Genomic DNA, 71,779 nt, shown 5'->3' on the forward strand with positions numbered 1-71,779 from the left:
AAAGACTTAAGCCAAACATATAGAGTCCAGGGAGGAAAAACATATTCTTCCCCTTTTGTGAGAGGAACTGCAAAGTCACCTGGGAAAGGGCATGGGCACAGGGAGGAGAGAAGAATTGGGGCCAATAAAGCAATAAACAATATTCTCTACAACTTTATATTAATAGTTTTACCTACCATTTAAGTACATACCGCAAACAGAGTTAATTTTTGTGTGCGATGTGAGGTTGGGGTTCATTGTTTTTACTTGGGGATACCCAATTGACCCAGTGTCATTTTTTGAGGACATTTTCCCACAGTGCATAGCGGTGGTACTTTCATCATAAACAAACTGTTCACATCCACAAAAGTCAGTCTCTCGGCTCTTTTTCCTTTTAGTTTTTTTTGTCTATCCCAGTGCCAATACTACACTGTCTTAAATACTGTACTTGCTTATAAATCTTGATATCTAGTAGAGCAAGTCCAGCCCACCTTGTTCTTCAATGATGTTTCAGCTATTCTTGATCCTTTGAATTTCCATATAAATTTTTCAGCATCACCCTGTCACATGCCGCCATGAAAAGCTACAAACAATATCTTTGTGAAGATTTTTTTTATTGTAAATGCTTGGAATCTGTACATCAAATTGGAGAGAATTGACATTTTTAAAATGTCAGTTTTGCTAATTCAAACATAGCGTATCTCTCCATTCATTAACAGCTTCCTTAACATTACCCAACAAAGACTTTAATTTTTCCCTGTAAAGTTCTTCCGTGTCTTTTCTAGAGAGTAGATACTTCTTATGCTATTTTAAGCTATGTTTTTTTAAATTTTAGTTTCTTATTCATTACTGATATAATGAAAAGATATTCTCACATTTATTTTAATCATCAGAAAATTTAGTAAGCGCTCTTATTAATTCTAGTAACCTATTTTTTATGTATAAAATCAAAATAAACACACAATTAGATCATCTGCAAATAATGACAACTTTATTTCTTTCTTTCTAAACCTTATACATTTACTTTATCTTATTAAGCTCTGTGGTACAGTGATGAGTAGAAGTAGTGATAGCAGGAATCTGTCTTGTCACCAAAATTTTATCACACAGCAATGAATTCCCATCTATACCTAGTTGCTTAGAATTTTTACAACAAATCGATGTTGAATTATCGAAAGATTTTTCTGTGTCTACTGAGATGACCATATAATTTTTCTCCTTTATGAATGTGGTAGATTATACTGATTGAAATGTAAATCAACATTGTATTCCTGCCCTATACAATCACGATGTATTAGACTTTTTATGTATTACTACATATCTTTTTAAATTTGGGGGAGTACATCGTAGGTATATATATTTACGGTGTACATGAGATACTTTGATACAGGCATGCAATGTGAAATAAGCACATCATGGAGAAGGGGGTGTCCATCCCCTCAAGCATTTGTTCTTTCGGTTATAAATGATCCAGTTACACTTTTTATTTTAAAATGTACAATTAAGTTATTATTGACTATAGTCCCCCTATTGTACTATCAAATAGTTGGTCTTCTTCATTCTTTCTAATTTTTTTTTTTTTGTACTTATTAACCATCCCCACCCTCCCCTCCAACTCCCCACTCCCTTTCCCAGCCCCTGGTAACTATCCTTCTACTCTCTAGGTCCATGAGTTCAATTGTTTTGATTTTTAGATCCCACAAATAAGTGAGATATTACTATTTTGTTGGCTATTACTTTGCTGAAGATTTTTGCATCTATGTTCATAAGTGAAATTGACCTATAATTTTCCTTTTCATTACTGTCCTGTCTTTTTCAGGTTTGGGTTTCAAGATCATGCTATGAGTCTCATAATTTTAGTATTTTTTAAACGCTCCCTCCTTGTCTATTCTCTGGAAGAGTTTGCATAAGATTGGAATTATTTCATACCTAAACGTTTGGCAGAACTCACCAATGAAGGACAATCTGGGCTAGACTTTTTTGTTTTTGTGAAAAGATCATATACAATTTTTTTAATGCTTACAAGACTATTCAAACTTCTAATTTTCACTGAGTCCATTCTGATGTTACTTTTCAAAGGAATCAGTCCATTTTACCTAGCTTTCAAATTTATTTGCAGTTGTTTATATTATCCTCTTATTATTATCTAAATGTCTGCAGATCTGGAGTTATTAATCTTTTTTTATTCCTGACATTGGTTATTTGTGCAATCTCTCTTTTTCTTGATTATTTGCATCAGAAGTTACTGATATAGGTGGGTGTAAATTTACCATCTCATCGTATGTTTTCAATTTGGGCAACTGTTTTACATTTCTCTTGTTCCCTGTGATGGTTAATTTTATATGTCAACTTGACTAGGCCATGGGGACCCCAAATATTTGGTCAAACATTATTCTGGGTATGCCTATGAGGGTGTTTTTGGATGAGATTTACATTTAAATTGGTAGACCAAGTAAAGCAGATTGCCATTCTTAAAGGGCAGCTCTCATCTGCTCAGTTGAAGGACTGAATAGGACAAAAAGGGTGACCCTTTTGCAAGTAAAAAGGAACTCCTTCCTGAGTGCTTGACCTGGGACAAGATCTTTTCCTGTGTTTGGACTTGAACTGAAATATCAGCTCTCCTTGGGTCTGGAGCCTGACAGCATTCAAACTAGGACCCCACTATTGGCTCTCCTGGGTCTCCAGCTTGCTGACGGCAGACCTCAAGACTACCAGCCTCCATAATCACATGAGCCAACTCCTTATAATAAATCTCTTATATAAATATATAATGTCTGGCTAATATAGACAATCTTGCACCTTGCTTTAGATTGTAAAAGTACTTAAGTACCTACAATTTTGCTCTCAGCCTTTGGGGCCTCTGTTCAAACTTAAAGACAACAAGAAACGTCACATTAAAATTCTGCCAGACTATTACTCAGTAATTTTTTAAACTCTTTCCTAATTTGGATGATTCAAACGGGGATCATCTGTGAGGCACAATAAATATTCAAACTTAGACCTCAGACCTGGATGAGTTATGTTTCTCTCCTTTCCCCAACTGGCTGCACAAGTGAAAACAAAAATGGGCTATTTGCTCCCATAGGGTCCTATGGAAACAATCAGTTACCTTTTGAGTTTGCTCTCTTCTCCTGTTTCAAAGTCCCTTCTCTTTCTTCATTCATGTCCCCACAAGCAGGTATAAACTTTCTCTCATTAGCAAATAACAGAAACTGAAAAATGATCAAAGGAAGCTACTGCTGCCTGAATGCTGCTGGGAAAACATTGTAAAAGGAGCACCCAGCAACCTGTGACCATGGAGATGGTTTGTAATCAGCAAGCCAGGGCCCTCGCTTTCCTTCCTTCTCTGGGCATCCAATAAACGGTTGGTTTAGAAACTCTGAGCCCACAGACTATTTTCCAACAACAGCTGCATAGCAACAAGGTTCATATGCTGTAAACCCAGCAGGCAAAAACTGTTCATGTTTGCTTGTCAAAACCAAAGTTATGATAGCAGGCACACCAGGCTTCCTTTTCTAGCAGTAGGGCAGATTTGATATCCTGAACTACCTTCTCGACTGAAACTAAGACACTGGATAAAATATGTAAGAATGTAAAAATAAAACCACATTGCTGGGCTAGCACAATAGGAAGAGAATCTACAAAGGCCAAAACGAAATGAAAGCCAGAACTCGAAGTAAGCAAGCACCAAAGACACCTTTTACCCTGGGTTTCTGTTTCGACAGCTGCAACGGCTTGGGGTTTGTGAAGTAAAGCCTCAAATGCCACTAACATAGACAGTGTATTAGGAGACCCCACCCAAACCTGGTACCTCCTCCCAAAGGATACACCCTCAAGGGTGGAGTAGATAAGAAATAAACCCATCGTGCAAAAGAGGACGAAGCAATGTGTATGTTTTGATCTTGGTGTTGGAGTGGGGAAAATCTCCCCTGAGACCTTGTAACCACAAGCCAGCCTTCAAATGGATTTGTCTGAATTAACACGGTGGTACTGCCTTGAGATGATTTGCAGAAGGCAAAGAAAATCCTCTCTGGAGGAATAAAATCTCCACAAAGGACTCAAAGAATTACCACAAATTTCCAAGGAAAGTAAACAGTTTACAGCTTCAAAAAAATCACATAATACACAGGGAACAAGACACTAAAATCAATACGTAGAAAAGTCCACAGGCAGCAAAGTCAGATCACAGAGTTCAGACACTAGGGTTATGAGATATATCATACAAAATGGTTCTACAACTCCACCCTTGTTTATTTTCCTTGTTTCCAAATGCAAGCCCCCATCAGTGTCTGGTTCTCAGTCCTTTTCTATTTCTTCAGAAACACTCCTCTTGCTTTTCTTCTCCTTCAACCTCTCTCTCCCCAGGCACCTTCTCCCAGGACTATGAACACATTTAAATCTTTCCCCATTAAGAAAGGAAGGAAGAAAAGAAAAAAGAAAAGGAAGCTTGCTTCCACCCATCTTGCTGCACCACTCACAACTAAGTCTCTTGAAAGACCAATTAATTGTTCAAAATGGTATTGCCTAGGTTGTCATCCAGGGTTTCTATAGCTTGGGTTTTACATTTAAGTCTTTAATCCATCTTGAGTTGATTTTTTTATATGTTGTAAGGAAGGGGTCCAGTTTCAATCTTCTGCATATGTCTAGCCAGTTATCCCAGCACCATTTATTGAATAGGGGAGTCTTTTCCCTATTGCTTGTTTTTGTCAGGTTTGTCAAAGATCAGATAGTTGCAAGTGTACAGCCTTATTTCTGCGTTCTCTATTCTGTTCCATTTGTCTATGTGTCTACTTTTGTACCAATACTGTGCTGTTTTGGTTACTGTAGCCCTCTGGTATAGCTGGAAGTTGGGTAATGTGATGCCTCCAGCTTTGTTATTTTTGCTTAGGATTGTCTTGACTATTTGGGCTCTTTTTTGGTTCCATATGAACTTTAAAATAATTCTTATAGCTCTGTGGAGAATGTCAATGGTAGTTTAATAGGAATAGCATTGAATCTATAAATTATTTTGGGCAGTATAGCCATTTTAACAATGTTGACTCTTCCCATCCATGAGCATGGAATGTTTTCTATTCGTTTGTGTCATCTCTGATTTCTTTGAGCAGTATTTTGTAGTTCTCCTTACAGAGATATTTCACCTCCTTTGTTAGCTGTATTCCTAGGTATTTTATTTTTTGTGTGTGTGGCAATTGTGAACAGGATTGCATTTCTGATTTGGCTCTCAGCTTGACTGTTGTCGATTTATAGAAAAGTTAGTGATTTTTGCCTGGGCGTGGTGGCTCACGCCTGTAGTCTCAGCACTTTGGGAAGCCAAGGCAGGCGGATCATGAGGTCAGGAGTTTGAGACCATCCTGACCAACTTGGTGAAACCCCATCTCTACTAAAAATACAAAAAAAAAAAAAAGTTAGCTGTCCATGGTGGCGCGCACCTGTAGTCCCAGCTGCTCAGGAGCCTGAGGGAGAATTGCTTGAACCTGGGAGGTGGAGGTTGCAGGGAGCCGCGGTAGTGCCACTGCACTGCAGCCTGGGTGACAGAGCAAGATTCCATCTAAAAAATAATAATAAAGAAAAGAAAAGTTAGTGATTTCTGCATATTGATTTTGTATCCTGAGACTTGGCTGAAGTTGTTTATCAACTTAAGGAGCTTTTGGGCTGAGGCAATGAGATTTTGTATATATAAGATAATGTTGTCTGCAAACAGAAAGAGTTTGACTTCCTCTCTTCCTATCTAGATGCCCTTTATTTTTTTCCTCTTGCCTGATTGCTCTGGCCAGGACTTCCAATATTGTGTTGAATAGAAGTGGTGAGAGAGGGCATCCTGGTCTTGTGCCGGTTTTCAAGAGGAATGCTTCCAACTTTTCCCCATTCAGTATGATGTTGGCTCTGGGTTTGTCATAGATGGCTCTTTTTATTTGGAGGTATGTTCCTTCAATACCCAGTTTCAATACCTACAGAGTGGGAGAAAATGTTTGCAAACTATGCATCTGACAAAGGTCTCATCTCCAGCATCTATAAAAAACTTAAACAAATTTAAAAGAAAAAAACAACTCCATTAAAAAGTGAGTAAAGGATATGAACAGACTGTTTTCAAAAGAAGACATACATGCAGCCAACAAGGATATGAAAAAATACTCAACATCACTGATCACAAGAGAAATGCAAATCAAAACCACAATGACATACCATCTGACACCAGTCAGAATGGTTATTATTAAGAAGTCAAAAAATAACACATGCTAGCAACATTGCAGAGAAAAAGGAACATTTACATACTGTCGATGGGAGTGTAAATTAGCTCAACCATTGTGGAAGGCAATGTGGTGATTCTTCAAAGAACTAAAAACAGAAATATCATTTGACCCAGCAATCTCATTACTGGGTATATCCCAAGGGAATATAAATGATTCTATTATAAAGACACATGCAAGCATATGTTCATTGTAGCACTCTTCACAATAGCAAAAACACAGAATCAACCTAAATGTCCATCAATGGTGAACTGGATAAAGAAAATGTGGTACATACACACCATGGAATATTATGCAGCCATGAAAAAGAACAAGATTATGTCTTTAGCAGGGACATAGATGGAGCTGGAGGGCATTATCCTTAGCAAACTAATGTAGGAACAGGAAACCAAATACCGCATATTCTCAATTATAAGCTAAATGATGAGAACACATGGACACAAAGGGGAGAATAACACACTCTGGGGCCTATAGGAAGGTGGAAGGTGGGAGGAGGGAGAGGATCAGGAAAAATAACTAATGGATACTGGGCTTAATACCTGGGTGACAAACAATCTGTACAAATAAACCCATGGCACAAGTTTACCTATATCACAAACCTGCACATGTACCCATGAACTTAAAATAAAAGTTAAACAAAAAGCACATGTCTCACTTAAAAAAAAAAAAAAGAGAGAGAGAGAGCAATTATTATGACTTCCTCATCACTCGTTCCCTCCTAAGTTGTGGCCCAGCTTACCCCATCCACCCCCACTTTTCTGCAGTGGCAATAGCTGAGGTTGTCAGTGTCCTAAGGTACCAAATCACTACATGCGATGAACTCTTCTCTCACCTCACGCTGCTGAGGTATTTTGCACTGTGGACACTGCCTCCATCGAGAAACTCCTCACTCAGCTTCTGTGACGCCACTTCTTTCTGATTTTTCTCCTATGTCTCTGGTCATTTCTTACCAGTCTCCTTTAAGTGTCACATCTCTTTTGCCCACATCTTAAAATGTTGTTGCTCTAAAGTTTCTGTTCTCGACCCTTTTCACACATTTCCCGGGCATATCATCCATTCTTATGGCTTAAGACAGCCGTATATCTCTGAGGCATGCATGTCCTGGGGATATAAGAACTCTTTCCAGAGGTGCTCCAACACAAAGAGTTTTAAGAAAATCAGTTTGCCGCTCGTTAATTTCCAGGTGTATTCCTTCCTAGAATCAATCTGCCTGGGAATATGCCTACAACCGAGATATCTTCCACAAGCTACTGCTCACCCATTCTGAATCGGGTATATTTCCCCAGGTTGTAGAAATCTCTTGGTCACCAATTTGCAAAGTTACTGTAGGTGCTGAGAAAGTAAATAACTATAATATGGGTAATAAATGCCTTTGTAAGTTACAAGGGTTCCAACTCTATGCTTTCAATAAAATTGAAGAAAGGGCCAGATGAGGTGGCTCACACATGTAATCCCAGCACTTTGGGAGGCCGAGGCAGGGGGATCACTTGAAACCAGCCTAGGCAACATGGTGAGACCCCATCTCTAACAAAAAAAAGAAAAATACAAAAAATAGCCAGGTGTGGTGGTACCTGGCTGTGGTCCCAGCTACTTGGGAGGCTGAGGTGGGAGGATCACTTAAGCCTGGGAGGCAGAGAGGTTGCAGTGAGTTTTGTCATGCCACTGCATTCCAGCCTGGGTAACAGAGCGAGACTCTTTCTTAAAAAAAAAACAAAATTATAATAAAAAAAACAAAATTGAAGAAAGGCCAAATGGAATTGTCAGCTGATTTAATCATTAAAAATAGTTTAATAGCAAGGGTGGGAGGTGCCATGTTCTTTTAAACAACCAGATCTCACACGTGAATTCAGAGGAAGAACTCACTCATTATAGGGAGAATGCCACCCAGCCATTCATGAGGGATCCACTCCCATGATCCAATACCTCCCACTAGGTCCCTCCTCCATCACTGGGAATTACCATATAAGCATGTATCAGTGTGTGAATTGGGGCACATAATTCAGAAGAGGTTTAAAGAATTGGTTGGCATTGCTATAAAAACATCTTCCATCTTTATCTACTTATTTGTCTAAAGAGGTTTTTCAACATTCATATCAAAGCAATGAAAAATATTAAGGGAATTTATGGTGAGTCTTGTGATTCTAGCAATAATATTCATTCAGAGATATATGAACTAGTAGAAAAAAAATACCAATCCCACCAATATCATTAAAAGATGTATTTCCAGCAATATTTTACCTTTAAGTTTAGTGACTATTTATTTAAAGCTATATTTTAAATTTAGTATACAATTTTAACCACTTGTATATCAAAAATAATTTTAACAGTAACTTAATCTAGGACAAGTTTGACCAGCCCTGGGCTGCATGCAACCCAGGATGGTTTCGAATGCTGCCCAACACAAATGCATAAACTTTCTTAAAATATTATGAGTATTTTGTGATTTTCTAAAATGTCATCAGCTATCATTAGTGTTAGTGTATTTTCTGTGTGTCCCAACAACTGATCCTTCTTCTAATGTGGCCCAGGGAAGCCAAAAGATTGGACACCCCTGATCTAGAAGAAATTAGTTAACACAGCCTTATGGTCTCGGGGGAAAAGTTTAATTTCTTTTAATAAATATAGTAAATTTTGTTCAGACAGATATAAAAGGACATTCAAGAAAAATCTTTCAAGCATAAACATGCATTAATTTAGGATGACATTTTGTGAAATGGAAATACAAGTTCAAGAAGCAAAAGGAAAGATTAAAATTTTCACCCTGTTAAAGAGGAACTTGCTTTTTTTTTTTTTTTTTTTTTTTTTTTTTTCAAACCTGGTCTTCTTCTGCCACCTAGGCTGGAGTGCAATGGTGCAATGTCAGCTCACAGCAGCCTAGGCCTCCCATGCTCAGGGGATCCTCCCACTTCAGCCTCTGGAGTGGCTGGGACTACAGTGAGCACCAACACACCCGGCTAATTTTGTCCATTTGTTTTGTAGAGATAGAGTCTCACTATGTTTCTCGGGCTGGTCTCAAACTCCTGGACTCAAGTGATCCTCCTGCCTTGGGCCTCCCAAAGTGCTGAGATTACAGGTGTGAGCCACCATTCCCGGCTTTGTTCATGTATTTTTTAAATGGATGATAACAGGTAGCAGATCATACTGGCATTCAGTTTCTATTGGATGTATTAAAATGAGTAATGTGGTCATTTGATTTTAAAAGTCAATATTTAAGACACACCAGAAGTGACATCTCTGAAAATATTCAAACTTATAATAAATAATTTTATATTTAACTTAAAAATGTGTGAGGGTAATACTATACAATGCCATTTATATGAAGGTTTAAAACAGGCAAATGTAATCTATAGTGAAAGAAAATCAGAACAGTGTTTGCCTGTAGGAGGGATGTGGGCAAAGATTGATGGGGAAGGGTTATATGAAAACTTGAAAGCTTCCTGGGGTGACAGTAATATTCTATATCTTAATAGGATTTGGGGTTAGAGAGGCAAAAGCATTTGTCAAGAATTATTAAATAATATACTTAAAATGTACATTTCATTGAGGTAAATTTTAGAAAAATAGTAAATAGATATTTGAACTCTAGGTAATGTTATGCATGCTCAAGAGTTTAGGGGTGAAACATATTGCCTAAAATTTATTTGGAAATGAATCAAAAAACAAGGTAGATTGAGAAATGGACAAGTGTATAGATTAAGCAATGCAACCGAAGCAAAATGTTGATTGTAGAATCTAGATGGTGAGTATATGATGCTCCTTGCCCAACTATTTCAATTATTTTGTATGTTTGAAAATATTCATAATAAAATATTGGGAAAAAATGCAAGAGAAAATATTTTTGTAACTATTTTAGGGCATGTGTGGGCAAAAGTTTAAAGACCACTGACTTCTATTTATCACCATTTGCTGAAGAATCTTTACCCTAAACTTACCATCCAAACTTTTCTCCAGAATCCAATCATATTTCCATGTCATCTGGATTTCCCACCATATCTAAAACTCAGCAGATCCAAAAATGAATGTACTGTCTTCCCTCTACCAGTTAGGAATATCTTTAGCTACATGTAACAGAACACAAAGTCAAACAAAAAGAGGGTTATTTTTCCTATATAATAAGAAATCTGGAGTTAGGTGGCTGCTGGTATTGGTTCAGTGGTTCCACAATGTCCTAACTGGAAAGGTCTGCAATTGTCTTGCCCTTTCTTCATAGTCACAAAACATTCTAGCACTTTAAGCATCATGTCTGAGTTCAAGACAGGAATGAAAGAAAAGGGAGCAATGCCAGTGATAGTTTAAAGGCTAACTTTCTTATTATGTCATTTAATGTAGTCCTGTACTTTCTTATAGTAATATACCCTTGAAAATGTATGGGATGCCTTTCAGGCACAATACATACATATATGTTGACAATGGCAATTACTAATGTTGGAGGTGGGACCTAGTGGGAGGTATTGGATCGGAGTGGATTTCTCATGAATGGCTGGATGCCATGCTCCCTATTATGAGTGAGTTCTTGCTCTGAGTTCATAGGTGAGATCTGGTTGTTTAAAAGAGTGTGGCACTCCCCACTTCTTTTGCTCCCACTCTCGCTATGTACACACTGGTTCCCTGTGACCTTCCACCACAGCTGAAAGCTTTCTGAGGCCTCACCAGAAGCAGACACCAGCACTATGCTTCCTGTACAGCCTGTATAACTGTGAACCAATTAAATCTCTTTTCTTTAAAGATTACCCAGTCTCAGATACTTCTTTACAGCAACACGAGAATGGACTAACACACATGCATCCACACACATACACATACATGTACATAAAAACCTAAACCTCAATTGGCTTCAGAAGTGGCTAACTCAGTTATGGTTAATGTCACCTATGACTGGTTTTTTCAGCTTCCTGCTTTGCTGTTTTCAATGTTGGATCTGTCCTCAGGCTGGTATGAAGATGGATATAGCAACTCTATGTATACTATCCAGATCCAACAGCTTCAAGAGGAAGAAGACCATCTGGCCCCTCAGTAGACACCACTCCCATCCCATTAGTCAGAGTGCTTGTCAATTTGTTTCCTGAACTAACTACAAGGCAAATGGGATTACCTTAGCTTACTCTTGTTAAGGGTCAGCTTCCCCCAAGACATACAACTCTGTGAAACAGCGACTCGGCAAGTCTATACTAAAGATCTGAAACTGTTATGTTGACAGGCAGCCACCATCTGTCTCTAATACATATGTGCTAAAATTGTAGCATAAAAAAACAAACAATAGATGTATATGTTACAATAGGGGTTCTCTTTCCTCTATGTAATCTCTAGAAATATTTTGTCTTAGAGATGCAAAATTCCATGATATATTTAAAGTATAATATCATTGTTCATTTCGTTGATTTATTGAACCCCTTCTATGTACCAGACACTACTCTTTAACTTCTTTTCCTTTATACTAAAACAGAGGTGACAGATATAGAACTATAAGTGTTTGATTGAAGCTAATGATTCACTTCTCTCTGCATACCTAATGACTTCCATCTTTGTCATTATTTCATTGTTGGAGACGTTTATTACTAGAATCAGCACTTTCATTTTTCTGTCTTCTACTCATTTTTATAAATGAGTCGATATTCAAACAAATGTCCAAAGACACAGAGTTAGGCAAAGATGGCAACATGGTAGAAACTGAATGGTTGACTGATAAGAGTATGATACAATAATACTAACCCTTATGCAGTACTCACTCTGTGCCAGGCACTGTTCTAGGCACTTCACAAATACTAACTCATTAATCTTCACAACTCTATGAGGGGAGTACTCTTACCTCCATGTTGCACGTGGGGACACTCGGGGCCAAAGACAGTTTTGCACGTTGGTCAGCCGACTGAAAACTGTGATTTGGCCCTCCTGCCTTCCTGACTCACTCTGCCCTCACCAGGCTTCACTCAGGCTAACTGCGGTTCTCAGAACTCCCTTGGAGGCCTTGTTCTCTCCAGCCCTGTGCTTTTGCACATGCCGTCTCACCTTATTTGCTTACAGATCTGTCTGCATCACCAGAGATGTGGTTCCGGGCCTGGCTGTCTCCTCATTGTTGAGTCCCTGGGGCTTGCTACTATGTCTGGCCTATAATAGGCACTCAAAGTTTTGCTGAATTTATGCATAAGCTCTCCGAATTTTACACTTTCTTGTCTCCCCCATACTGTCTGACACCACATATTGTAGACACTTAGTCAATGGAAGTGGGAGTCTGATTTTCCTGCCAACAGCCTAACTTAATAAAAACAAAGCAAAACAAAAACCGCCCCCTTTCTCCCATTTCCACATCGTAATTAAGATCCCGAAAATTTGGGATCCTTCCAAGTCTTCCGATCAGCGGAACCCGGCAGGACATGAGAAGTCAGACTCTCTCCACCCGCCCGTCGGGTGGGGGGCAACCCTCAGGACGCAGGGCGCCGCCTCCCGCGCCCTCTCCCAGTTCTTGCCTATTAAGGTAAGAGTCCCCCGAGGAGGGGGAGGGGCCGGAGGGAGGGTCCCCTACAAGCGGCCTGTGCGCTTGCTCCTCACCGCGGAGCCGCGGCCCTGGACACTCAGCCGGGTGCCCCGCCACGGGTCCTGTCAGCTTCGGGGCAACCTCGGACCCCACTTAGCTCTTCTACCCGAAGTCACCTTCCTAGATTTCCATAGCCACGAGACCAAGTGCTTATCCCTCAAGCATCGCCCGGGCCTCAAACCGGTCTCCGCACTGGGCGCTGATTGAATGGGTCCCCAGTCCCCCGTGGGCGCTCACGCCCTGCAGGTGCTCGGATAGCCACCAGCAGCGGTGTGCCCACGGGATGGAAGGAAGGTGGTCCTTGGGTCCGGGGGAAGAGCGGACGTGCTCCCTCGGGCCGCTCGATCTCCATCCCTCGGCGCCCCCACCAGTCTCCAGCCTCGCCGCTTGGGGTCCTCGCGCCCCTCCCCGCCGCGCCCCGCCCCTCCCCCCGGAGGCCCCGCCCCGGTCCTCCCCGCTCCGCCCCCTCCCCGCCGGCGCCTGCCGCTCCCGGCGCTCGCTGCGCGGGCCTGGGGACTGGGGATCCCGCCGCCGGGCCGCAGCATGGGGCGCTTCCGCGGGGGCCTGCGGTGCATCAAGTACCTGCTGCTCGGCTTCAACCTGCTCTTCTGGGTGAGACCAGGAGCCGGGAGGGCCGGGCAGGGCAGGGGGCCGGGTGGCGGGCGCGGGGCCGGGGTCCCCGGGGAGCTGACTGCGGCGTCCGAGTCGCACTCGTGGGGAGGGCAGGGTGCTCAAACGCGGAGGCGAGGAGAAGGCAAACAAAGAGGGAGGGGAGGGCTGGAGGGGAGAGAACGGGAACACAGAAGGTTGATCAATGAGAAATGGTGAGAAGGGGAGACACACCGTGTGGCCCTTTCCTGGAAGGAACACCCACCTGCCTTGGTTTTTATCTCTCAGCTGGTAACCCCAGGTGCGGGGACCCAGTCTCTCCTCACCTCCGGAGGACTTGGGGCCCTGGCGGTCCCTGTTCCCCTCCAGCCTCCCGTGCACACACCCCCTTTTCACTCTGCCTACCAGCTGGAACCAGGGCCTGGCCAGGGTGTTGGGAGAGAAACCCCTGCCCTGGGGCTGCCTGGGGTGGTGCTCCATTCGAGTGTGTGGACAGAGTGCCTGGCTCTGAAGGTTTTGTTTAAGAAATTGGAGATAGGAATGAACATTGTGGTGGTGGGGGGATCGTCCTTTTTCTGAGCCCCAGGGTAAGGGTACCGCTGGGTGAGAGGAGGTAGTGGGTGCTCTTCTGAGAAGGGGATGGGGAATGGAAGGGCTTCCAAAGGGCAGCAGCATCTCTCCACAACCCCCAGCCGCAGCCTGTGCTAAATACTAATCCTCCCAGAGATGATCTCATTCAACTTTGCAGGGTTTCATTGAACTGACAGCATTCCCAGGATTCATGGTTCACAGAGAGATAGGATCTTGACCCTTGTCTCATATTATCGAGACGGGATACAGCTAGACCAAACCTACATCCCTGGATACCCTGTCCCAAGCCCTGGAGGACTGTGAGACAAGGTCTGGAAATTGTCTTTTCTGCACATTTCCTCTTGGGCTTTCTTAAGAGAATGTCAGCCAGTGTAACTGCTTAGCTGGACCCTGAGGGAAAACGTAGGTCTTGCTTTGGATAAAGAGGTTTGAGAGCAGCCAGGGCCTGGGTGCTTTGAAACTACCAGGCTGGAGGAGGTGGCTGTCCTATCTGCTCTGGAGTAAGTTGTATTCCCATGATTGCAAGTAATTAATTATTGAATGATGGGTTCCGCTTTTGTCTGTCAACCCATTAGCTCAGATGCCTGAATGACTCCAGCAACTCTAAAGTCTTCAGTATCCTTCAGCAGTGGAATGTGTGAAGGAGGTACCTCCTGGACATCCCCTGAACTTTAAAGAGACACATGGCCTTTGTACATGTGGGGATTTACATTAAGCATACTATGGGGAAAAGGGTTTCTGAAGACCCTTTGTGTTGTATTTTTTAGGAATCTGGCTTAATTTCAGAAGCTGTTAATTATAGATATCATGCCACAGTGACACCCTTCATTCTCACTGCTTATGAATTCAAAAGAAGTTTTAAGCCTGAGGAGGAATTCTTCAACTGGGTTCAGTGCTTATTTAGTGCCTGATATTGTATCAGCCTTTCCAGTAATAATTGGAAGCATTCATTGAATGTTTTCAATGTGTCAGGGACAGTGCTAAGCATATTACATTCATTATTACACGTAATCCTCACAAGAGTCCTGATGTACATATACTATTATTATCCCCATTTTTTACAGATGAGGAAACAGAGGCTCAAATTGGTTAAGTTACTTGAGACGGAGTCTCGCTCTGTGGCCCAGGCTGGAGTGCAGTGGCCTGATCTCCACTCACTGCAAACTCTGCCTCCTGGGTTCACGCCATTCACCTGCCTCAGCCTCCCGAGTAGCTGGGACTACAAGTGCCCTCCACCACGCCAGGCTAATTTTTTTGTCTTTTTAGTACAGACAGGATTTTACTGTGTTAGCCAGGATGGTGTTGGTCTTCTGACCTCGTGATCTGCCCGCCTGGGCCTCCCAAAGTGCTGAGATTACAGGTATGAGCCACCGCGCCCAGCCGCCTACATTCTCTTAAGCATTGTGGTACATTCAATTAACCAGTGGTTCTCAAATGTGGTTCCTGGACCAGCAGCGTCAGCATATCCGGGGAATTTGTCAGAAATACACATTCTCAGGCGAGACACGGTGGCTCATGCCTGTAACCCAGCACTTTGGGAGGCCAAGGCAGGTGGATCTCCTGAGGTCAGGAGTTCGAGACCAGCCTGGCCAACATGATGAAACCTCATCTCTACTAAAATACAAAAATTAGCCAGGCATGGTGGTGGATGCTTGTAATCCCAGCTACTTGGGAGACTGAAGCAGAAGAATCTCTTGAACCCGGGAGGCAGAGGTTACAGTGAGCCCAGATGGTGCCACATTGCACTACAGCCTGGGCAACAAGAGCGAAACTCCATCTCAAAAACAAACAAACAAACGAACAAAACATTCTCAGCTCATCCCAGACTTGCTGAATCAGAAACTCTGGGGGAAGGACCCAGCAATCTAATTAAACAAGCTATTCACATAATTCTGATCCATGCTCAAATTTGAGACCCACTCTATTAAACAATGATTAAACAAATAATAATGTATAAATATAAACACAGTTCCCTAAGCTGCTCATCTCATTGAGGAAACAAGACCAAGGGATATGGAACAACACAAAAATAAGACAGTGTGGAATCAAGTGACAAGTGTCACACTGTTGACCATAGACACGGTAAGGAAAGGAAGTAGGAGCAATGCAATGTTTGAGTGCCTGAATGTGTTAACCAGTGAGGTTAGACCTTTTCTATATGTAATCTAAGTAAGGAGTTTAGAGAAAGGATCACAGTCATCATGAGAAGCCAGAAAAGTTCTCCTTAAGGAGCTATTTAAGCTGAACCTGGAAGGACTGGTAGAAAGGAGCTAGGCAAGGGCAAGGGGGTGACTGACCATCCACCAGCAGAGGAGCAGAGCAAGGGGGAGTGAGTGCCACCATCTGACTGTCAAAGCCATCAGGCTGGAGTGCAGAGATCCCAAGCAGGGCGTGCCTGCACAAACAGGGTGTACTTGAGCAAGTTATTCTTACTTCTAGGCTTATTTTCTCATCTGTACGATTGGAGTAACAGAAATATTGAGAGGATTAAGAGGGAATATGTAAAGTATGTCACCTCAACTTCCTATGAGCCTAGGACGTAGGAAATATGCAAAAAATGTTAACTATTATTTTTGTTATCAAGTGCCTGGCACATAGGAAGCATTTAATAAACGTTAGCTCTCTTTCTCTGATTCTTTTCATATTGGGGAATAGTATATAAATTTGCCAAGTGACTTGCAATTTGTCTTCATTTGAGGATAACTATACCTTATCTTGTCAATTTGTACTTGTGGATTTTCCCCACTAGACCTTAAAACTCTCTGAGAGCAGGAATTTTGTTTTTTCTGTTTTGCTCATAGCTGTATCCCCAGCGCTAGAATAGTGCCTGGCGTATAAAAGGCATGCAGTGGGAATTGAAGGACCTTCCTCTCCCCCAGTTTCATGGGGGTGGGGGTGGAGGCAGCAACCAGAGCGAAGTGGCAACTGAAACAGGCACCTCATGACTTAAGGGAAAGTAGCTGTGTAGGGTAAAGTATCTAGATATTTGCCTTCACTGTAACTGAGGGAACCTGATTCCAGAAAAGCCCCACTCTAGTTTCTGAAGCTGTTTTCTCCTGGTTGGAGGGCTTTGTGGGAAGTTTGGGAAAGGGGTGGGGGATAGTTTTCCTGGAAGGCCAGGCTTTAGCTGTGACTAAAGTATAACATTTACACACACGCCCTTAGAAGCTCACATGCCTGCCCCTCTGAGTTACGGGGTTCCCTGGGTGACAGCACTTCCTTCCAGTCAGAACCTCGCCAGAGGTAAGCATAGAGGCGGGGCAGGGTCTGTTTGGTGATCTGCAATTTAACAGATCAATTTGTAGCCTCCTCTGGCAGCTTGCTTTAAGTTTCCCTAGGCTGTGCTCCTGGTTTCATAAACATCCAACCAGACCCTGCCAGAGACAGCACAGTACTCCCTGGCCCAGGGCGGCTGACCGTCCTCACCGCTGAGTTTTTAAAAACAAAGTCAAGCCTAGCCATTAACCCCACTACATTAATTTCTCTTATCATGGTTGATGTCTAAGGTGAAACCCCTCCCAACATCTGTCATGTCTAAATTCAGACCCGCGATCAGATAGCACAGCATATTCCTGTGCCTTTCATTGAAATCACCTTTATTTTTTTCCTACGTTGCATAGCAATATAAATAAAACACTACACCCCCACCAAGCCGCACATGTTGGTTTAAAGGAAAACCTGGGCGCTGTTTATTCCTTGGTTAATTGTTGTATGGTCAGCGTTTTCCTATCATTGTGCTGCACTAGCTGCTCAGCATTACTGACCCACAGGAAGCAGAGCTGTTGATTGTTGAAAAGCAGATTCCATATATGTCAAGTTTGAAGTTGCCCTCCTTTCCTTCTCACCATTATTAATACAGCTTTGGGTTTTCACTTGGAGATGCCTAACAGGTGAGTTTAAGAAAGACCGTGTCTTGCAGGCTTGGGAGTCAAAGAAGTTTGACTCACATGAATCTTATAGAGGTCACCTCCCCCTCTTTCCCAAATTTATTTCAAACGGTAACTTCAGAGCAATCCCTTGTCAGAGAGGTTGGTTTAGGAAAAAATGCCTAAAGAAAGTATCCTTTGGAGACCAGCCCATAAGGCAGATAGGAATGGTCTCAGCCTTGCTGTAGGAGAATCTTCATTTCTGATTTTTGTTAAGGTGGAAAGAGAGCAACAGGGGCCAGTGTCCCCTAGTGTGGACCTAGAGAGGGACCTAGTATTGCTGGGAGGAACGGGGAATCTACCAGAGGGGACAGTCTGAAGAAGCCACAGCTATGGTCCCAGGGTTCTGGTAGACCTCGGACAGATCTATGCAGTGTGGCAGTTCAAATCCAGGAATCGAAAACCTGGGCAGTGGGTACTGGCATCACACTGCCTGACTTTATTCCTGCCTCCATTATTTATTACGTAGAGGACTTTGGACAAGTTGTTTAACCTCTTTGAGCCTCCATTTTCTCATCTGTATAATGGACATATTAAAGTACTAATATCAATCTATGAACTTTGTGCAGATACAATGAGTTAATATATGTAAGGTTATAAGTATGGTTCATGCATACAGTAAATAATAACATAAGATCGTAGTAGTTGTTGTTTTTAAATACTAGAAATACAAATGGGAAAGTAGAATCTAGAATCCAAGAGGTTCATAAAGGCACGATGAAGCAGGCAGGTGTTTTACATCCAACTAAGCAAGCAAGGTGGCAAGAGTCAGAGTTTATCAAGGGCATGGAGTCAAAAGGAGAGATCACTTCTTCTACAATTCCCTGCCAATTGCTGGGAATTCAAAGATGATTAAGACACAGTCCTTGATCTCGAGGCATTCATGCCTTTAGCCTCTATTTTGCCTTTGATGAGAATTTATTCCCTGTTTAGTCTTTGCTCCTTGAGGGCAGGGACTAGGTCCTTTTGGCATCCCCTTTCTCCCAATCACTCAGCACCTAATAGAGTTAAGCATGGCTCCAGCTAAGGGAGTTGTGTGCACTGACCTTGGAGCAGGATCTGTTTATTTCCTTTCCCGCTTCTGTGCTACTAAGTGGAGGCCAAGGAAAAGCAATGGGAAAACCTTTGGTGGTCAGTGCCTCTCAAAATTTAACGTGCGCATAGATCACCTAGGGAGCTCATTCAGCTCTATTAGTATTCAGTGGGTCTGCATGTCTAACAAGCCCCCAGGTGATGCTGGTGTTGCTGGTCTGGGCACATGCTTTGAGAACCCGTATTTTAGATGTGGCCTGAAGAGATCAGAGATTCAGCAGTGGCACTTGTTTCTGACTGAAGCAGGGTGTGCTCTACTTCTTGGCTTACTCACTTGGCTTGTTTTTGGCCGTTCTTTTAATTTCAGTTACCACTTTACCTTTATTAAGTCTCTTTTTAATGCTAATACTTGATGCTTTCTGAAATTACTGGGGGGCCACCTGTCCATTGTTCATTGCATCTCACCGTGTTTTTCTAGAACAACAGCCGTGAAGTATCTTTGGGTCTCCAACCATGTGTGGCAAAAGAGAACGTAACCTCTATCCCCCAACCTTGACAGTTAATATTGCAAAGCTGCTCCCTTAAAACAAGTGATGCTATACTGAGCACTGAAACAAATCATGTCATGGTTGCTAAGGAATTAAAGAGAGAATGCTGCCAGTAAGATGGAAATACCAGCTGGGCTGGGAGCACATCTTACAGATGAATTACCTCGGGTTACCTTGGCCTGCCTTTTTCATCCTCTTTGAATTTGATTGGGAACAAAAATAACAATGCTAATTAACATTCATACGATGTTTCAGTTTACAAAGTGCTTTCATATGCATTATCCCACCTGATCATGAGTCACAACAATCTCATGAAATAGTGTAATTATTCCCATTTTACAGTGGTGAAAGCTGAAAGTCAGGCACAGTAGGTGGTATGTCCCAGGTCTTCTGACTTTAAACCCCATGCTTTTTTCATTGTTTTAATTTATTGGAACATGTAAAATATAAGGTATGAGAAATGCTACCAACTTGGAAAATGTGAAGTCTGTGATCAGGGAGATTATATTCAGTGTCAGATTTAGTCTTGATGCATTCCTGAAACACAGGTACAAAGAGATGCCTAAAATACTAAGGCATATGGGAGAAGAAGCAGGAGAGAGGTTGGGAACACTGCTGATCAGTTTCAGGCAGAGGAAAAGTAAGATGGAAATTGAGAAAGGGTATATATCAAGAGACAGTTTAAAAAATTAATTTCAGAAGCAAAAATGTGAAGAATAGTAAGCACTATATAAATGTACACTATGTGCCAGCTGCTTCCCTAGGCACATTTTATTATTAACTAATTTAATCCTCACAACAACCCTATGAAATAGTAGCAGTTATCATCCCCAGTTTACGTATCAGAAAACAGAGGTCTGAAGCATTGAAGAGACTTGCCCCGGTCTCAGAGCTGGCCAGCGGCAGAGCTGTGTGTCTGTGTGTGTCCCCAGACTCTATACTCGTAACCACTCCAAGTTTACAGACTATCAGAGAGGAAGGTTGAAGCTCTGACGAGCTTGTGAATTCTAGACCTGCACTGTCCAATGTGGGGACTATGCTACCGATCACATGTACCTATTTAAATTAATTAAAACTAAATGAAATGTAGCCTTCATTTTCTCAGTCCCACTAGCTACATTTCAGAGCTCCATAGCCATAGGTGCCTAATGGCCACAATGCTGGACAGCACAGATATAGGACATTTACATCACTGGAGAAAGTTCTACTTGACAGCCCTAGCCTACATATAGTTATTCTTTCACTCATAAATACATCTATTCATATTTTTCTCTTATGGGGCCTTAAAACCATTAAAGAGAGGAGACATAGTTTCCACAAAAGGCCACTGACTTTCTAGTGTAGAAGATTTAAAAAACCAAAAGGAATTCCAGCTGTCATGGAAAGAGGGAGTGTGGATCTAAAATAAAAATGAGTAGAGGACGGCTGCAGCAGACCGCATTATTGGAACCGTGGGAGCGATGTTTCCTGTCTTGAAGATTAAGCTTTCAGTTTGAAGGTAACATTAGCAAGTCTACCAACATAATAACACGAAGTGTGAGGCACTCACTGCTCTCAGTGTGTAACATGAACTCATTTAGTCTCTTTAGGAGGCACTATTAGTACCTTCACTTTGCAGATGAGGAAGCTGGGGATAGAGAGGTTAAGTGGCTTGCCCAAGATTATAGGACCAGTAAGTGCCAGAGCCTGATTCAAACCCAAATGTCTAGAACCCCCATTTTTATCCACTACAACTCTTTACACCTAAGTACTGTATGCGCACATGTGTTTATTACCCTAAGGGCATCGTTATGCACTCTGAACACCCAGAAGAGGTGAATTTCTAGAAGAGCAGTTGGCAGATATTCCAGGATGCATACCAAGCTCTGTCTTCCACATCATAATGGCGATTGGGAGTCAGCTTATTAACAGAGGTGGCAGAGCAAGGCCGAGCAGGGCCCGGGGTGCATTGGAAGCTGCTGTCACTCATCCAGGGAGCTGACTTTGTCTCCCTGCTCACGCCAGAGTCTATCTAGCCCTCTGTGAACGGACCAGTGCTGCACCTTCCTGACCTCAAACAGGTCCTCGTAAAATGGCTTTTAAGAATGAGCTCACTTGGACTCGGGAAGGGGAACATCACACACTGGGGCCTATCATGGGGAGGGGGGAGGGGGGAGGGATTGCATTGGGGAGTTATACCTGATATAAATGATGAATTGATGGGTGCTGACGAGTTGATGGGTGCAGCACACCAACATGGCACATGTATACATATGTAACCTGCACGTTATGCACATGTACCCTAGAACTTAAAGTATAAAAAAAAATAAAAAATAAAAAAAAATAAAAAATTAGCTGGCGTGGTAGTGTGCGCCCATAATCCCAGCTACTTGGGAGTTGAGGCATGAGAATCACTTGAACCTGGGAGGCAGAGGTTGTAGTCAACTGAGATCACACCACTGCACCCCAGCCTGGGCAACACAGTTAGACTCTATCTCAAAATAAAATAAAAATAAAAATAAAAAATAAATCACGATAAAAAAAAAAAAAAAGAAAAATCTCTATAGAGCGCCAAGCTAGACTTTCACAATTTCTGCTAGATTCCACCCATGCTAACTTCTTACTAAACAAATTGTTTTGGCTTTTCTAATCTGTCCTTAGTTCTACTTGAAACATCTTTTTAACCATTGTCATTCTGTAACAACTAAAACTGGATGAAGATCATATTTATTGATCAATAATTAAGAATTCTGTTTAGGCCGGGCGCGGTGGCTCAAGCCTGTAATCCCAGCACTTTGGGAGGCCGAGACGGGCGGATCACGAGGTCAGGAGATCGAGACAATCCTGGCTAACACGGTGAAACCCCGTCTCTACTAAAAAATACAAAAAACTAGCCGGGCGAGGTGGCGGGCGCCTGTAGTCCCAGCTACTCGGGAGGCTGAGGCAGGAGAATGGCGTAAACCCGGGAGACGGAGCTTGCAGTGAGCTGAGATCTGGCCACTGCACCCCAGCCTGGGCGACAGAGCGAGACTCCGTCTCAAAAAAAAAAAAAAAAGAATTCTGTTTATCTGCTCCAAAGTAGTTCTCCCAACCACTATACATAAATTGTGTTTAATGTGTTGTCTTTGCTTATGTAAAGCTCTAGATAGATGAGATGTCACAGTAGTCACTGTGGCCTCCAAGAGAAGTGATTATATATGTAGAGGGCAGGCCTAGGATGAGAGCCAGCTGGGTGTTCCAAGGAGGAAGTCCAGAGAACCTAGAAAAGACCATTTTTTCCTCCCTGGGCTTATCCCCTTGATGAGGTAAGTAAGGTGGACATTGAGTTTAGTTCACTTCTGTGACTTGGTAGGCTGGATTTTAGCTCTGTACATATTTGATCTTCATTTGAGTAAGCCATCTGCTCCCTGGAATCCTTAGCCAGTAGTCTATGACATTCACTTTGCTGTATAAAGAAGACTACATAGGCTGGGCATGGTGGCTAACACCTGGAATCCCAGCACTTTGGGAGGCTGAGGCAGGAGGATCACTTGGGCCCAAGAGTTCAAGACCAGTCTGGACAGCAAAGTAAGGCCTCATCTCTACAAAAAAATAGAAAAAATTAGCTGGATATGGTTGCACATGCCTGTAGTGGGAGGAGGAGGAGGTGGGAGGATCGCTTGAGCCTGGGAGGTCAAGACTGCAGTGAGCTGTGATCAGGCCACTGCAGTCCAGCCTGGGCAACAGAGTAAGACCCTGTCTCAAAAAAATAAAAAGCAAGAAAACTACACAGCCATCATCTTTCTCCTAATTCTTGATGTTCCCTAATCTCCTCCTCCTTTCCCCTATATTAAGAGAAAAAACATTATGTATAATCACTGAATAAACAACACACTTTCCACTGTCTATGTGTAAATTATCTGCTCTATCATTTGCAGCAAGCTTTTCATCCCAAGTTAGTTTCCTTCCCCTGAGCTTGTATTTCTCCAGCACTTATAAACTGCCCCCAGCAATGTTAGTTGACCCATGCAAGTTAACTTTATAACAATTTAAACAAACTGAAGGTACATCTGGCACAAATGTGTTGCCCAGTGTTCTTTCCAGAAATGAATGGAACGCTCCTGATTTTATTGTGGCCTGAATTGCAGCACCCTTCCATCAGTGCAGAGAATTAAGCATTGGTTGATTGTAAAATATACTCTTACCTGAATGAAGTCTTTCTTAGAGTGAGCTTTTTCTTAGGAAATTGTATGAGGAAAATAATGGAGAGATTAGAAACACTGGTACCTAAAGAAGCCGCCATGCATTTCCAAACTAACACAGCCTTATCATCACATGCTGCCACAGTCCTGCCTCTCAGTTCCCACTCACCTGGTCCTGATGAAGGGTAAGGTAGCAAGGTCCCTCGGAGACTATTTGATGTGGATGTCGTATGGCATTCAATTCTCATATTTTTTCTGATAAAACCCTTGATTTTGAAGAAGTGCCATCTGAATCCTTGCCTTGCTTTCACTGCATAACGGAATAAAAATCTTGGGAGCCGGTTTTCCTTTTTGAGAAAATTCAGATCATCTTCCAGAGCAAATGTGCTTCTGACTTTTGCCTGCTAAGAGGGTGAGACTCCATTATCCTTATGGGGTATCATAATGGGGTTTACAATCAGATCAAGAATCATAAGTGCTCATTATGTGATTCCAACGTGGATGAGAATTGCCACTAAGAGCAAGTATTAGCTTAAAAGCATTTAATGAAAATTCTAGGGTTGAAGCATCATTTCCAATTTTGTGACTTCATCCCAAAGAAGAGAATTGCAAATGAGTTGGTATTCACCCTGGAGAAGCCAGAATACAGAATTGATTTTGTTCATTCTTTCATTTGAGTGCAGCATGCACGTGTGTGTGTGTGTGTGTGTGTGTGTGTCACCATAATTGTGTTGTGTTCATATGCCCCTGCCAGTGGAAGGCATATATACATTGTGTAGATTTACTTTGTGTAGATTTATTCTTTGTGTCCATGGATGGTGTACGACACACATTTCTGCAGGCTTAGGAAAACACAGAACTGATATTACGTGCTCTAGTTTTGTTTTCTGTTTCTGGGGCAAGTGTTTTGCTGAGCATATTCGACAATGTGTTCACACAGTGCCTTCCAAGGTATCTGCAGTGTTTCCCAGGTGCAGACGAGTTTGAAAATAGCACTTTGTGAAGTATTCCCTTGGAGACTTGTGAAGGAGGTTGTTCGCAATTGCTCCTGTCAGCCTGTCTTAATCAGCTCAAGCTGACATTAAAAAAAAAATAATACCACAGAGTGGGGTAGCTGAAGCAGAAATTTATTTTTCACAGTTCTGGAGACTAGAAGTCAGAGGTCAGATGCTAGAGGTCGGAGGTCAGGTTGGGTTCTGGTGAGGGCTCCCTGGCGAGGGCTTGTGTACAGCTACCTTCTTGCCGTGTCCTCATGTGGTGGAGAGAGAGAGAGCAAGCTTTCTGGTGTCTCTTCTTATAAGGGCACTAGTCCTTCATGATGGCTCCACCCTCATGACCTCATTTAAACCTAATTACCTCCCAAAGCCCCATCCTCACATACCCTCACACTGGGGATTAGGCCTCAACCTGTTAATTTTGCACATTGGAGGGATACAGTTCAGTCCATAGCATCTTTGTGAAGGTCCTCCATTCACTCATTTAGCAAATGTCTATTGGGAGCCCACTCTGCAGGGCAAAGGGGATTATGTTTGGGAAATAGCAATATAGACCCTGTCCCCACCTTCATAGAGCTTAGGCCTTAATTTACAAAAAACGGACATATTTAAGTAGAAAACATTATGTGAGATATAAAGGAAGGTACCTATCTAGGCCATGGCAGGCTTCCCTGAGGAACTGATGTTAGAGCTGTGAATGGGTGTCAGCTATGGGGAGGGGGAGGAGGGAACAGCAAGAACAGAGACCTCCACAGGGGCAGGAAGGACCTGAAACTATAGCTGGAGCATCTGAGGGCCAGGACCTGTGATTCCCACTTAAGTATAAGTGCACATGCTATCTAGAACTTCCCTAAATGATGTTTTTTACCCCCAAAGTGGGCTTTTTTTGCTGGGTTTAGTCACTAGAAAGTGGATAGCAGGTATTTGCTCTTGGTGATCTGGTTGGCTAACTTCAGGGAAGAGGAGGACAGCTGGGCAGACTGGGGGAGCCCAGAATGGGGAATGATCTTTGCATTCCTGCATCTCAGCACCACCCACTCCAACCACAGTGCCTCCCTAGGAACTGTGTTTGCAATTCGTGAAACTTGTCTTTTTTTTAAATGAAAAAATATGTCCTCAAGATAGGACATCTCATCAGCAATCCCAGGAAAATGGAAGTAAGTACAGTAAAATAAAATTGAAATCTATTAGCAAGCTCTGCTTCATGCACGATGACTTGTTTTTGGCAGATAGCCATTATTAAAGAAAACTTTTTGTCCATCCACTTTGCTTGAAATGCTTTCTAATCAGGTTTTCCGTCCTTCTTCTGTTTCTGTAGTTTTAGAACACACATTGTTTTCACTAAAGACATATGATTACAATTTGCAATTTCGTGTCCTCCAAACTCTCTGGAATATGGTTAGCTACTGAAAGAATTTGCCCATGACAATACATACTATAACCATATCTGATGATCCCCTATTTAATGACTCGGAATTATTGTCACTATCTGTTCCTTTCCCTGCATTCTTATCTCCTTTTTTTTTTTTTAACTATTTTTCTCATCCTCTTTGTAATAGTTGGCACACTCTTGCCCTTAAATACTATTTTATCACATTCCCTGAGTACCTCACATACAACCGGTCCTCAGAAAAGGAATGATGAAGCTGGCCATGGTGACTCGTGCCTGTAATCCTAGTACTTTGAGAGGCTGAGGTGGGCAGATCACTTGAGTCTAGGAGTTCGAGACTATCTTAGGCAACATAGTGAAACCCCGTCTCTACCAAAAATACAAAAAGTAACTGATGTGGTGATGTGCGCCTGTATTCCCAGCTATTTGGAGGGCTGAGGTGGAGGATCGCTAGAGCCCAGGAAGTTGAGGCTGCAGTGAGCTGTGATGGCACCACTGTACTCCAGCCTGGGCAACAAAGTGAGACCTTGTCAAAAAAAAAGGGAGGGAGGACTCAAAAAATGATGCTCTCTGGCATCTTCTCACGTGCTTTCTGGTGGGCTGCTTCTGGATTGACTTCTCACCTGCAGGGTTGGATCCCCTCCTGGGCCACCCAGTGGGGATTAGCATCTCCTTGAGCCCCAGGAGAAGGACTGGACTTTCCTCATCTCTGAAACCCTGGCTTCTGACTCATAATGGGTGCTCAATACGTGTATTTTAAAGGATTAACATCAAAGTCCAACTTTTGCTTCTGTATGAAAAAGTCCATTTCTGAAAAACAACAGTTTCTAGTTGTAATTGTTCCAAAGACATGGGGATGGGTGCTGGTCCTGGAAGCGGGGCAACCCTCAGCAAAGTTCTTCAGTGAGTACAGTGACGTCATAGTTCTCACAGCTCTCCACGTCCACTCCCCTAGTGTCCTGTCTCTGGTCCTCAGCCATTCAAGCCTTTCCTTTTGGCTCCTTGCTATGTCTAACATCCAGGTAGTATTCATGTTCCTGATGGTTTCCATCAAAATGTGGGCTTCTGTTCCTCCTCCCCTCAGGCAGACCTTGCTATGGGCTTTCCAAGATGGTAGCAAGCAAAGTAGAACCCTAGTCAAGGTCTGCCCCACACCCGCTTAAACCCCAACCTCCGACCTCCCCCAGACTCTCCTTAACAAACACTGCACCGAGGTAAGGAAATGAACCTCTGTGCTGCCATTTCTGCCTGGAGTTTGCCTCTGCTGCCAGTCCTTCCTTGCCCAGTGACTTCTCACTCATTCTTCAAGATGTAAATCAAAATGTAATGACTCCTCCTGCGTGCCAGTGGCTACAGTTTGCTCCAGTCCCTTGGCAGTGTGCACGCTGTTCCTCTTCAGCACACTTCCTGCGTTACAGTGCACTTAGTACTTTATGTGACTATCTACCACATTAGACTATGAACCATGTGTTTTTCTTCATCGTTTCTCTAACACTGAGCACAGTACCTGGCCTGGACCATAGTTTATTCTTAGTAAACATGCAAAGAAGAAAGACAGGGAAAGATGTGGCTAGGGCAGAAGAAGGAACCGTTAAAAAAAATGGTAACTTCTCATTTCTTATTTGTTTTAACATTGGCTGAGGTGCAATGTTATGTCTGAATGCAAAAGAGTGGTTGAGATTAAAGGGAGAAGAGAGAATGTGGGCATGAGGCAGTTTTGGCCTCATTGGGTTAAAATGTAGGATTACAGAGGTTTGAAGACTTCCTTCAGGTCATTGGGGAGACCATTTCCTCCAGCTCTATGGAATACAGGGAGTCTTGAGAACTTAGTGACACTGACATGCTCACTTTATTCCTGACTGGACTGGAACTGGTGTGAATTTTTTTTTTAAGCAATTTCTAGTGTGTGATAGACCAACCAAAGCCCCGTGAACACAGAGCATTCCATGAATCTTACAGGAATGTGAGTTAAGAAGGACCAAACGGCTGTGTGGTCTGTGCCAATGCCACTTTCCAAAGCAGTGATCACCCTGTCTCTTGTCACAAGCAGCATCAGCCCTGGCCAGGTCCTTACCCACAGCATCCCTGACACAGCCGGCAGCAGCCTGCTGGGAGGATTCCCTTCCACACAGTGATGACGTTCAGCTAAGCCACAGTTTCCTTGACCCAGGAGGAAACCCGTGCGGTTTGGGGTTAGGGGCATGGATGAGCAAGCGCAGATTTTTTCCCATTGCCCTATGGCTTTAAATTGCAACCTCTCTTTTAATTTTCCATTATGCATCAAACACATCTGTGCCAGAACTGGACACATGTATTCCGTCTGGGAGGATAATCCCAGACAGCTATAAATTAGAGTTTGTGTACAGAGATTCCAAAACTGTGGCCTCGCGGTAGGGTGTCCCTGGGACCAGTCACCTCCTCCACAGTCTGCTCGGTGGCTGCTGGCTTTGGCTTGATGCCTCTGTCAATAGGTTTTGCTTTGTATTTGGAAACTCTGTCTTTCCATCCAGTCGCCACAGAGATGAGGGCGTGCAGAGTTGCCTGAGACGCTTTGCTGGGCAGACTTGTCCCAGGCAGCCTCCAAGTGCTCCTAGGTGGAACCTAGGTGCTTGACCAAGGGCATTGCTCTCTTTCCTGCACAGGAACAGCGAGGACCTCAAAGCTGGTGTCCTCCCAAGTTAAAGCATGGCCCAAGAAGACTCTCCCCACTTTTTCTGGATTGAATATAGAAATTACCATGTAACACTTTAAAAATATATTTTTAAAGCCACAAGAGAAATACACGCTTAATGCAGAGAACTTAGAAAATATACTGAGAAGGAAAAAAGTCACCTGAAATCCTGCCCTAAAAAGATATTGTTAATGTTTTAGCAAGACTCCTTTCAATATGTTTCCCTGCCATGCCAGCCTTTTTTTAATGCAGACGTCTTTCAAAAGCTGATTGATCCCGGTTCCTTTAGCTGCCCCTCACATTATCCAATTAGTGCTTTCCTCTAAGTACTGGAAACTGTTAGTTACTCCACAAGGGAGAGTCCAGCTGGTAGAATTCTGCCCCTCTGACTCCTCCTCACTGAAATCACACCTCTTTTCTGAAGAAACTGGCCACAAAGGGAATTGGCCTTGGGGGATAGAAGGAGAAGAGGGATAGATTCCTCATAGAAATCCAGCCAGATCGTCCAGAAGGCTAGTTCTGGGTGCTTTATAAGCTGTCTGGCAAGATAGAAGTCTCCTGTGTAAAAACGACTATGCTGTCTCTGGTGTGATTTTTCCTTTTAGACCTCTGCTCCTCTGATTTCCATCCTCCGTGCTCCTGTTCCCAGCATCTGTGTGTGCTCTGCTCTGTTTGGGCAGGGGAAGCCTCTAAATTGTTCATTTAGTGGTAGGCGAGGGCAGCCCAACAGCAACTAGATGGGCCAGCAGAATAGGAGGCTATTTTTATATCTCTGCTTACTTTCTCATGGTGCCCTGAGCCCAGAAGGTGCCCAGTAAATATCTGTTGATGGATTGATACAGTGAAATTCGAGAGCGGTGTTTGTGGGGAGAGAACACTGTGGCTAGAGCCTGCCGGCACGCAGCAGTGACAGTCCTGAGATGGCAGAAAGGGCTTCCAACTTCCATGCTGAGCCTCACAAAAGCCTTCAGAGTAGGGAAGGAAAGGAAGCCGGGTGATGACTCTACCAGCCGCCAGCCTGCCCAGTCACTGCTTGCGCCAGCCACTCAGCCTCTCCATGAGCCACACAGCACACAGACCATGCTTTTTCAGAAAATTATTTTTTCCTTTCTCACTTTCCATGGAAACTCAAAATAGCAACCAAAAAAAAAAAAAAAAAGACTGGGCTATCTCTCTGCCAGCAAAAGCATCCCCAGTCAGGGCAGTGACCATATAGGATAGGGGAAGAGGGTTACAGGTGCCCCTAAAACAGCTTTCTATTTGGAGACTGTGCACTCACGAGGTGTGGGTGGGTTCTGAGTTTGAGGTTGCTGTATTGTCTTCCCATTTAGAAAAGTGGATTTCCCCGAGGTCTTGGAGTTCATCTTGCTCTTGGTGACCCGGCAGCTGAGAGGTAGTCACCTCTCGTTGTGGTGTGGGTGAAGAGATCCGACATGCCCAGCAAGGGACAAAAAGGCAGGGGAAAGATGCCTTCCAGAGGGAATGTTACTGGAATATTGCTTTTGAGACACCTCCCTGGTTGTGCTGAGTGTGCCCCATAACCACAGGGCAGCCTGGCATCATGGAAAAACCCTGCTCTCAGAATCAGAAAAACCCAGTCCAATGTCACATCAGGGGCCTGAGGGACTTTGTGCACGTCACTTCACCTCTCTGAGCCTTCATTTTCTCCCCTATAAAATGGGAAGGTGGTCTAAGTGAGTTCTAAAGGGGTGACCTCGTCAGCATCCTGTGCCTGGAGCCTGCCCTCGGATCTGTGCATGCTCATTCGTTCCCCTTCTACTGTAAACACAGTGTTGTTTGCCTTCCAGCTGGCTGGATCGGCCGTCATTGCTTTTGGACTATGGTTTCGGTTCGGAGGTGCCATAAAGGAGTTATCATCAGAGGACAAGTCCCCAGAGTATTTCTATGTGGGTGAGTGACTCCAGCTTCCCTAAGTTCCAGCTCGGAGTAGATGGGGCTGTGCAAAGGCTTAGAACAGAAGCAGCACTTAAACTTTGGTGGGAGCGGGAGGGAAGAGGGGCAGGGAAAGAGGCTGGAAGGAGCACCCCTGAGCCCCTGTGCACTGGTCTAGCCCTCCTGGTTGTGTGCTGGAGACAGGTAGAGAAGCTGTTGTGACCCCTTCCCCTTGCCTTCACACGGCCTGTTCCTCCACTCTCCAAAATCAAGGGAGGCTAGAGCCGGTAAGAGCAGCCTGTTGTGCTTCGTTTCAGGGAAAGAAGTCTCAACGAAATGCAGTTAAAATTTATTTCAAAGAATGAGAAAAGTCCCTATTGCCCCTGGAGTAAAGTGGTTACACCACAAGTGTGTCATTCACTAGCCCATCTGGGGTGACACAGGACCCCTGCAGGATTTTATTTTGTGATCTTATGCTTTAAATTGTGTAGGAAAAAACATAACTCAAAATACAGGCTTGAAGGGGCTAATCTCAGTCTCTCCGTGACTAGGGACTGCAGAGAGGAGGGGAGGAGAGAGAAGAAGGAGGGAAGGGAGGGATGGAGGGAGAGGAGATGAGAGGGCTGCCCCTGGAAAGAGGCTCCAGCGGGAAGGGGCAATAGCTCTGCCCCTGCCACAGTAGGAAGGGGTGAGGAGTGTAGGGTAAGGTGCAGCCTCCACCCGCAAGGCAGTGCTCTTAGTAGGGGCTGAGCATTATTGCCCTGGGATTAGTTGACCTACTTCTAGCATTTCCTGTGGCCTTTTCTCATTCTCCAGCTAAATGGACTAAGACTGTAAATTTCAAAAAGCCCAAGACCATCGTCATTATAGGTGACACCCCCATATGACTGGCTGTTTTAGGATCTGCACCAGCCATAGAGTAAGCTTCAGTGGCTGTGGTGACCTCTATGGCGGGGAGGAGGAGCATCCTGCACAGGTCATTTGCTCTAAATCACAAGAAGAGTAGCGTCTCTTCCAGGACAGAGAGAGTGCAGGCCCCACTCAGAGCAGGGACATCCTCCAGACGGGCCGGCCTGCAGCTGTGCTGCCTCTTGTTACAAACACTCTTCCCACACAGCATCCTCCTGCGAGAAGAAGAGCTGTGTCAGTTAGGATACTTTTAGAGGAGAGTAGCAGAAAACCTACTAAAGATGGATAACAATAAGGACATTCCACATTTCAGGAAATCTTAGATGTGGCTCTTTGTAAAACACTCAATTATTTTAGGTTCCACTAAGAAAGGAAAAAATGCTACCAGTTTAGCTATGACATACCATAAAAGATGCATTCTAATTTCAGCATGTTAAGATATACCAAAATATAAACCATCTCAACAGTGTTGAAATATAGTAAAAGAAGGCTGGAGATGGGGATTTTCCAGAATTTGTTCAAGGCTGAACAAAGTCATCAAGGGCCCAGGTTCTTTCCCCGTCTCTGCTGTCCTCAGTGTCCTTAGACATCTCCCCTTAAAAGATAGCTGCAGTGGCTCCAAGCATCATATTCTCATACAGCAACATCCAAAAGAGAACAAAGAAAATTTCGCTTCATATTGTCCCTTTTTTGAATGAGTAAAACCTTTTTCAGAATCTGCCAACACATTTCCCCTTGCAACTTCTTAGTCAAAATTGCATTCTGTATTCATGCCTAAGCCAATCATGGCCAAGAAGCAAATTACTATGATTGGATCTCTGACTAATGGATATTCACAGCCTCATACCCTCCCCTGGGCCTGGCGAGGGGCCTGGGCCACCCATAGGGCCTGTGACACTTGGACAAGATTGGGATTTTGTGACAACGAAAAAGCAGAGGAATCTGCCGTAGACATAAAACTGAAATGCTTCTTTCTACCCACATGGTTTCCAGGAAGTATGCACAGGACAAGGACATTTGAGACAGGAAAATATAGCCTATCAGTATAACCTCAATATAATCCATTGGCCAGCATTCACAATGCTGGGCTCTGCTGTCACACAAAATGTATAAGAATTCTGTAACTGCCCCCATGTAACTTGTAGTATAAATGAAAAGACTCATAGACTTCACAATTTAAATTACAATAAAAATTAGCATGTGACTAAATGCCAACTAAGTGGTATTTGCAGCGGGTGCATTAGAGGTCATTCTAAACTGGTAAGGAAAGAAGAATTTAAGTTAGGTTTTAAAGACCAGGCTGTAATCAATGGAGAAGAGGAAAAACGGGGACTGGAAAGGCTGAGGGGAAGGCATGCACAAAGCATGACTGTGGGGAGGGATTAGCAAGCTGGGCGGGGCAGGGGGCTCTGATGGAGTCTGAGGACTGGGGCATGGTGGGCAGTAGGATTCGGACTGTTGGGGAGGGAGAGGGGACAAGTATAGAGGCCTTTGAATGTCAGGGTTAAGTTGGTAAACAGTAGAAGGATGATTTGGGGCCAGGGGTAAGATATGATCTGCACTGCATTTTAAAGAGATTATTATGGCAGAAGTAGAATGAGAGGGGAATCCCAGGACAGAAAAAAAAAGGCAGATTATTGATACAATCAGGCCTGACAAATTAGGGTATAACCCACAGTGGTTGCAGAAGGAATTAAGAAGAAAGAAACAGAAAGACAAGAAACATTATTAAACATTTTTAAGCCTGCCTAATCAAACTCAGGGACAGAAGGAATCAAAATGGCAAAAGAGATGAGCGAGAGGCAGAGTCAAGCCTCTCAGTAATAATTCACGACTTTCTGATGGAAACCTGAGTTACAGGTGTGAGTAAGGGGGTCCCTGCTCCGTCAGAGGGAGGGGCCATTGCATGGAGCTACAGATGGAAGGCCTCCCCGGGAGTAGCCTCAGTCTGTGTTTCTCCAGAAACAAAAGGCCGATAGCCATTTCACAGCTGTAGATGTCAGTTCCACATAAAAACCTTCATGAGTGGATACATCAAAAGGTTGAATAGACTTCCACAGATGAAAGTGAGCCATCCTTCATGTCATATTTAACCGCTGTCGTGGCAAGAATCAGAATTGTGTGTTTTATTCAGGAGATTCCTGTGCTGAGCCGGAGGCTGAACTGGCTCCACACACACATTCCTGATTTTGTTTCTAATCTAAACCAAACAATGCACACACTGCCTGAGATATGAGGAATTATTCATTATGTCCTATCTTTATGGACATGTCTATCAGGACTCTTCGTATTGCAAATCACAGACACCTACTCAAATTGACTCAACACAGACCTTTATTGAGTAACATACTTGAAAGGTCAAGGGTTAATACTGGTCTCAGGGACTCAGATGATGTGACCAGAGTTCAGTCTGGAGCCATCTCTTGGCCCTGCTTTCGTTTGGCTCCATTCTTAGGCAGGTTTCTTCTCCATGTGATAAAATGGCTGCCAGTGGCTCTAGACTCCGTTTCCAGAGTGACTCCAGAAGTAGAACATGCTGCTTTCATTCCAACAGATCCATCTAACGCCCCAGGCCTAACTCTTATTGGCAATATTGGACCTCGTGCCCATCCTTGAGCTTGTCATTGGGGACAGCTGCTTGTGGGGATGTGCCTGGGCTTCACGCCCACCGTGGAGCTGGAGGTGAGTCAGCCCTCTCAAACCACATGGGCTGAGAATGGAGGAGCTCCCTTTACCCAATAGAGAAAAAGAAGTGGATTCTGGGCAGAGAAAACAGCAGGCCACAGCAGCGCCTGAATCCTCTGCTTGCGGTTGGTGTCACAGGGCATGATATGGGTTTACCCACCCTTCGTTCCTCGTTCACCACATCTCCCTTCCCTAAGGCAGCCCAGAGTAGTTGGTAAAGGCACTTACGACCCGTGCTCAAAGTTCAGGGAAGTGGGTCATCATAGAAACTTAGCACCATGCAGAATAAGGAAACTACAGACCGTGGATAAGCACCTGGGGCTGGCAGTCAGCCAGGGCTTCTCAGCTCCTCCTGGTGGGGTTCGGCCTGGAACCCAGGTTTGCTGACAGCCAGGTCTGTGCTTGCTCTGTCTCCCAGTGCTGCCTCTCTGGATAGTGGCAACAAGAAGTCCTTGTGAAGTCAGGTACCTTTTTTCTCCTTCAAATATGTCTTATAATATAAATAGAGCAATAGACATGTTTGTAGAAATTGACATTTTTTCCTTAGTGAATAATTTTCCGAATAAGAAAGATACCTGCTCTCCAGCAATAAAACAAGAAGAAAAATACACTAGGATACTATTTATGGATTTGCACTGCACACAGTGTGAGGTGATAGCACTTTAGGAAACAAGCAGGCCCAGTGTTTGGAAAATCTTGCTCCATTGTCACAGGGCACCGTTCATTGATCTGGGTATTTCCCTTTCAGAATAGGTTCCAGATAAATCAGTCCATTAAACTCTTATCACCCCTTTGTTAAAGAGTGTCCTAAACTGGCATGGCACATTCAAGTGGTTCTTAAAGAAATAAGCCCTTCCAGCCTTGACTCTCCTCTCTGAGAGGAACCCCAGGAAGACACATTGGTTAGGTCCCTGCTTCGGGGTAAATGACTGCCAGACTTTATAAGGGAAATTGTCCCATCTTCTGGGGGAAGCTTTCCTTTCTGGCATCCTTGGTTCTCTCTCCTTGGGGATGGAGCGAGTTTCCCTCCCTGTGATAAAGATGGGACATAACCTCCAAGCCAGGGGGTTGGTCAATCCCAGGCAAGGACAGGAGGATCCAACTGCGGGAAATGAGGACAGAGCGAGAGGGTAGTCTGACTGACTGCCACCTGTGTCTCTTCTCAGGGCCCTCTGCATCCAGGCCAAGGCCTGGAGGCCCTTCCAAGGTCTCTGTGTCCACTGGTTGCTTAAGGTAGAAGAGAGGACCTGGCCAGAGTGATGCTGGCAGAGGAGGGCTTGTGTTGCTCACTGTTTCCTAGACCCTGTCCACGCTAGTCTCTGTCAGGGCACTCTTGGGAGAAGCCCCGTGTCTTCCAAATTCCAGCAACCTGCCCATCTGACTTCCTGTTACAGTCCCTCTCTGGAGTGGGCAGACACCCCAGGGGCTTCTTTCTAGAGTTACAGAGTAGGGAGTGAGCCCCTCAGCCCTTGGAAAACTGGAGAGACTGTGTGCTTGGGGCATGAAGTCATGTCTGTGAGCAGAGAATATTAACAGGTTTTCCTCAAGAAGGGGTTGCCCACACACACAGGAGCCACTTGGCTCTCCAGGATCGCAGCCTGACTGCAGCTGTCGCTCCCTGTGGAACTCAGAGTCTCCAAGCCTGGCTCTGATTGTGGCTGAATGTTACGTATAAGGAAAGCATTCCAGTGCTGAACACCAAGGGGGTGGCTTGGCTTGTTAAAAACTCTGACTCACGCTGGTCATATTTTTTTACTTCGTTTTCACTTGTACCTGACATCCATGGTAGCTGGATACCAGAGAGGTGTTGTAGCTTACATTGTTGAGATAGTTTCTCTAGAGCATTTTTATAAGAAGTTGGAATAGACAATCATTTCCATATTGCAGCTAACAAAACTGAAGAGTAGGAGGACTTACCTAAAGCCATAGTTGGCAGGCCTGGATTTCTGGCTCCCAGCCCTGTACTTTCAGAGAAAAAACCAGGCATCATCAATTCTAGACATCTCAAGTACTTTTCTCAAGGAAGAGGAAAAATAACTATACTGCCATTTATAAATTGCAAAATGAGCCAATTTCTAGCTAAGAGCATTATTGTCCTTCAGTGTTACTGCTAAAAGGAAAGCATAGGGGTTCAGGGAGTAGCCTGGATTTCTGGCTCTCAGCCCTGTACTTTCAGAGGAAAAACCAGGAATCATCAATTCTAGACATCTCAAGTACTTTTGTCAAGGAAGAGGAAAAATAACTGTACTGCCATTTATAAATTGCAAAATGAACTAATTTCTAGCTAAGAGCATTATTGTCCTTCAGTGTTACTGCTAAAAGGAAAGCATAGGGGTTCAGGGGGTACACTTTGGAGTAGGCTCCCCTGGGTTCAGTTCCAATTTTTCCCCTCACTAGCTATGCAATCTTACATAAATTTTTTAATTTCTTGGTGTCTCAGATTCTTCAGCTGTGAAATATGAACGTATTTAAGCATAGTATGTGTTTTGTGGTGAGCCCTCAGTAAATATTGGCTATTGTTACTACAGATCGAGCAACCCTAATCTGAAAATCCAAAATCCAAAATTCCCCCACATCCAAAACCTTTTGAGCACTAGTCTGACTCTCAAAGGAAATACTCATTGGATAATTTCAGATTTTGGACTTTTGGATTAGGAATGCTCGACCAGTGTCATGCAAACATTTCAAAATGTGAAAACGTCCTAAAGCTGAAACACTTGCCCTTCCCAAAAACTAAGTTGCATTCAATATTCTAGATATTTGCATTATTATATGCATTCAGGGGGTGCTGGCAGGGAGAGAGAAGGGACATAAATGTAGGGACATAAAAATTTTTTTAGATAAAAAATGGTCATTAGCAGATTATGTAAAACCATCTGCTGCTAGAAAGCCATTAAAATTGATGACCACATCCAGTCTCTAAAAGGGGGGAACTTTTTTAAATGAGTTTATCCCAGTAGGCCGTTAGAAGGCTCTCTCTTATTTTTATGTTAACTAAAATGATGTTTCTAGCTTAAAAGAAGACTCTGAAACCTAAGAAAAGAGTGATGGAATTGCCTGGGAACATGTTCCAAATCTTACCCCAGCTAGAACGACTATTATCAAAGCAAGAAAGAATAATAAATGCTGGTGAGGATATGGAGAAAGGAGAAGCCTCATACACTATTGGTGGGAATGTAAAGTAGTACAGCCACTATGGAGAACAGTATGGCAGTTCCTCAAAAAATAAATATAGAGCTATCATCCAGCATTCCCACCACGGGGTATATATCCAAAAGAAAGGAAATCAGTAAATCAGAGAGACATCTGCACTCCCATGTTTATTTCAGCACTTTTCACAATAGCCAAGATACAGAGTCAACGTAAGTGTCCATCAGCAGATGGATGGATGAAGAAAATGTGGTACATGTACACAATGGAATATTACTCAGCCATAAAAAGAATGAAATCCTATCAGTTGTAGCAACATGGATGGAACTAGAGGCCATTATGTTAAGTGAAATAAGCCAAGCACAGAAAGTCAGATATCACATGATCTCACTCGTGGGAGCTGAAGAAGTGGATCTCATGGAGGCCTAGGGTAGATTGATGGTTACTGGAACCTGCAGAGGGTAGAGGGGTGGGGAGATAAAGAGAAGCTGCATAATGGGTACAAAAATACAGTTAAATAGAAGGAAGAAATACTTGTATTCTCTAGAACAGTAGGGAAATTATATTTAACAATAATTTTTATGTATTTCAAAGTAGCTAGAAGAATTTTTTTAGATTTTAACTTCCCAACACAAAGATAAATATTTGAGGTGATGGATATCCCAGTGACACTGATTTGATCCTTACACATTGTATACATGCATTGAACTAGCACATGTACCACCCAAATATGTATAAATATTATCTATCAGTAAGATATTAATAAAAAACATTTGTAATGCTTTTTAAATTTTTAAAAAAGAAGGTGTCCCAGAGAAAGTACTTGTGGTAGCATGTCCCGGAGATCACTGGCATCCCAAAGCTCAGCTATTCATGATGAAAATGTAATTTCAAAGTGTTTTCTATTTTTCAAATCAAAGGCAATAGGACTCGGAAAGCGTGAGGGATTCGGGAAGTAGGTCATGCGTTTGTTACACCTGCTCCTGTGGGAAGCAGAGGGCTCTACAGTAACCATCTTGGAATTTAAAATGTGGCTGTAAATTCATTAATTACATTCAGCAGCTATTTTTTGAGGGACACACCATAAGAAGGATAAAGTATCCTTGGAAGCCACAGGTGGCCTTATGGCATGCAGAGTATTACAGCCAGATTTGGAACTGGATCCAGCAGGCCCAGGGAACCTCTCCTCTTGTAGAATTTCTTCTGCTTTTCCCGTCAACTCCAGTAAGCAATGCTCATGTGGAGCTGGGCTGAGTCACAGGCCCACACATACAAAACAGAGGCTGGCTGAGAAGAGGCCTTAAAGTTGAAGCTGTTAGGACAGCTTCAGGTTGTTTTTGCCATGAGCTCTGGGATTCTGATAGCCTAAGAATGAAATATTGTTCAAATAAGCACATTTTCCTGAAAAGCTCATTATTTCAGCAGGATAAGGATTGTTGCCTGAGGGAGCAGACAGTTTCCTTTACAGTGGGGTGCAACTCTGGCCTCCTCAAACCTCTGTGCCCCTGTGCAGTTAGCCTCCCGCCTCCTCAGGAGCCTCTCTCTTTCCTATATTCCAGGGTTTCTCGGGGTGTGAAGCAACCATCCTCCTGTGCTTGGCTTTGGAGAGCCCAGCTATGTAGTTCCTATGTGGATGTTTGCTAAGACGTGTTTCCAGCGTGTATCTCTAAGCAAAGATGGGTGATGACAGCCAGCCAGCCTGGAACTGATTTGATTTTCTCTGTCTTATCTACTCATCCAACGCACACCGACTGAGAATTCTGCCTTGTGCAAGGCATTCTCTAGAGAGGATGAATAAGGTTTGTTTGTTGACTTGAAATCTATAATGAGAGACTAATACGAGAACCTGCAAAAGCACAAAATGGAAAAGAGCAGGTCACAGTCAGATTGTGGTGAATTCCCAGGTGGCTGGAGCATAGGATGGATAAGGATTTGGGGTGCAACTGGTCTGCAGGCTGTGACTTCATGATAGATCTGCAAACAGCATCATGTAGCAATTGTGGCAGTAGCAATGGGAGGCAATGGCATGTTCTGCAGCAAGGTGGTCCACCAGGAGACATTCGTGAAGGAGCTGAATATGGTGGTGGTGCTGCCGCCCTGCCAGGGTGTCCTGCCTGCAGCCATCTTGTCTCTCAGACCTCCATTTGTAAAACAGAAATAACAGTCCTTGCTTACCTAACCGGGTTGTTTGGAGAAGCCAATAAGATGATGGAAGTGAAAGAGCTTTGAAAACCTTGCAACACAGTGAACTACCGTTTTTTTTCTTTTTCAACTTTCATTTTAGAATCGGGGTATATGGGCAAGTTTGTTACAAAGGTAGATTGGGTGATGCCGAGATTGGGGGTATGACTGAATCTGTCACCCAGGTAATGAATACAGTACCCAATAGTTAGTTTGTCAACCCCTGTGCCCCTCTAATAGTCCCCAGTATCTATCGTTCCCATCTTTATGTCCATGTGTACCCAATATTTAGCTCCTACTTATAAGTGAGAACATGTAGTATTTGATGTTCTGTTCCTGTGATAGTTTGCTTAGGATAATGGCCTCCAGCTGCATTCATGTTGCTGCAAAGGACATGATTTTGTTCTTTTTTAGGGCTGCATAGTATTCCGTGCTGTATATGTACCACATTTTCTTTATCCAATCTACCATTGATGGGCATCTGGGTTGATTCCATACTTTTGCTATTGTGAATAGTGCTGCAGTGAACATGTGCCCTTTTGGTAGAATGATTTATTTTCCTTTGGGTATTTACCCAGCAATGGGATTGCTGGGTCGAGTGGTAGTTCAACTCAGTTATTTGAATCATCTCCAAACTGCCCTCCACAGTGGCTGTACTAATTTACATTCGCAGTGGTGTATAAAGTGTCCTCTTTTCTCCTAGCTTTGCCAACATCCGTTATTTTTGACTTTTTAGCAAAAGCCATTCTGACTGTTATGAGATGGTATCTCATTGTGGTTTTGATGTGCATTTCTCTGATGATTACAGATTACGAGCATTATTTCATGTTTGTTGCTCGCTTGCATGTCTTCTTTGGAGAATTGTCTGTTTATGTCTTTTGCCCACTTTTTAATGGAGTTATTTGCTTTTTGCTTGTTGATTTAAGTTCCTTATAGATTCTGGATATTAGACCTTTGGTGAAAGACATTTTTAAAAACAATAAAGTGTTTAAGCAGTGGGGCCAACAACACTATTATTTTATGATATCGTTTCTCACATTACCACATCCATTCCCTCATGAAATTATTCTTTTAGAGAAAAGGGAAAGGGAGGAGGTGCCAGAGCTGGAACAGCAGGAAATAAATACCCGCCTCAGGGCTACAGAGCAGCAGGGCCTCAGGGCCCTGAAAAGAACCCTGAGGCCAGGCCAGGGTGGGGCAGGAAGCAGAGCAGCCTCGCCTGTGGCTCCTAGTAGGTCTGTGAACTGTCAGATCTGCCCACAAACCACCATCAGCAACCCAGAGGAGCCCCAGGAAGCACCCTGAATGCCAGGCCCAGGGGTTCCCCATGGAGGCGGGGCAGCAGCCCCCACCCTCCCTGTGAATGGGAGTGGTTTCCAGGTGACTCATATGAGTGAAATGCAAAAAATGGAATAGAGACCATTAATATGATTGCAAGTAAGACAAGTGCCAGGTCACACATTGTATTCTAACTTATCTCAGATTCAAAGAAGGAAATACAAAAAGGCTTGGCTTTAGTTCTCTCAGAACCAGAGCACTTCTGCCCTTTTCTTTCTCTGTAAGAAATGTACCTGGGGCTTGACTAAGTAGTAAGTGAAATCCCCACCTGAATGATGGCTGCCTCCATCACTGGAGAGGCAGGACAGAGTCGGGATGTGGGCAGCCTTTTGAGGCTCACGGTTATTTTTCTCCCGGCTCTGCCAAGCACCAGCTCTATGACCTTACGCGAACTGCTTAACCTTCTGGGGCTCAGTTCCTCTGTGTTAAACATGGCAGTAAGGATAGTACCTTGTGGTACTATTAGAATGCTCTGCAGTGCCCAGAGTCTTAAGCCTAGTTGGTCATGGAGGCATTCGGTTGGCTGTCAATGGTCTCCTCTGATCTCTTCCCCACAGGGCTCTATGTTCTGGTTGGAGCCGGGGCCCTGATGATGGCCGTGGGTTTCTTCGGGTGCTGTGGAGCCATGCGGGAGTCGCAATGTGTGCTTGGATCAGTAAGTGGGGCGTGGGGTAAATGGTGGGGTGGGAGTGATGGAGCCGCCTGCATCTGAAGGGAGTCAGTGCCTCTGACCCCTGGCTCCAGCTCCTCCATGGTCTCTCTGAACCCTTGGCACGCACTTTTCCTCCCTCAGTCTTGGTTTCTCCATCTCTTATATATTAATAATATTACCTAGGGCCGGGTGCCATGACTCACACTGGTAATCACTTTGGGAGGCCGAGGCAGGAGGATCTCTGGAGCCCAGGAGTTCAAGACTAGCTTGGGCAACACAGGGAGACCCAGTCTCTACCAGGTGTGATGGCACACACCTGTGGTCCCAGCTACTCAGGAGGCTGAGGCAGGAGGATCACTTAAGCCCAGGAGTTGGGAGGCTGCAGTGAGCCATGACTGTACCACTGCACTCCAACCTGAGCGACAGAGCAAGACCTTGTCTTGAAAAAAGAAAAAAGAAAAAAAAAATTATCTTTGTTCCTGCCTCATATGGGAAGTGTGAAAAGAAATGAGGTCATTGGTATAAAGAAGTTTTGGGAGTAAAAGTACTTAGTAATTGTAAGGGGTGACTATGATTGTTCTTAAAAATGTGTGTGTGTGTGTGTGTGTGTGTGTGTGTGTGTGTGTGTGTGTATATATTTCACAGTGGGGGAGACAGCTAAAATGTTTCTATAGCCAGGGAAGCACTGTCATCTACGAGGAAAACATTTATGTTTGAGATCAATAACTTAACCAAAATCCCTCTTGTGGCTTATTTTAACAAGCAACGTCTGTTTAAAAAAAATCAAATAATTTCAATTAACTGCCATACATTCAATGCCAGTGTAGCCTCAGAGAAACAGAAAGGAAGAAGAGGGGCAGGAGGAGAGAAAGTGTTGATATTTCTCCACAGGGAGTCAGAAACAGCAGTTTTAATAGACAGCCTCTCATCTCATTACTCATTGTGATCTTTGGATTTTTAACTCTGGCCACAGCCTCTGACCTCTTGCTACATGAAATGTCTAACTTGTTGCTTTGCCGTTCATTCTTTCTCTTTCTCCTACTGCTGAGCACATTTCTGTCTTGTTTATCACTGAACTTAGTCTGATCAGAGCAAATCCATAGACCAGAACAGAACTCCATCCAGAAGGACACCCCCTCATCTCTACTCCCATCTCCTCAAAGAAGACTTTCCAGACCACAGAGTCTCAAGTCACCCCCTTCCCCATGCCCAAGCTGCAACAGTGACTCTCTCTCTCCTGGCCTTATTTTATATCTTTCTAGGTCTTTTGTGTTTGTCAAGTATTTACTGAGCACATAGATGCCAGGTGGTGTTCTAGGTGGTGGGATTTTTACATCACTATCTGAACTTACCTTATTCACTTTTTAATTTCTTTACTCAGTTATCATATATTCCCCTGTCCAATCTAAGGTCTGTGGTAGCAGAGACATTGGGATATTATCTTGTTCACCACTGAATACTCAGCACCAAGGACAGTACCTGGTGCAGAATAGATGCCCAATAAACAATTGCTGAATGAATGAATGAATGAACCACATGAAAGCGACTCAGCCATTACATAAGGAAGCTAAGGTGCAAAATATATAAATTGAGAAGGTATTAAATTAATGAAATTAGTATTTTCTCTCCTCTACAGTTTTTTACCTGCCTCCTGGTGATATTTGCTGCTGAAGTAACCACTGGAGTATTTGCTTTTATAGGCAAGGGGGTAGTAAGTAAATTACTTATAATGTTTTTCTGTGATGGTTAAAAGTGTTAGAATATTGATATCCACAATATTATTAAGAAATCAAATAATCTCCATTATTATAGTTTAAACAGAACTTTTTAACTTAGAAGTGGTGTGCAGAACTGAGCATATGTGTGTATGAGTGTGCAGGCATATATACATGCTCACATTTTTTTGGAGAGATAGTTCATATCTTCCATTAGACTTATGAAGTGGTCTATAATAAAACCAAAAAAGAAAAAAAAAAAAAGGATCTCTAGTTTAAGATTCTTCCCCAGTTTGAAATGGGGTAAGAGTTAGAGTACAGACTTGAGAAAGAATCTAGATTCTCATCCCCTGTCAGACTGTCATTTCTTCTTAAAGATTGACCTGGACGGGGCCATTTCATTCTCAAAGACCAGAGCCTGCCCTGCTGTGGGCTAGTGAAGCCAGTTTATATTTGCTGCCCGACTCTAGGTGTCCAGAATAGCTTATCAGGAGGACACACAGAGGAAGTAGCCTTTCTAGAAGGGTAGAACACACTGTGGGATAGAAGAGAATGGAATGGAAAAGGAGGAACAATGGAAACTTAAGTTTGCTGTATTTCACATTAACTCCTGAGTCATTAATATTATGCTTATGAACTTATTTTAGACTATAAAAACAGTAAACATGTAGAATAGTAAATGCCACCTCTTTTTGAATTTTTCTGAAGTAGCTGGCTGTATTCATAGGTTAGTTTAAATTCAGCTACATACAGGAGTAGAATGGGATCTTAGGACCTTTTGGGATTTCTGTGGATTTGAAATCACAAGCTTTTATACTAGAAAAAGCATTCTCTAAGCTTTATATGATATTTGAATGTAGAAAGTTTTCCTTGGTGATGAATATCTTTTAAACCATGTCATAAAAAGATCTGAATGCTTTTAACCAATGGGGTAACAGGAATGTATAAGTCCCGATTCTAGCTATGCATCCGAATCACCTGGGGGGAGCTCCGGAATCTGGGGCCCAGTTGATGCTGAAGCCCAGCTGGGTTTGGGAACTGTCAGAAATCTTTCTAGCCCATGAAAACTGTTCTGGTTAGTCTATCCTTCCATCCTCAAAAGCATCTTAGAGACTCCAGAAACTATAATCTTCTCCATATTGCAGAATTATCCTAAAATACCTATGGAAAGGCAGTATTTTTTTTTTTTTTATTTCAACAGGTTTTGTGGGGAACAGGTGTTTGGTTACACGAGTAAGTTCTTTCGTGGTGACTTCAGAGATTTCAGTGCACCCATCATCACCCGAGCAGTGTGCGCTGTACCCATGTGCAGTCTTTTATCCCTCACCCCTCTCCCACCCTTTCCCTCAGGTCCCCAGAGTCCATTGTATCATCCTTATGAGAAAGGCAATATTTTTGAAAGATGTGGAAGCGGGGATTTTCCTTGATGAAAGGAGAATGTTTAAAATTTCCCACTCAGTAGTCCCTCATTTTTCCTGGTATTTTTTCAGGCTATCCGCCATGTTCAGACCATGTATGAAGAGGCTTATAATGATTACCTTAAAGACAGGGGAAAAGGCAATGGGACACTCATCACCTTCCACTCAACAGTGAGTAACTTCACTTCTTCCTTCAAATCGCAGCTTCTGAAGATTATGTCTGAGCCAGGTTCTCACCAATCACCAGGATGAAAAATAAAAGTAAATTCAGTAAAGCCAAGTAGCACCCCCTATTTTAGCCCTTTCGAGTGCCATAGTTTGCATTATGTGTGGAACCCTAGAAGGGAAAGATGTCTGTCACACAGAGTTCACAAGAGGGACAGAAGAGCATGAACCCAAAAGACACATGCCCCAAAGAGACAAAAGAGCACAAACAAGGTTACGGAGAAAGGAGCCCAAATAAATAGCAGGCTGTGTCAGAGGGCAGCATTGTGGTGTAACAGAAACAAGTGTGATCTTTAAGTCAGAAAAGCTAATTTCTAGCTGCCGCTCTGCCACTTCACAGCCTCGTGACCTTGAGCAAGTTACTTGGCCTCCCTGATACCCACTCAACTCTGTCATTTGGAAAATGAAGGGTCATGGGAGATGGCTACACTCCCTTCCGGAACATTCAGTGGGACTGTGCTGTCCATGGAGTGCTCAGAGCTACATGCAGTTAATCACGGAAGGCTTGCAGAGGAGATGGGCCAGGCCAGAATCATTCTCATTTTTTAGACACTGTGATATGGAGAAGTAGCTGTGAATTCCTGGGTCAGGTGTTTTCAGGTACCTAGTTCTTGTCTGGGACAGGTATGTCCTGGAAAGTGGCTACCATTTATACATTTACACAGTTTCACCTCAGCTGCCCTCAGGACCTGAGGCGACACACAGGTTCTTTTGTCTTAAAGGGCCAGCTAGCCTAAGGCAGGATACCTGTTTGCTGGCCAATCTTCAAATCTGGTCTTTGGACCCTGGAATTTGCTGCAGCCACTTCTCCCTTCTTTCCCAGACTATTCCCAGCTAATGAGTCCTTCCTGAAGCTCATAAAACTTGAGCTCCTCAGCAGGTTAAATGACCCCCAGTCTGAAAGAAGGAATCTAAAGCCCCAACCCCTTTCTAAAAAGCAACAATTTACACAGACACTGTCAATTAGCTTCTTGCCTTGTTTGGGTTGCCTTGAGTCACTTCCCATCATAAACTCAGATGGCTTTAGTGAAGTCATTTTCTCGTTTTGCCAGCATGATTGTGTGATTCTTCACTCTCCTTCCAGAAATAGCAGTCTGGGTTGCAGTGACTGGGCCTCGGAGCTGCTTTGCCGCCTCGGCACCCCAGTCCTTAGCAGGGTGCCCAGACTTGTAGCTGCTGCTCCTCCTTCCTGGCCCTGAAGTCTCTTTTCTGACTCTCTAGTTTCAGTGCTGTGGAAAGGAAAGCTCCGAACAGGTTCAGCCTACATGCCCAAAGGAGCTTCTAGGACACAAGGTAAGCTTCTACCGAGGTTCCTGCTCTACCTGTAGTGTGCAGTGTTTTTGCCTTCAGGGTAGGGCCAGGGGCTCAGTTCCTACCTCAGGGATTCTGGGAGGCCCTCTCTCAGTGACTTCTGTGGCTTGGCCTTATTCCATGTGAAATAAGTGAAGCAGTGCGGTGTCACAGTCCCCTGATGCCCTGGGGAAAGATGGTATGCCAACTTCCAGTAGTGATGCCACCTGTTTATGGTATTAATTAAGGTCACCAGGGCTGAAGTTTGTGCCCAAGAATGTTGTCCCACACCTCTCCAAGCACTGATAAATGCTTCCTTTATTCAGTTCTGTGCGTCAGACACTATGCCAGTTTCTGGGAACTCTGAGATGAAAAAGACATGGTCCCTGTGCTCAGCGGCCTCACAGACTTAGTCAAGGGCAATAGTGCTATGTAAGAAGTCTGAACAGGGAGCCCTAAAGCAGCAGATTTAGGAAAGGTTCATAGAGGAGTGGGTCCCCGAGATGAGTTTTAACAAAGGAAGGTCATTCCAAGCCCAGGAAGCAGCAGGAACGCAGACACGGCCACCTGAAAAACTCCAGGACTGCAGGAGAACAGGGAGCCCATGGAGAGCACTGGGTAACATGTTGAGAGAAGCAGGCAAAGGCAGAATTGGACACCTGGAAGTTTGAGGAAGCCATTGATTTTAGCAGAGAATGAGCAAATCCGCTTTGAGTTGTAGAGAGTATTTTCAGGCCGCTGGGGTATGAAGGATAGAATAGGGTTGGAGAGCAATGGAGGAAGACCACTTAGGTGGCACTTGTGGTCACCCTGATAGGAGAGGATGAGCGGCCACAGCAAGTCAGAAACAGTAGGGATGGAAAGGAAGTGACAGTTGAAGAGACTTTCAGGAGGCAAAATCAACAGGCCCGGGTGACTTAGTGGGTATAAGTGGTGAGTGAATGGAAGGAAGGGGGCTAAGATTTCCAGACTTCTGCTTGGGTGGCTGGGTGGGTAGAGGTTCCACTCCCTGAATATAGGGAAAGGGGCAGATCCTGGAGACAGATGACAACTTTGGTTTTGGTCAAGTTTGTACTTGTACTTGTGTGGGAAACTGAGCAGTTTGGTCGTAGCCGAAGCCCTCGGAGTGAACGAGAGCACCAGGGAGAGTGAACAGAACAAGGAAGGAGGAGGGGCTCCCTCATTTCAGGGGCAGACTGAGGCCAAAAAGCCAGCACAAGAGACTGTGAAGGAGGAGTCAGAGTCTACTTGGGAAGCCAAGGTGGAGATGGTTCACCCATAAAGTCAGATGCTGGGAAGAGACAAGTAAATGAAGACCAAAAATAGTTTGTTGGATTTGTTGGTTAGAATATCATTAATGACTTTTGTCATACAGTTTCAGCGAAGTAATTGGGGAAAAGTACAATGTGGGAACAAGAGAGGGAACTATGAGACTATGGAGACAATAATGTAGATGTTCTTAGATCCTCAGCTGTGAATGGGGTGGATGAGATTTTAGCTCCAGCTTGTGTCCCGAATTGCCCATTTAACACTGGTTGGGTCTTTCTGAGTTGGATGAAATGAACAAGACAGCACTGCCCTCAAAGTGCTCACGTCTGGCAGGAGAGACCCGCCCAGGAGCCATGTACAGCACGTGGGCTGAGTTAAGGCTATGCAGGACAGTGCAGCAGACGAACCTGGCATAGGATTCCAGGGTCCACAGGCGCTTCCTTGATGTGATTCTCAGGATGAATTTTGAGGGATGACTAGGAGTTCAGTAAGCAAGCAAAAAAGAGTGGGATATTTCTGGCAGAAACACAGGGCAAAGGCATGGAGGAGAGAAAAGGTAGCTGTCTGAATGCGAGTGCAAGCGGCGGAAGTGTCTGACAGCCCAGGTTGCCTGTGGGAGATGAGTACTTCAGAAAGGAGGGACCCATACTCAAAGGGCCAAGGGCACTCTTGTGAGACCAAAAGTCTAGCCTTCATGCTGCTAGCTTAGGAAGCCACTGAAGGTAGAATCTGGGATGGGATCTACATTTTACCAAATTTGTTCTAATGGCAGCATAGAGGATTGATGGAAAATGAATAGCATTGAGCTGAGAGACCCATTGGGAAGGCTGCTACCCTTGTTGTTAGCAAGAGATGTTAAAGAGGGTCTTTTAGAAAGTGACGTCTACAGGAGTGGTGACCAGTTAAAAATCAGAGAAGAGAGGAGAATCCACTACTGGGTTTTTGGCTTCACCACCTACATAGATGATGGTGTCATTTACGGAGCTGAGGGAGAGAGGAAAAGGAGCCAGTTGTGGAGAAAAATGAGCTTTGTATTTAACATGGTGATTTTGAGGAACCAGTGGCACTTCCAAGTGGAAATATCCAGTAGGCAGTTGAAAAATCTGGTTTGTCGCTCAGGAGAGAGGTCTGAGTGTCAGCACTTGATGGGAAACTTAAAGCTATAAATACGGATTAGATCCATTAGACTTGGAAGAAAAGAAGGATGAGGATAGAGCCCCGGGGAACAACCACATTTAAAGGTGGGCAAAAGAAGAGGTGCCAAAGAAGGAAACTCGGAGGGGCAGCCAGACACAAGTGAGGAGACACTGCAGGAAGGAGAGGGAATGGTCACCAGGCCCATATGCTGCTGTTGAGGGCAATTCAGTACTGATCAGCTGCCTACCTTATGTTCGGCACTGTGGATGCAAAGGGGAAAGAGAAAAGGTTCCTACTCCCAAGGAGCTTGCATTGCAGTCTAATAGGAGGGACGAACATGAAGTCCATACAGTGCAGTGATTAGGCATGCATGGAATGTGCATCGTGCTCCGAAAGCACAGAGGGAAAGACACTTAGGAGAGGCCAGAGGCTGGGAGATGGGGAAGGCTGACTGGAGGTAATGATGTCTCAGCTAAATCTTCAAGAATGGAAAGTAATTATGCTAGCATTGGGCAGGAAGCAGGAGGGGGAGGCCTGCCTGCAGAGAGACCAGGGTAAACAACAGCACAGAGGTAGAAATGCCATGGTTTGTGTGGGGAACTAAAAGCCTAAGAAGGTCTGCTAATAACTACTGAAAAGCTGGCAGGATTTAGCAGGTAAGGAACCAACTGGTGCGTGCTATGAGGGATGGAATGAGGACAGAGCCCAGGTTTCAGAGAGCAAGATGTGAGGAGAGAGAGCATCCTTTCAAGAAGTTTGGATTTGAGCTAAGGACACAAAAAGAAAGCTTACAAAAGCCAAAGTCCACATTACCATTAAACATATAGAAAATATAGGAAATTAAAAGTAATATTTAAAATTAATAGCACATTAAAATGAAGAGATGCTGTTGTTTAACCTATGAAATTGACCAAGTGTTTTTTTTTCCCCTTAATAATACACAGTTTTGGTACGAGTGATGTGATGAGCATGTTCAGAGAAATTAGTAAATCGTTTTAAAGATCAGTATGACTGTGTAAGACTAGAGGATTAAGTATGTTTATGCTCTTCTATCCAGAAATTCTACTTCTCGGAGTTTATTCTAAGGAAAACAAATCAGAAATGCAGACAGACATTTTTGTGCAAACCATGTTCATTACATGTTATTCATAAGAACAAAACGCTGGATAGGCTGTTAATATGTGGCAGTAGGGGATTGTTTAGATAAATTGTGATATATTCATATGATGAAATGTTTTACCACCATTAAGGATCATGATTTCGTCTGTAATCCCAGCATTTAGGGAGGCAAAGGGAGGTGAATTGCCTGAGCTGAGGAGTTCAAGCCCACCCTGGGCAACATGGTGAAATCCTGTCTCTACTAAAAATACAAAAATTAGCCAGGCATGGTGGCATGTGCCTGTAATCCCAGCTACTCAGGAGGCTGAGGCAGGAGAATCGCTTGAACCTGGGAGGCAGAGGTTGCAGTGAGCCGAGATTGCGCCACTGCGCTACAGCCTGGGTGACAGAGCAAGACTCTGTCTCCAAAAAAAAAGAATCATGATTTCAAAGAATTTTTTAGTGAAACAAGGCATTTTTGAAGTTGTTAAGTTAAAAAAGCACACTGTTGAATATAGAGAATGACCTAAGGGTGTAGGTGTGTTTGTGTGTGTAAGTATCACCAACAAATTTATTACCTTTTGTGGTGAGAGTACAGATGCTTCTTTTTCAAAAAAAAATCTGTTTTCCAGATTTCTACAAGAAACATGTATTCCTTTTGTGACTAAAGCCAATATATCTTTTGTACATTTGTTTTTTACAAAAAGAAACTGGCAATGAAGGGAAAGGAGAGCCTACTGGCAGAACTAGAGGAGGACATTCTTGAGTGTTGTTTTGTTTGTTTTGATTGAAGAACTTGAGCATGGTAATAGGATAAGTAGAAATGTCAATGGATAAGGAGAGGCTGAATGTATAGGAAGGAAAAAAAGTAACTGGCAGCACAGGCTTCCTGAGGAGCTGAGGGAGAGACCCAAAGCAGGATAGGAGGTTAACTTTCTTTTATTTTTATTTATTTATTTGTTTATTGAGACGGAGTCTCAGTCTGTTGCCCAGGCTGGAGTGTAGTGGCAAGATCTTGGCTTACTGCAACCTCCGCCTCCCAGGTTCAAGTGATGCTCCTGCCTCAGCCCCACTAGTAGCTGGGATTACAGGCAGGTGCCACCATGCCCAGCTAATTTTTGTATTTTTAGTAGAGATGGGGTTTCGCCATGTTGGCCAGGCTGATCTCGAACTCCTGACCTCAGGTGATCCACCCACCTCAGCCTCCCAAAGTTCTGGGATTACAGTTGTGAGCCACCACGCCCAGCCATGAGGTTAACTTTCAACAGAGAAGGGTACCTCTTTGGCTCTGATTAGAGAAAAAGGAGTCAGGAGTGTGCTTGCTACCTACAGCAATGCCTGGCACTGAAGGAAGGGAGCATCTAAGTGTATAGGAGAAGGAGAGGAAGAGTGAAAGAATTGCTATAGGTTGACTCTCATTTTTTCCACTAAGTAAGGGAGCCACTCTATAGAACAGTAGTTTTCATACTTTTGTCAGAATGTGTTATAGCTTTCTCCTGTGGATCTGTGTCCTTCTCTAAACTGTGAATTCCCAGAAAGCAGGAGAAACCATATCCTATTGTCTCTGCATCTGCCACCCCTCTTCCAGTGACTAATGCAAGGTAGATGCTCAAGAAATGTTTGTTGAATGAATGAAGTGTGATCGGAAATACAAAGAGAGAAGTGAGGGTTTCACATAGCTCAGATGGTATCTGAAGGAACCAACCAGTGACAAGCGAACAGATCTGAACAACCTGAGGATACTGTTGAATTGAGAGTATCCGGCTATTTAAGAGCACTCCAAATAGGAGTGTTTGAAGTTGGGGAAACTAATAATAGTTACAGGTGATCTATTTGGCTTTCTGTCTAAGTTTCCCCACATCCATGAAGGCCCTTTGAATCTATGCTGCACAGGTCTCTTATGGGCACAGATGAAAGGATAGGAACCCACCCAGCCCAGCCCAGCCACCACAGAAAAGAATGATCTTTTAGCTCCCAAGACTTGGCTTTTCTAATTCTTGGCTTTCCTTTGTTTAACTTGAACCTGTTAAGACTTTTTAGTTTCTTAATAGGTCATGCCTACCTTGCATAGTAAATTGGATCAAAGACATAGAAAGTATTTTAAACTGTAAAGGACAATATGAAAACAAAGAGTTATTGTTTTAAGGGCATTTTACTTATTTGCTACAAGTAAGAAGTGGCTCCAAATTTTTAGATTCCTTGGAACCAGACTTCCTCCAGTTATATTTCAGGGCTCTGAAGAAGCCAATGTCCTAAACATGAAAATCTCACCCAAAAGAGTGACTTCTATTTTTTTCCCCAAACTGCATTTTTGCGTTGTTTATCAAGATGATGTTATCAAAGATGAATTGTTGAAACACGAGTAGAAGCTGGCGTGGATTGACTCTCATAGAATGAACTGTAGGGATGGAAAGGATTGGATCAGGGTAATGATTGACACATACAATCAGTTTTTATTCCTGGCTTTTTTTCCTCAAAACAGAATTGCATCGATGAAATTGAGACCATAATCAGTGTTAAGCTCCAGCTCATTGGAATTGTCGGTATTGGAATTGCAGGTCTCACGGTGAGAAAGTTCTAGAACTTGCCTTTTCTGCCCTCTAAAAGCCTTGAAACTTTGCATCTTATTTCTCTTCAAGTGTGATAGCATCTTAAGAGAGAATTCTCATAAAGAAAAAAGACCTTTGTTCACAATGTGTTGTATCTTCTAAGAACAAAGCTCATTAAATATATTAATAGTTTGTCCTCTAAAATATAATACAAATTTCAACTTTAACTCATTATGACCTTGAGTGTACCATTGTTATTAACTTCCCATTTTAAGGCTACCATCCCTAACCCAGATAAATGATTTTCAGTTCTGGGTCTCTTTCTACTGTTAGAAATTCAATGCAACGTATCAGGTTAATCTCTCTCATCTATGATTTGAAGAGGCAGCAGAGCATAGAGATTAATAGGGTGAGCTCTGGCATCACATAGTTTGGATTTAACTCTGGACTCCACCACTTGCAAGCTCTGGGATCGTAGGAAAGTTTCTTAACTTCTCTACACTTCAATTTCCTCATCTTGTTAATATATAAACCTCATAAGACTGCCGTGAAAATTAAATGGGATACTACATATAAAGTAGTATTACAAATTATTACAGGTAAAGTGTCTGGGACATATAGCACTCAACAAATGCCAGCTCTGAATAATCTACCAGGCAAAGGCAAATGCCATAGAAGGTATTAAGCGTAGTACATCCAGGCCACCACCAGGTGGCTCTGTACCTCTAAAGTACAAAAGAAGAGTGTGTGGGAAGAACGGAGAGCAGCCGACAGGTATGGCAGGAGTTGCGGGAGATGGTAATGGAGAGAGTGTTGCGTCCACATCATTGAGGTCTCTGCATGCCCCTTTGAAAGGGTGGGCTTCATCCTTAAGGAGAGAGGAGTCACCAAGGGTTGGAAGAACCTGTGGTAGAGGATAGAGGAAAGGTTGGAGGGAGGCAAGATTGGATTTCGGAGGCTGGTTAAAGGGTGATTTCCATTGTCCAGGGGTTGGGTGATAATAGCTAATACTAAGATGTCACTTAGTCTCTAGCCCTCTATGTAGATTAATTCATGGCCTAAACTAAGGCAAGGGCTGTGGGAATTGTGAGGAAATCAGTGAATTTGCAGTTATCAGGGGACACACAAGCACCTTCCCCTTTTCTGTATTTAGAGCACAGAGGGGTGGGGAAGTGGCTGGAAATACTCTGCTGAGGCCCTCCAAATCAAGGGACAGCTCTCAGGTCCTCCCCACCTGCTCTGGGGATAGCCTGGCTGCAGTTCTGCAGCTCCCCAAAGGACAATCCTGAGGCAGGTCTGAGCATGTGCTACATAATGGAGAGTTTCACAATCTCAGCAAATGAGCAGCCTAGAAGCCTTCACCCCTGACTCGTGTCAGCAGTAGACTGAGACTGAAGAAGTCTCACTGAAGCCAGGATGGGGTAGAGATTACATCCAACCTTATGGCAGTGGTAAAGGGGAAATGCCCATAGTGAGCCTATCTTGAGTCGGCACCTCCAGGTTTCTTCGTTGGTTCTTTTCTCGGTGAAGTGAGAGTTGCACAATGTAATCAGTTAACTAAATGTCCATTGAGTGTCTCCTGTGCTACATACTGGTGCTGAGTCCTGTCATCCAGAAGCTTGAAATCCTGTTCCTGGCCATACCCTTACCTGCTTCTGTCCCTCCCTTTTCAAAACAACTGATCATTCATCTTTTTTTATTTTTTTATTTTTATTTTTTATTATACTTTAAGTTCTAGGGTACATGTGCATAACATGTAGGCTTGTTACATATGTATACTTGTGCCATGTTGGTGTGCTGCACCCATCAACTCGTCAGCACCCCTCAATTCATCTTATTGAATTTAACATTTACAGATCCTAGTCTGGCTTAGGATGGAATTGAGGAGAGAACCAGAAAGTTATAGTACCCATTTTTTAAAATAAACCTCGACAGTAGTTTATAGAATGGTGCCTACAGATAGGGGTCCATGGGCTCCACAAAATTGTAGGGGAAATAACTGCAGACAAGAATCTTTGACATTCTTCTATTTAAACCATGGAAGTGGATATTGATTTCATTCAAGTATTTGACTTCTCAGAGAACTATCCAAAAGGTAAAAGTCAATAATATCATAGTATAAACACTTTAGTTTATGCTTTGCTAAAACTGTTGAATTAAACAGTGAAGCATCATTTGCCCTTAAAAATGGACCAAAATGAAGTGATGCTCCACTTTTTTTCTTTTTTTGTGAGACAGGTTCTCTGTCACCAGGGAGTGAAGTGGTGCGATCATAGCTCACTGCAGCCTCGACCTCCTGGGCTCAAGCGATCCTTCTGCCTCAGCTTGCCAAGCACCTGGGACTGTAGGGACACACCACCATACTCGGCTAATTTTTGTATTTTTTGTAGTGACAGGGTTTCACCATGTTTCCCAGGCTGGTCTAGAACTCTTGAGCTCAAGCGATCCTCCCACCACAGCCTCCCAAAGTGCTGGGATTACAGGCATGAGCCACTGCACCCAGCTGATACTCCATTTTTTGATATACGGACACTGTTGTAAAAATTCAGAGCTTTTCCAACAATAGAAAATTATTTAGACCACAAGCATATCTAAACAACAAATGGTTATGAACACAGTTTTCAAAATAAACTTATAAAAGAGATATGGGATTAACCTGAAATATAAAATTCCAAAGCCAGTATTATATCTGTCTTTCACAAGTATTCAGAACGGTTCTATAATTCTGAAGCAGGGTGGGTTCCTTTAAAGTAGAGCCTTCTTACTTGTTAACAATAATCATATACATTTAAACAGTTAATCTGGAAATCTTTATCCCATAGCCAACCTTAAGTAACATACTAAAATGTCATTTGTAACTGGTAATTATTGGTTATAATTATTTGTTAACTTGAGTTAGACACACAGGAAGTCTGCTGAACTTTTTACCAATCAGTACCCATTTCAAAGTCACCAATGAGTGTTTCCTTCTGTTTCAGATCTTTGGCATGATATTCAGTATGGTCCTCTGCTGTGCGATACGAAACTCACGAGATGTGATATGAAGCTACTTCTACATGAAAATTGCAATCTAAAGCTTTCATACCAAATGTCACAGGAGCTGTCTCCCAGCTCATTTTTAATACTGAAATGACATTAGTATCTAAAATAATTTGCTGTCAATTGTACATTTGCATGAATACATATGTTTGGCTCATTACTGGTTTACCCCTTGAGTGAATGCCTGTGAATGTTGACTGAGAGCATATTCGTATGTGGTCTGTGTGTTTCTGAAATATGCTTTATACATAATGAAATCTGTTTGCTGGGAATTCCTGATTCTTGTTATATAAGAGAAACAACCTATTTCACTCCCAGAAAAAAAGATCAAAGAGCTTTCAGAAACTTTGAGAACTTGGTTATTTAGAAAAAGTGATAATGGGTCAATTTCTCAGACTGTAGCCATTGAAAATTAGATGCAGAGAATTCAGAGATTTCTTCTTAATGGAAGCAATAAGCTGTAAGAATTGAGAGATCACAATGGAGTGTTAAAACTGACTGTATCCAAGTTGGTTGTAAGGGTGTCCTGGGTTTTTTTTATATACATGCTCTCCCCAGAATACAGTAAACCACAGTTTTAGAACTAAACACATCTGTAAAACTAAATATAGCATGGAAAATCGAATTTGAATAAGTCATGCTTTCCTAGAATTTAAAAATAAAAAAGTCTTCCTCTGGAAAGAGAAGTCACACAGACAATCATGTGCCCTATAAAAGTGAGTGTTTATAGGACTAAAAACCTTTTAACAACTTTTTAAGGAAATATTTTTGTTCTTATACAAAAACATGTAAATATTGCTTTGTTACTTTCCTTTTCTCACCCTGCTGTAAACTACTGCAACCCTCACATCCTCAAAGGGACTTTTATCTCAAACTCTTCTGTTTCTCCAAATATAAGGACAAAAAGACTAAAGCAAGAGGTCTGGCAGTTGAAAATTGTGGGAAAGAGAATTTTTACTGGCACTGTATCTTTGAAATACCTCATAACTTGCGTTTACATGTTTTCCCAATTTTTTGTATTTTTCTTATGTCTCCACCTGGAGAATTCTTCATAGATTAAGAACTACAGTTTTCACCACTTAAAATAAGTAAAGCAAAGTCCTTCATAATTTAACCATTAGCATCTTTGGCCAAACCAAAATAAAGAAAAGCATCTTCTAGTTGTGTGCAGACAACAGAAACAAGTTAAGGAAACAAAAATGCTTATATACTCACAGAACAAAAATATGTTCTTTTTGTGCAAATCCCCTGTGAAAATAAAATTTTCCTTTTTTTTTGGTCTTAATGCTTCATTTTAAGTTAGTAAACCCAAATTTAGGATTTACATTGGCAAATTTTTCAGTAATTTTTAACATGTTACATTTAGTAAACCATAGATTTTTTTAAAACTGCATTTTATAAGGCCACACTTAAGTGAAAATACGGGAGACTTTGGAAACTGCCAAGTGAACTTCTATACATGTGAAAACACAAGTCTTTGAGTGTGCACTAAAAGTGTCACACTCCCAAAAAATCTCACAAAACATTTTGCTAAAAAGATATAACTGCTTGAAGTAGTCTCTCTCCCATGGAGAACCACATTTCTCTTTCTGCCATACTTGCTACTGCTACTGATTTTGGGGGAAACTTTTCTAGAAGAACAAAGGTCATATTTGAGGCAAGCTAAAAACTTAATTATACATAGCTACTTTACTGTGTCTATAGCTAAAGAAAAATTGTTTTACAAAAATTACTTCATGAAATATAACTTGTATCCCAGTAGTTGAGAAATGTGACCTTTTAGGCAAAGAACAGACAGTCCATCTCTCTTAGCTTTAGTTTATCTCTTTGCCTGAAGACAGGAAACAGGCCCAAGTACATACTCAGGTTCTTTCCAACTCAGAATTATCTCTGATTCCACAAAAGTGAGTTTAATTTCCTATCTGAATTAACAACTTTAAAGGAGACTACAATAGTTAAAAGTGGAAGAATAGAAATAAATAAATTTAAAAAGAAATGAATTAAAGTAGAAGAGAAGGGTTCTGTTCCATGTACGGTTTAATGTGCCCCTTTGGGGGTAAGCTTTCCAAAATATGTGTGTGAGAAAAATTAGAAAATTCCACCACTAAGCTACAATAGATTTTATATGTGTGTGTCTGTGTATATACATACACAGGAAGATAAATATATATATCTGTATAAATAGACACATATAGTATATCTATACATAGATATATAATCCCTATATATCTTGATTCTACAAATATCTTTATACATATATAATCTGAATATATACATGTATATATAGATATGTGTGTGTGTATATATATATACACACACACACATATACATAAATTTTCAGTTATTTCTGTTCCCCTGAACTAATTTGAGATTAGATCCAAATACACTTTTAAACGTCTCATGCCAAGGCACTGAACTAAAACTTCTTAATGTTGAAATATTTTAAGTGATTTCATATTAAATTTTCTATATACTGAAATTGCTTGCTTGATTTATCTTAAAGTCCTATTGTATCTTTCTACAAACCTTCACCCAACTTATCTAAATGTCTAACTACCAATCAAATAATGTGATTAAAAAAAACAGAGTGGTAACCCTTCTATAATTTGCTATTGATAGTTGACTTAAAAGCAACACCCTAAGGACTATTATTGCATATACAGTCATCTCTCAGTATTTATAGGAGAATGGTTCCAGGATCCCCTGTGGATACCAAAATCCACAGATGTCCAAGCCCCTTATATAAAATTGTATGGTATTTGCATATAACCTATGCATATCCTCTCATATACTTTATTTTTTTAATTTTTATTTTTTTATTATTACATAATAGTTGTACATATTTATGGGATATATGTGATATTTTGATATTAGCATACAATGTGCAATAATCACATCAGGGTAATTGGGATGTCTATTACATGAAATATTTATCATTTCCTTGTGTTGGGAACATTCCAGATCTCCTAGGTCTTTTAAAATATATAATAAATTATTGTTAACTATAGTCACCTTATTGTGCTACCAAATATTAGAACTTATTCATTTTATCTAACTGTATTTTTGTACCCAGTAATCAACCCCTTTTCATCCCTCCCTGCCTGCTCCTGTTTCCAGCTTCTGGTAAGTACCATTGTATTTACTACCTCCATGAGATCAATTTTTATAGCTGCCCATGAGATGAATTTTTAAGCTCCCACATGTGACTGAGAACATGATTTATCTTGATGATATTTGTCTTTCTGTGCCTGGCTTATCTCACTTAATATCCTTCAATTCTATCCATGTTGCTGCAATTGACAGGATTTTATTCATTAATCAGCCATTGTCATGGCTGAGTAATATTTCATCGTGTGTATATAGCACATTTTCTTTATCCATCTGTTGATGGACACTTGGATTAATTCTGCATCTTGGCTATTGTGAATAGTGCTGTAATAAATATGAACATGCAGACATCTCTTTGATATACTGATTTTCTATCTTGTGGATATATACCCAACAGTAGGATTGCTGAGTCATATGGTAGTACTATTTTTAGTTTTTTGAGGAACCTTCAAACGGTTTTGCATAGTGGCTGTTGATTGTTTCCTATGTTGTGCAGAAACTTTTTATCTTGATGTAATCCCATTTGTCAATTTTTACTTTGGTTGTCTGTGCTTTTGAGGTTTGACCCCAAAAATATTTGCCCACACCAGTGTCCTGAAGCATTTTCTCAGTGTTTTCTTCTAGTAATTTCATAGTTTCAGGTCTTACATTTAAGTCTTTAATACATTTGAATTTTGTGTAGGGTGAGAAATAGGGGTCTGGTCTCATTTTTCTGCAAGTAGATAACCAGTTTTCTCAGCACTATTTGTTGAAGAAACTGTTCTTTTCCCAGTGTAAGTTCTTGGTGCCTTTGTCAAAAGTGAGTTAGCTGTAAATGCATGGATTTATTTCTGGGTTCTCTATTCTGTTCCATTGGTCTATGTGTTTGTTTTTATGCCAATCCCATTCTGTTTTGGTTACTATAGCTTTGCGGTATATTTCAAAGATAGGTAGTGTGATGCCTTCAGCTTTTATTCTTTCTGCCGAGGGTTGCTTTGACTATTTGGGTTTTTTTGTGTGTGTGTGGTTCCACGTGAATTTTAGCATTGTTTTTTTCTAATTTTGTGAAAAAAAGTCTTTGGTATTTTGATAGGGATTGCATTGAATCTGTGGAACACTTTGGGTAGTATGGTCATTTTAACAATATCAAGTCTTCCAACCATGAACATGGAATATTTTTCCATTTTTTTCTGTCCCCTTCAATTTATTTCATTAGCATTTCATAGCTTTCATTGTAGAGACCTTTCACTTCTTTGGTTAAATTTATTCCTACATTTTTTTGGAGTTATTGTAAGTGGGATTGCTTTCTTGATTTCTTTTTCAGATTGTTCACTGCTGGCATATAAAAATACTACTGATTTTTTAATTTTTATTTTATATCCTGCAACTTTACTGAATTCATTTATCAGTTCTAACAATTTTTTTGGTGGAATCTGTAGGTTTTTCTAAATATAAAACATGTCTTCTGCAAACAAGGATGACTTGACTTCTTTCTTTCCAATTTGGATGCCCTTTTTTTCTCTCGATGAATTGCTCTGGATAGGACTTCCAGTTCTATGTTGAATAGAAGTGGTGAAGGTCGTGGGCATTATTGTCTTTTTCCACATCTTTTAATTTTTAGCCAGGCACAGTGGCTAACGCTGGTAATCCCAGCACTTCGGGAGGCCGAGGCAGGTGGATCACGAGGTCAGGAGTTTGAGATCACCCTGGCCAACATGGTGAAACCCTGCCTCTACTAAAAATACAAAAATTAGCAGGACATGGTAGCGCATGCCTGTAATCCCAGCTACTTGGGAGGTTGAGGCATAAGAATTGCTTGAGCCTTGGAGGCAGAGGTTGCAGTGAGCCGAGATCACGCCATTGCACTCCAGCTTGGGTGAGAGAGTGAGACCCTGTCTCAAAAGAAAAAAACAAACGAACAAAGGCTTTTAATTTTTTATTTGTCCGTGTTCAATATGATGTTAGCTGTGGGTTTATCTTATATGGCTTTTAATGTTTTGTGTTATGTTCCTTCTATCACCAATTTATTGAGGGTTTTTATCATAAAGGATACTAAATTTTATCGAATGCCTTTTCAGTATCTATTCAAATGTTCATATGGTTTTTGTCCTTGTTAATATTAATGTTTATTGATTTGTGTATGTTGAACCATCCTTGTATCCCTGAAATGAATCTCAATTAATTGATCATGGTGAATGACCTTTTTAATGTGTTGTTGAATTCTGTTTGCTAGTATTTTGTTGAGTATTTTTGCATCTATGTTCATCGGGAATATTCGTCTATCATTTTCTTTGTTGTATTTTTGTTTGGTATGGCTATCAGGGTAATGCTGGGCTCATTGAATTAGCTCTTCAGTTTTGGGGAATAGTTTTAGTAGAATTGGTGTTCTTTAAATATTTGATAAAATTTGGCAGTGAAGCCATCAGGTCCTGGGATTTTCTTTGATAGGTGGCTTTTATTACTGCTTTTATCTTATTACTTGTTATTAATCTATTCAGGTTTTCTACTTCTTCATGGTTCAATCATGGTAAATTGTATGTATTTAGAAATTTATTCATTTTTTTCTAGGTTTTTCAATTTATTGGCATATAGTTCAAAAGTCTCTAATAATCTTTTGTATTACTATGGTATCAGTTTTAATGTCTCCTTTTTTGTCTCTTATTTACTTAGGTCTTTCTTTTTTCCTAATTAGTCTAGCTAAAATTTTGTCATTTTTTAATCTTTTAAAAAATTTCATTTTTCATTTTGTTGCTCTTTTGCATTGTTTTTTAGTGTCCTTTTTATCTCTACTCTCGTCTTTATTATTTATTTTCTTCTACTAGTTTGGGATTTGGTTTGTTCTTGCTTCTCTAGTTCTTTAAGGCACATCATTAGTTTGTCTATTTGAAGTCTTTTTACTTTTTTGATATATGCATTTATTACTATAAACTTCCTTCTTAATACTGCTTTTGCTGTATTCCATTGGTTTGGTATGCTGTATTTCTAATTTCATTTCTTTCAAGAATTTTAAAAATATTTTTAATTTCTTCATTGACCCATTGGTCATTGAGGAGCATGTTGTTTAATTTACATATATTTGTTCCATTTTCAATGTTCTTCTTGTTATTGATTTCTAGATTTTATTCCGTTGCAGCCTGAATATTTAATATTATTTCAATTTTTTGAGTTTAAGACTTGTTTTGTGACCTTGCATGTTGTCTTTCCTGAAGCATGTTTTTATGTGCTGGCAAGAAGAATGTGTATTCTGCAGCAGTAGGATGAATGTTGTGAAAATGTCAGTTATGTCCATTTGGTCTAGAGTGTAGTTTACTTTTCATGTTTCATTTTTTGTTAATTTTCTCTCTGTATGATCTATTTATTGGCAAAAGTTGGGTTTTGAGGTTCCCTACTATTATTGTACTGGAATCTAGCTCTCTTTTTGTGCTCTGATGTTGGGTACTATTATATTTACAATTGTTATACCCTCTTACAGAATGATCCCTTTACCATTATATAATGACCTTCTTTGTCTCCTTTTACAGTTTCTGACTTAAAAAGAGACAAAGTGTTGGGTCTTGTTTTTTTCATTCATTCAGTCACCCTGTGTCTTTTAAATTGGAGAATTTGGTCCATGTTTACATTCAATGTAATTAATGATGGGTAAACACTACAGCCATTTTGTTATTTGTTTTCTGGTTCATAAGTCCTTTATTTTATTCTTGCTATCTTTCTCTGTGGTTATTGTCCCTCATATTACATTTTAATTCCTTGCTTTTTATTTTTACTGTATCTATTGTAGGTTTTTGCTTTGTGGCTGTTATGAGACAAAAAAATATCTTATAGTTACAGTAACTTTTTTAAACTGATAACTTTGGTCACAAAGAAGCAAACAAGCTTCTTTAGTTGTTTTTAGAAACAACTAAAAAACTCTACAATTTAACTCCATCTTCCCCCACTTTTTGACTTTTTATTGTCTCCATTTATAACTTTTTTTGTTGTTTATCTCTCTCTCTCTCTCTTTTTTTTTTTTTTTTTTTTTTTTTTTTTGAGACGTAATCTCACTTTGTCACACAGACTGGAGTTCAGTGGCGTGATCTCAGCTTACTGCAACTTCTGCCTCCTGGGTTCGAGCTATTCTCCTGCCTCAGCCTCCCTAGTAGCTGGGATTACAGGCGCCTACTGCCACACCTGGATAATTTTTTGTATTTTTAGTAGAGCCAGGGTTTCAGCCAGGCTGGTCTAGAACTCCTGACCTCTAGTAATCCACCCACCTCGGCCTCCCAAAGTGCTGGGATTACAGGCATGAGCCACCACATCCAGCCTTATGTCACTTATCTCTTAACAAATTGTTGTAGTTATTATTTTTGATAGATTTGTCTTTTAGTCTTCATACCAAAGATATGAGTGGTTTACTTACCACAATTCTTGTATGAGAATATTCTGAATGTGTATTTACTTTTACCAATAAGCTTTATACCTTCTGATGATTTCTTGTCACACTTTAGCATTCTATTCTTTTAGATTAAAGAACTGCCTTTAGCATCTTTGGTAAGTCAGATCTGGTGCTCATGAACTCCCTCAGCTTTTGTTTGTCTGGCAAAGTCTTTGTTTCTCCTTTATGTTTGAAGGATAACTTTTTTGGGCACAGTGTTCTCAGTTGAAAATTTTTTCCTTCAGCTCTTTGAATATGTCATCCCACTTCCTCCTGGCCTGTAAGGTTTCTGCTGAGAAGTCTGCTGCAAGACATATTGGGGCTCCTCTATATGTTATTTGTTTCAAAATAAAAGCAGCCCTTGCTGCTTTTAGAATCCTTTCTTTATCCTTTACCTTTGAGGGTATAATTATAATTATTATATACCTTGGGGTAGGCTCATTTGGGTTGAAGGTGCTTGGTGTTTTCTAACTTCCTTGTGCCTGGATATTCATAACTTTCTTTAGGTTTAGAAAGTGATCTGTTATTTCTTTGAATAAATTTTCTACCCCATCTTTTTCTCTACTTCCTCTTTAGGCCAGTAACTCTTAGATTTGTCCTTTTGAGGCTATTTTCCAGATCTCGTAATGTACTTCAATCCTTTTTCTTTTTTCTCCTCTGACTTTGTATTTTCAAATAGCCTGTCTTTGAAATCACTCATTCTTTCTTCTGCTTGGTCAGTTCTGCTGTTGAGACACTCTGATTACGCATTTTTCCATTAATCAGTTATACTTTTCAGCTGCAGGATTTCTATTTCTTTTTTATTATTATTTCAATCTCTTTGTTAAATGTCTTTAATAAATTTCTGATTTTTTTCTGTCTGTTTTCTTAAAGTTCATCGAGCTTCCTTAAAACATCTATTTTGAATTTCCTGTCTGAGATATCACATATTTCCACCACTCTAATGTTGGTCATTGGCCCCTTATTTAGTCGTTTGGTGAGGTCATATTTTCCTGAAGTTTTGTGCTAGATGCTTTTGGATGCTCATTGATGTCTTGGCATTGAAGAGTTAGGTATTTATTCCAGTCTTCATAGTCTGGCCTTGTTTACCCTCATCCTTCTTCAGAAAGCCTTCCAAGAATTCAAAGGCGGCTGAGTTTTGAGTTCAGTAAGCCTGTGTCATTACAGCTATTTCAGCACTAGAGGGTGTCCAAAGCCCAGGTACACTAAGATTCTTTGCAGATTCCTGGATACCCGTCCCTGATGGACTTGGGGAAAATAAGGGAATTTCCTGGATACCCAGGAAAAGTCCCTCACTCTCTTCCCTCTCTTTCCCCCAAGCAGGAATCCCTCTCTGGGGTTGGCCACCTGGTGTTGTGGGAAGGGTGACTCAAGCACTCTGTGGCCATTGCAGCTGGCAGTGCACTGAGTTGCATCTGATACCCATGACCTCCCAAACCAGCATAGGACTGGGATACTCAAGGCCCATGGCTGCTATTGTCTGACTGCACTGATGTTTATTCAAGGCCCAAGGCCACTTTTGTCAACAGGCGGTAAAGCCAGCCAAGAATTGGGTCTGCCCTGCCAGGGCAGTGGATTCCCTCCTGGTCTGGAGTGGGTTTAGAAGTGTGGTCCAGGAGCAGTGGCCTAGAAAGAGGGGCTTCAAGATTCTTCTAGGTGCTTTGTTTTACTGTGGCTGGGCTGGTGCTCAGTTGCAAGACAAAGAGTAACCTCTTGTTCCACCAAGTAGAAAGAGTCTCCCTCCTTGCTGCATTGCCTGGAGTTGGGGTGGGGTGACACCAGCACTCTCATGGCTGCTGCAGCTGGTGTTTGCACCAGGTCACATCCCAATCCCACTGCCTCTAAGACCAATGCAAAAGCAAGGTTTGCCCAAAGATGAGAGTCACTATGGCCTGACTGCCACTTGAATTTATTTGGAACCCCAGACCACTTAAGTCAGCCTGTAGTGAAGCCAGCTGTGACTTGTGTTCCTCCTCCTGCTGCAAAAGATGCCCCTCTGTCCCAGGACTGGTTGAAATGCTCCTTTCTTGAGCATCAGAGAAATTCTGCCTGGTGTTGTGTTCTGTGTCAGAACAGCTCTGAGTTCCAGTGCAAAATCCCTCATATTTTGCTCTCCCTCCACTAAGCATACAGATTCTGTCTCTGTGCTGCACTGCCTGGGGTTGGGAATGGGGTGGTATAGGCAATGCAATACTGTCCTTCCTACCCTCTTTAATGCATCTTTCCTTGTTGTTTTATTAAAACCAAGTGCTGTGATCTCTCACCTGATTTTTTAGTCCTTTCGAAGGTGCTTTATTTTATAGATAGTTGTTCAATTTGATGTTCCTGCAGGTAGGGGCACTGTCACTGCAGGGTTCTATTCCGGCATCTTGCCCCACTCCTAGCTCCTCCTGTATAGTTTAAATCATTTCTAGATTACTTATTTACTTAATTCAAAGTAAATGCTATGTAAATACTTGTTGTACTTTATTGTTTAGGGAATAATGACAAGAAAAAATGTTATACATGTTCAGTACAGATGCAACCATTCTTTTTTTTTTTTTTTTTTTTTTGGTCCAAATTATTTCAATCTGTAGTCGGTTAAATCCACAGATGCAAACCCCACAGATACTGAGGATCGACTATAGTTGTATTTTAATTAATATTTTTTGTGTAAATTATACCTCTTTTCTGCAGAATTGCTCCTTTGTTATTCATGGTTCAAGCTATAAAATTGCACACTGATGCAGGGTCCAATGTGTTTCCCCATCCAGTCAGCAACAATAATTGTTCTCCTTACCCTGTGAACAGTGTTCATAGATTTGACTGGGTGAGAATGAGGCTGGTGGGAAGATGGCAGTGAAAGCGATAGCATGTTTTCCCTTCTGAAACAAGTTTATCAAAGATGAAAAGGAAGAGGTACCCTTCTGTCATGGGTAAAATGCAGTTTCCATGGCCACTGGGAAAGCCACTGGACCTTTAATAGGTGCACCACACCCCAGCTTTCCTGGTTCATGGCCCCTTTTATATCCTCTTTGACCACCAGCTCCTCAATTTCAACAACTTCATTTTCCCCATCCCTGGGGAGAACACTCATGGGCCTTCAAAGCTAGTAGATTAACTGCATCATCTTAGTTCAGGCTCATCCAAATCAAATTTATGTTGTTATATTTTAAGAGAGACAAAAGGTTTCTACTTTTTTTCAGCATGATCTTTCATTTTTTACTATAACATGTACCTGTAAGGTATTATATGTAAGTTTCTTTTGAAAGGTAAAAAGACTTCACCAATGCAAAATGATTTTTTAAAATATCCTCATTATAACAACAAAGGGTAAATACATTCCAGGAATCCACTGTTCATGTGGCTTATCTCCTGGGGATAACAGTTACTTGAACAACTGCCATCAAAACTGTCTTTAATGGGTATAAGTCCTTAGGATATCCAAGGCTGAATTAATACAAACCCAAGTTTCTCATATGCTCCAAATGTCAATATGAATGCCCAAAGTGTCAATATGACACATAAAGTTATCTCCACACTGGCCTTCCTTTCACAAAGTTTGGAATCTTCGTCACTACAGAATCAAGCAAAATCACCAAGTAAAAGTACAGTCCAGACCTACATTACTGTTGCCTGCTAAAGACCATGGCATAGCTTTTGAGTCCTCTTGGAGAAGGAGGGTAGAAAGAAAACATGAAAAAGGAGAAAATGTGGATTTCATCTTGATTAAGACTGGTTATAAATGCCATAATGAGGAAAAAGAGAGAAAGGAACCAGTTAGGCACATAGCTAGGATAAGTCCTCCGTAGGATTCCTTTTGTCTAACAAAGGAACAGCCTGAAAGATCAGACTGCAAGCACAGATAAGGAGGCAAGGTCCACCACGAAGATGCCTTCTGTGTAATTAGTAAGGGTCACTTATACACAGTAGGCTTCAGTGAGCACATTCCTTTCCTTTTTGAACATATTCAGATAAGGGAGTTTGCACAGGGGAGGGAGGAGGGGGCTTGCTTGAAACATGCCCAAGAGCAGTAACACAGAACCTGGCAAGTCCACAATGGAGAATTCTGCCCCCTTACACATGCACAGTAAGGGAAACTAAGTAACATAGAGTAACTTAGGCTAAGAGTCCACATGCATACTAAAAGGACAGGGAAGAGCTGTCAGGAATTCGTGTCTTATGCAAATGAAACACTGAGTCCTAACCATTTTTTCACACCTTATATAAATGAAATATCTTGCCCTACTAGCCTGTTTATAAAAGCCCTTGTATTCCACTGTAGAATGGCAACCCTCTTTCAGGTCCCAGCTCCCCTAAAGGAGAGCTTTCTCCTTTCGCTTATTAAACTTTCGCTTCATCCTCACCCTAGTGTTCATGTTCCTTAATTTTCTTTGTGGTAAGACAAAGAACTCTGGGTCCTACTTAAAAACAACAAAACTAAAACATCCTGGTGCATTGGAAAGGCTGCTAGGATAAGATGTATTGCATTGTGAATCCAGATATGTGAGGACCACTGGGCCCTCTAAGGAAGAAGGGAAGTCAGGGCAGATTGGGACTAACACTTGTCCTGCATATTGGCCCATTAGCAAGTCATTGTTGACCTTACTGAAAACAATTTCAAGAGGGGACAATAGTGGAAGCCAAATTGTAATGATTGTGAAGAGAATGAGAAGCAAGGTAATAGCTGTTTAGTGTAGTAGACTCTTCCACACACACACACACAAACTTGAAATAAGAACTCAAGGAGAGAGGGGGCAAATAACTAGATGGTTGCAGAGGATCAAGAGAGGGTTTTTTTTTTGCTTTTGCTTTTTTTATGATGGGAAGAGATTTAAGGATGCTTCATACTGAAAAGAAATCAAGAAAAAGGAAGCAAGAGAAAATACAAGAGCAAACAGCAAAGTCCTGGGGGAGATGAGGAATGGAATTAGGAGCATCTTCTGAAACTAGTGGGAAAGATGCTGAATTCATCAGAACTTCTCAGTTGCACAAGTGTCAGAAACCTAACTGTAACTGGGCAGAAAAGGGAAGTTATGGTTTCTTTTAAGGGGTGAAGCCAGCTTCAGGTTAGGCTCAAATGATAACAATAGGCCTCTCTCTCCTCAGTCTCTCTTGCTCTCCACTGGATTGGAGAACTAGCTGTTTCCAAGGGATGCCAAAGATGGCCAGCAGCAACTCCAGGCTCACATTTTATCAGTTTAGGAACCCCAACAGGCCAATCACTTGTCTTTCTAATAGTCCAGGTTTGGTTGAGCCTAGTAGCATACCCACCCTCATCATCCCCACTGAAACCACTTGAACTCAAACTGGAAGTGAAGAGGATGCCAGAGGGAAATCAAGGTGCAGCTACCGGAAAAAGAGACATGGATGCTAAGCAGGCAGAAACGTCAGGTAAGAGGGTAGCAGAAGTAGACAAAGTGAGCTAGAGTTGTCTTATAAGTGGGAATTAACCAGGAGAGATGAGCAAGTAGGGAAGAACCCAACAGTGAACAGCAGAGTGGAAGTTACCTTTATAAAAGAATTTTTATTACACTTAAACTCAGTTCAAATCCTTGAAAAAACTTTTTCAGAATCCATGAAGGCATTTGTGACTAGTGCCAGTTAGATTTGAACATTAGACTTTGTATTTATTAATCAAAGATCTATATTTGACATACAGTTGTAAGTGGTATGCAGCTTTAAATGTCCATGTTATCAGCTGATATGAGAACCCAAAACCCTAGATTAATATGTGGAGACCACACAAATATCAACTTCAGATATTAAAGTAAAATAACGTGGGTTCTGACTTTTGTATGTAAATACACATCTATTCCCTCCCCATTGTACTAATCCATCTACAGGACCCCACCACTACCACCACCACCCTCCTCACCCCTGCCCCCTGTGCACTATCAGCATATAGACATTTACAGTATGCCTAGCTGAATTTAACCGGTGGCTGTAGAATACAGCAAAGGCAACTGGCCCTGCTGAAAACCGTTTTTTGCCTTTGGTGGGGGCAGTGTGAATGAAAAGGAATAGACAAATAGAAGATATATCATCTTTTTGAGATCAAGTCTACAGGGCACTAGGTCTGTCTCATGTCAGTCATCTGTTGAAACCAAATTCTCATGAAAGAGTATCTAAGGAAGGAGAAGAAAAATAAACAGCTGCTTACCAAGCACATTTACCAGAAAACGGTGTTTCAATATTGATGAAGGTTTAGATTAAAATTTAGGATAATTCCACTCTCTCAAATCCCTTTGCACTCTCCCCCATCCCTAAAACCTTTTACAGTCATACTAGTTTTTCATTACATTAAAAGTCAAAACAACCCCAGTTGCTTTTGGTGTAAATGCTGAAAAGCATCTCCTATTACTTGAAGGACTAGGAAGGATTTAGACTCACATGTAAAGTGATCGTGGCCTCTTTTCGAGGCTTTGTAAACTGACTTTTTGGGGTATAACTTTTATAGGTCAGTTGGTGCACCAGAGTAATTAATTAACAAAAATAGGCCGGGCGCAGTGGCTCAGGCCTGTAATCCCAGCACTTTGGGAGGCCAAGGCAGGTGGATCATGAGGTCAGGAGATCGAGACCATCCTGGCCAACATGGTGAAACCCTGTCTCTACTAAAAATACAAAAAAAATTAGCCAAGCATGGTGGTGGGCACCTGTAGTCCCAGCTACTAGGGAGGCTGAGGCAGGAGAATGGCGTGAATCCAGGAGGCGGAGCTTGCAGTGAGCCGAGATGGCACCACTGCACTCCAGCCTGGGCAACGGAGCAAGATTCCATCTCCCCCACTCCCAAAAAAAAAAAAAAAAAAAAAAAAAAAAAAACAGAAAAAAGAGGAGAAAATAGTTCCTAGACTTTTCTGAGTTTGGGTGGAGTTTTATCCAGTGCATTTGAATGACCAGGAATAAAGCACTACATTGTAGATTCCACATGCTCCTTACTCCCCACCTCCATGCCAGGCCTGCTTCTAGCCTTTTAAAGTAGATGTCTCCAGTATTCTGACACCATGTGTTCCTTCAGCTTTTGATCACATTACTCTTCATAACTCTGTAGTCATCCCACATTCACTTTTATATCACAGAAACCTCCTGGCCCTCTGTTAGGAGAGACTGCTCAAGGCGAGTTTTTTGGCATTTCATATCCCTGTTCTCCATTTTACCTCCACTCTGCTCTTTCACGTGAAAACCATCCTTCGACTGAGCCCAAAAGGCCCATTCATTCAACTTTTCTTCTAAAACCACTTAAGCTCTCTAACGCCTGTGTAGATATGGGTATGGATTAAATAATTCTCAAAATGAACATAAGATATTGTGAAACATAATATTTTTGTTAGCTTTATTTCAGGCAAGCACATTTAACCAAATTGCAAATTATATCACTATTAGACAGAAAATCCTACCAGATAAGACTTCTGAGGTTTGGTACAGTAGTTTGTCTTGATGGCCTCATGTATACAGTCACTATAGTCAGTATTGCACTTGCCACACTTACAGCTTAAAGCAACAGGATAGGAAAAATAGGGAGCAACATGGAGTGGGCATCCTGGTATTTCTACAGTCCTGTAGACGAAGTCGCTATATGTGCAAACATCCTGGGACAGAGTATTTTTGGGAAGAAACAGTTTGCCATTGATATCCTGTGGAAAGAACAGAAAAGAGAACATAATGTGACAGGACTTTAGGAAACATATAGAAATAGAAACATAAAAATAAATTCACTTATATTCCTTCATCACAAATACAACTGGGAAAGAATTCTTTAGCCCCATTCTCCAATACCAACTTAACCACGCTGAATTCTACAGAGACAAAAGTGACACCCTCCTCTCTTTTATCATTGATCATGGGAACAAGATAAGGTTTAAGTAAATCTGGGACATAAAACTGTTATAAAATTATCTGCATCCATTGTACTGAGTAGATTCACATAATATTGTAACCTGTGTACTCTGCTTCTAAGGAGTCAATAACCATTAGATTTGGGAAACGAGGTTGTGATTTATTTCATTTCCTTTCTATATAAGAACGTACTTCTTAAAGGCTTATATAATTTACAGCCAAAAGAAGTAACATGAACTACATACCCGTGTCATACAATATCCAGCACAGATGGTGGTGTTGATGGTTAGGCAATAAGCACACTCTCTCCTTTCGATGTGCATTGTATACTCAGTTGGAATACAAAAAGACATCGCTTGCCCACATGCAAGGCCAAAAAGCATGGACATCAGAAAGACAGCAGTCATGCTAAATCAAAGACAAAATTAAAGAACCTATTGGTTAAAATCAGAAAGGGCAAATAAGCCAAGAAAAAGTATAACCAAACCTCAATACCATCCCAATGCATATAATCATGCTTATAATTCTACCATTTGGTCAAGGAAGATGCCAGAAACATAAAGTCCAAAAAAGGTCAACTAAAATTACCACTGGTGTTAAGGGGCTAACTCAGAAATCTAGGAACCCCCTGATCCCACTTCCAAACCCTTAGGATATCCCTTTAAGGTTGAAATATGTACAGTTGGAACAAATAAAAGATTATTTTACACAGAAGAGGTATGTAATTTGTTCTCAAAAAGATTAACAGGCAGAAAAAAAAAAAAAAAAAAAAAAAAAAAACCTTGACATGATTAGAAGAATACGATCAAGGATGACAGCTCCATTATGGGTTAGCCAGGAATATTAAATAATTTTTGGATGCGTGGAAGAAAATAGAGGATCCACAGTGCCTCAGGCAGAAACAGAACATGCATCTCAATAGAGCTTGTGTGATGAGGAACTTGTTCAATATCAATTGGATATCATTATCAATATGTATTGATTGGATATAGTTATATTTATATGATATATTGGATATATATCATATATTGATATCATTATACCACTGGATAATGTTATGACATAATTATTTTAGTTCCACTACTGAGGAAGGGTAATTAAATTTCAGACTTTTGGATGTAAGTTGATCACCTTGAAGATTTAAGAAGTTTTTTTTTAATCTTACAAATATTGTACAACTAGCTAGATGTGTTTGGATTGTTTTCATTCTCAAGTATCATTGTCAGTAAAGAAAATA

At 41.9% G+C, this 71,779-nt stretch overlaps 2 protein-coding genes and 1 long non-coding RNA gene across 4 annotated transcripts in view; 1 reads left to right on the plus strand and 2 right to left on the minus strand.

Annotated features, from left to right (window-relative positions):
- The window catches only part of LOC111549612, a 142,630-nt gene extending 138,128 nt beyond the window's left edge, over positions 1–4,502 (minus strand). The window contains exon 1 of the long non-coding RNA XR_002733781.1: positions 3,089–4,502. This is a non-coding gene — a long non-coding RNA (uncharacterized LOC111549612). The remainder of the gene's footprint in view (positions 1–3,088) is intronic.
- An 8,725-nt stretch (positions 4,503–13,227) lies between these two features.
- TSPAN2 (tetraspanin 2) lies at positions 13,228–57,708 on the plus strand. 2 transcript variants are annotated; one of them, XM_023222748.1, is made up of 8 exons: positions 13,228–13,371; positions 30,490–30,592; positions 41,395–41,492; positions 43,126–43,200; positions 44,695–44,793; positions 46,069–46,140; positions 52,124–52,207; positions 55,169–57,708. In XM_023222748.1, the coding sequence occupies exons 1-8, from the start codon at positions 13,303–13,305 to the stop codon at positions 55,232–55,234; spliced, it is 666 nt and encodes a 221-aa protein (XP_023078516.1). In that variant the 5' UTR covers positions 13,228–13,302; the 3' UTR covers positions 55,235–57,708. The 2 variants fall into 2 exon arrangements, with proteins under 2 accessions (XP_023078516.1, XP_023078517.1); XM_023222749.1 differs by lacking the exon at positions 43,126–43,200.
- A 12,377-nt stretch (positions 57,709–70,085) lies between these two features.
- On the minus strand, positions 70,086–70,949 carry TSHB (thyroid stimulating hormone subunit beta). Its single transcript, XM_031935115.1, has 2 exons — positions 70,788–70,949; positions 70,086–70,340 (listed from the first exon to the last, which is right to left on the minus strand). The coding sequence occupies exons 1-2, from the start codon at positions 70,947–70,949 to the stop codon at positions 70,086–70,088; spliced, it is 417 nt and encodes a 138-aa protein (XP_031790975.1).
- Between the last annotated feature and the right edge of the window lie 830 nt (positions 70,950–71,779).

Source organism: Piliocolobus tephrosceles, chromosome 1 (genome assembly GCF_002776525.5).
Source record: "Piliocolobus tephrosceles isolate RC106 chromosome 1, ASM277652v3, whole genome shotgun sequence".
NCBI classification, from domain to species: Eukaryota; Metazoa; Chordata; class Mammalia; order Primates; family Cercopithecidae; genus Piliocolobus; species Piliocolobus tephrosceles.

Excerpts from the sequence above, each read along its gene's own strand:
- TSHB (XM_031935115.1), bottom strand. The coding sequence starts at position 70,949 with ATGACTGCTGTCTTTCTGATGTCCATGCTTTTTGGCCTTGCATGTGGG. Across the intron at positions 70,341-70,787 it reads CTGGATATTGTATGACACGG|GATATCAATGGCAAACTGTT; the intron begins GTATGTAGTTCA and ends TTCTTTCCACAG.
- TSPAN2 (XM_023222748.1), top strand. The coding sequence starts at position 13,303 with ATGGGGCGCTTCCGCGGGGGCCTGCGGTGCATCAAGTACCTGCTGCTC. Across the intron at positions 43,201-44,694 it reads CTTTTATAGGCAAGGGGGTA|GCTATCCGCCATGTTCAGAC; the intron begins GTAAGTAAATTA and ends GTATTTTTTCAG. Across the intron at positions 52,208-55,168 it reads TTGGAATTGCAGGTCTCACG|ATCTTTGGCATGATATTCAG; the intron begins GTGAGAAAGTTC and ends CTTCTGTTTCAG.